At 31.4% G+C, this 60948-nt stretch overlaps 2 protein-coding genes across 4 annotated transcripts; both read right to left on the bottom strand.

Annotated features, from left to right (window-relative positions):
* Positions 1-3406: 3406 nt before the first annotated feature.
* Positions 3407-36417, bottom strand: LOC126723114 (MATH domain and coiled-coil domain-containing protein At2g05420-like). Of its 3 annotated transcripts, none has more exons than XM_050426398.1 (6): positions 36288-36417; positions 32628-32757; positions 4639-4808; positions 4060-4345; positions 3759-3922; positions 3407-3649 (listed from the first exon to the last, which is right to left on the bottom strand). In XM_050426398.1, the coding sequence occupies exons 1-6, from the start codon at positions 36316-36318 to the stop codon at positions 3501-3503; spliced, it is 930 nt and encodes a 309-aa protein (XP_050282355.1). In that variant the 5' UTR covers positions 36319-36417; the 3' UTR covers positions 3407-3500. The 3 variants fall into 3 exon arrangements, with proteins under 3 accessions (XP_050282355.1, XP_050282354.1, XP_050282356.1); XM_050426397.1 differs by lacking the exon at positions 32628-32757 and adding an exon at positions 4893-5022 and having other exon boundaries at positions 36288-36410; XM_050426399.1 differs by lacking the exons at positions 32628-32757; positions 36288-36417 and adding exons at positions 4893-5022; positions 9279-9338.
* An 8642-nt stretch (positions 36418-45059) lies between these two features.
* LOC126723112 (MATH domain and coiled-coil domain-containing protein At3g58250-like) lies at positions 45060-50136 on the bottom strand. The gene is made up of 6 exons (XM_050426396.1): positions 50060-50136; positions 46560-46689; positions 46316-46485; positions 45691-45976; positions 45401-45564; positions 45060-45278 (listed from the first exon to the last, which is right to left on the bottom strand). The coding sequence occupies exons 1-6, from the start codon at positions 50088-50090 to the stop codon at positions 45130-45132; spliced, it is 930 nt and encodes a 309-aa protein (XP_050282353.1). The 5' UTR covers positions 50091-50136; the 3' UTR covers positions 45060-45129.
* Positions 50137-60948: the final 10812 nt, after the last annotated feature.

The following is a 60948-nucleotide window of genomic DNA, read 5'->3' as shown; positions in this document are numbered from 1 at the left end:
GAATCACAGAAATCACAGGTCCTCTTCTTCGGCTTGCTCTTGCTAAAATTTGATATATTGAAAGGAACCAAATTTGAGGGAGAACCTATATTAGGGTTTCGAAAGCCAATTTCTAAATCAAAACAAAATCTGAACCAATTTCTTAAATCAAAACCAAACAAAATAGCCGAACCTAAATCCTATTAAACACCCAAAATTAATATAAAAGATTTTACCTATAGTCGTTCCAGTAGTCTGATGTTAGGTTCGTTGTGAGGCAAAACGTTTGTGGCTTAGTTGAATTCACTTACCGTCGCAGGGGAAGAGAGCAGAGTTTTTTTTTTTTTTTTGATGGGAGGGAAGAGAGCAAAGTTTGTTGGGCTGAGTTTGCATTTGAAGGAGAGACAGAGACTAAGAAATAAGTTTTTGTATCGGGTTTTGTTAGGGGTTGAAGAGAGTAAATTTTACCAGGTTTGTTTTGAGTGAGAAATAGTTATTGGTGGGATAGAAATAATTACGGTATTTAGGGTTTTTATTTTTTTAATAGTTTTATTTTTTAAAATAATGCTGATGTGGAAAAAAAAATGCTGAGGTGGAAAAATGTGGGAGTTTCAAAAGCTTCGGTTTTATATATATATATATATAAATGATGTTAGTCTATATATATTTTATATATATAAAACCAAAGACTTTGACCTCTCCACAATTTTCCACATCAGCATTATTTAAATAAAACAAAAAACAAAAAATCAGTAAAAAAAAAAAAAAAATACATAACCTTTCACACGTTTAAACTGTTTCTATTTTTGCAACCCTATTACCTATCCAGCTATCCTACTAAAACACTACTAAACCCGGTTATCTCTCTCTCACTCAAAAGCTGTAACCGTCTTTAATAACATATATCATAATTTTGTATTTACCTATTGTGTTGGAGTCAAGTTACTATAGAAATAAGAATTCAACTTCGTTTAGATATTAAAATAAATAGGATAAGGGCTGAATTGCCAGAAATCTTTGGTAATATTGGTATAGGAATAGGAGTCATGACTTATGCCACACAAGACTATTCGGCTTCATTCTTCTCTATATTAGTACTTTTATTAGTTGAAAGGTACTAAGGTGTTTAAATTTGGTTTGTTGATTTACTTAATTTTTTTTCTATTCTTAATTTTGTTCTAGAGATTGGGCCTCCTGCCAAAAAAAAATTGAATCAAGGTTAAAGGTATGCTAATTTACAATTAAAATTTTCCAAGTTCTTTTTAGGGTTTAATCTAATGTAGAATTGTAAATTCTCACATTGTTGGCTAGGGTTGCATTACAGTTGATGTTAATTAAGTATATGTGAATGTATGTATGTATGTATGCTTTGGGCTAGCTTTAGTTTGATTATTTAACTTATGTTCATTCCTCTTCTTGGCATTTGTGAATTTAAAGATTTGAAGAAAAAAAAGTTTTGTAGCTGGATTATTATGTGATTTTGTTTGTGTGCACCTGTATTTTTATATTATAGCCGGGTTTTATTGATTTTTGTTGATAAGTTTTGGCTTTGGGAGAAAAAATTTTCTATTATAACAATGTTCTTTTTTTTAGACTTCAAATCCTATATGAAGCAAAAGTCTCTAAACAACCAAGACAACAAACACATCTTCGATATTGTTCTCTCGCTGCCACAATACTAGTAGCTCCACTATTGCTATAACTATTTTCACCAGGGGTAACCAATCTTTTTGTTATATTTCTCTATTTTGACATCATATATTCTCTTCTTTTGTTTCAATAATTTCTAGGCTTTGAATCATCTAATTTATTATTATTATTAGTTTTGGACTTTTGGAAATTTTAACATCTGATTCTTTGATTTCTCACTTTTTTTTTTTTTTTGCAAGATCTTAAATTGTCTAACAAATTTCAACAACTATATCCACAAATTATTCTTTTTGAAGATAACTCATCTTTCTCTATATTTCTTTGTTGTGTAATCACATAGACGCGTGCGCACACACACACACACACATATATATTGTTTTGTTTCAATAATTTTTAGGCTCAAAATATTCAGATTCTTTATTTTTTTTTTTTTTTTTTTTTTTTTTTTTTTTTTAATCTTTTTGAAAGATTTAACATTTGTATTTTTGGGTTCATTTTTTGCTATAACTGAATTTGTCAACTTATATTTCTCTGTTATGTGATCAAATATTTTCATTATGCTTTAATAATTTCAGCTTTGAATCATATACATCATACATTATACATTTATGCAAAATTTACCTGTGCATTGCAACGGTTAGTGACTAGTGAATTATAAAAGTTAAAGTTTTACTTGGATAATGAAGCTATTTAACAAGCTATAATAATGTATGTTTTATCTTAAGTTATCTACGGAAAAAATTATCATTATTAGCAACGCTTTTATTGTTATTATTGATAATTTGAGAGTAATATATTAGCGACGAAGCTGAAAAATTTTTCTTCAAAAAGTATTTGCAACGATATTAACTAAGACAAATGTCTTTACTGATAAAAAAAAAAAAAAAAAAAAAAAAAAAAAAAGGCGGACATTTAAAGCATATCAACGACGACTTTCAGTTGTTTCTAGCTAAATGCCAACTTTCCTACACTGTAAGGGCATGACATTTGGTAGCCATAATAAACCAAATTGCCTATAAATTGCTTGTTAGGGCATGACATTTGGCTTACCCTTTCACTGATGATAATATGATATACATCCATATATAAATAAATATATATATATATATATATAAATATATATCGTGGAGTTCAATTATACATATTGTGGAGCTCTTCAAAAAATAAGAATATAAAAAATCATCTCATTTATATATAGTCCAGGTTTTATATTTTTTGCGTTATAAAAATGTATTATTGATTAATTTTTTTTATTGAATTATTGCATAATTTATTGATTGAATAGTAAAACACATTTGATTGGTATAAAATTTGATGTGTATGATAAATATTGAAAGAATATTTGATTTAAAAATTTAATATAAAGATACTAAGAGATTTAATTTTAACAAAATTAATACCGGGTATAACTTGAGTCAAAGCATATACCAATTATGAGTATGATAAAATATTAAATCTATATAACTTATGAAATAATATTACATTGAAATAAAATTATATCATATGAAAGATGAACTTAACTTTTATAAATAAACACTTATTGGTTATTATGTACTACTGAGATAATTTAGAGCATACATGTATACATATATAATTGCATTATATATATATATATATATATATGCACACACATTTATATACATACATGTGTGTATTTATGTATATAAAGTAGGTGTGTGCGTGTGAGCGCATGCACAAGCTTCAAAATAAAGAAGACAAATTTAAATCTTTTTAATATTGACATCTTTACGATTTCAATAATAATAATAATCCGATAACCTCCCCAAATGCAATTCCGGGATAAAGAAGTATTTTTACAATATTTAAAGTATAGTTTTTGCTATAATTTCTTAGACAACCATTATAGGGAATCACTTAACATTAGATATAACTATTACTTCTCCTTCTACAATTAAAGCATCATTCATAAGAAGTCCCTTGGATGCATCTTGGAGATCCTTAAGAGGCATAAAGTGTGAGAAACCCCATTCATTCGAAGAGGCAGTGAACCAATGTTTTTCTGTAAGAAACCAAAAAAAAAAATGAGACTAAACTTTCACAGGAACAAAACAAGGTGAAAGAGAATGGGAGGCACGTGTGTGTGCACACACACATATAAGCATACATACCTGTTTTCTCCACGTGATTTTCATTGTTAATTTGGTCCTTTATACGTATCTTGAATTCTGCAAAACATTTTTGCTCAGGTAGAACACAATCACAACAAAAGAGGAAGAGAGATATCACTTTCGATTCTCCATTGTAAATTCCTTTGGGGTAAACCAGTAACTTCCTGCATGGATTCAATAAAAAGAGTTAAAAACAATAGGTTCTAAGTTTCAAAAAGGAAACTTTCCTTTTTTTACAACAATAAAAGTCCAACTTATAATAATACATATCAAAAATAATAATAATAATAAAAATCAATACCATCTCACATCGCCAATTGGAAATATTCGAGAATAATATGTCACTTTATCTAGTGATGAAAAGTTTTCAATCTTCCAAGGCATAGTACGGTTAAGGGGCTCTTTTATCATAGTAAGAAACTCCCGTTTGGCACTGCGTTCATGAACAAAAAGCTCGGCACCAAATACGCAACAATCATTGACAAGATATCCTTGAGAAAGATCTTCGAAAGATTTAAGGGACAGAAATTTGTGAAAGCCCCATTCAGTCTTGATATCATGGAATCTTCTAATTATCCCATCAACATCTACACACACCAAAAAAAAAAAAAATGTTAGATTAGTTTTTGAGAGAATTGAAAATTTAACATGGTATCAGAATAAAAAATCCAGAGTTTAAATTTTCCCTGTGATCTCCTCACATTCTATTTAAATTTTCACGTGTTAAGTCCCTACTCAATAGTAGCTCAAGTATCCAATACGTGAATAAATTTATCATCTCCTAATAGTTTAAGTTTTTGAGAAAATTGGTAATTTAACAATTTATACCAAAATACAATCATAAAAGATGAATATATATATAAACTATGAAAGAGCAAACCTTGAATGGTCAAGAACTTGTCTTGTATTTGATCGAACAGGAACAATTTGAAGCTGACATAAATTTCCCAGCCAAGAGTGTACTTCTCGGTGTCAACAATTGCCAAGTAAATTGAGATGTGACCACTTCCATTCATTTTCTCGTTTCCTTTTGGATAAATAGACAACCTCCTGCAAAATAAAACTGACTACATTAGAAGTAAATATTTATATTTGAATAGAAAAAACAAGAATTAGAATAATATTAGAGCCCACCATTTGTGTCCACTGGCTTCAAAAACACCAGAGTCATACTTTTCCACCCCAGTATCACATAGTAAAGAGTATGACTGTATTTTAAGTAAGTAATGCGCTGGACGAAAATGTCTTTTTGTTCTTTTGATTGCTGCAATACATTAGAAATATTTAAATACACTGTCTAATAACAATTGGGCAATGAGATATGGGTCAAGTTTGGCAACAGTTTCAATCAAGTAGTGCTAAAGCATAATCATCATAGGTCAAAGAAATATTTAACAAAATACGTTAAGGGCAATGAAACTTGAAAAATGAATAAACAATATATTGATGAATTTAATTTATGACATGTAATTGTTTTCATCCTAAAATGGAACGTATGGCTTTTCAAATATCATATTTTTCAAGATTTTATTTAATTTTTACAAATAAACAAAGTTAAATATATTGATCTTCTCAAAAAAAGAAGTTAAATATATTGATGAATTTTTTTTTTTTTGAAAGGAATTGTAAGGACTCAATTTGTAACGATCCCAAACTGGTATTGGGTTCGTACGTTAAAGGCCCAAACAATAAAATTTGTAGAGAGTGAACTGAAAGGCTAGGTCTTGGTCACCGAACAGTGGTAAGTCATGGAGGTCGTAGTAGTCACACGAGGGTGAACCTAGCATATCTAATAAGACTCTTTCCCCGGCACGGCCTGAGCGGCTCTGGTCCTTAGACCTTGTCCGAAGAGCTTCACGTTCTTATTATGCTCCTTTTTTAGGATTCCATGGCCTGGGAGACGATATGTCCCCCCCCCCCCCCTCCTGAATTGCTTCTCTTTCCTTTTTATACTAGCCTTTACCCTCCCTCCAACGTCCACATGTAGGTTCAACTTTCTAGAGTTGATACTTGTCCTATTAGCCCATACCCAAAGTGGTTGGGAGTGGTTGTAAAAGCTGAAAAGCATTATTCTGTCAGGCGCAGAGTACTTAATTGCAGTAATGGCAGCCTTTCCCTTGTCCTTTGTCGCCACCCTATTCAAGAGTCCTTTCCACATTAATGCGGAGGTGTTTGGCTTTTCCATGCACCGCTCATACACCATACTCACCCTTTTTTCTAGGAGCGCCTTGGGATGCCGAGGACAGCATCGTCCTCGGCTTTATCTCTAGGTCATTTGGACTTTCATTGCATGTCCTCGACAATGTCTTTCCTCGGCTTGGGTTTTGGGCCCTAATGTAAAATGGGTCGGGGTCACAAATTCTCTGGCCCCACAGGAATAAATTGATGAATTAAGCTCATCCAAAGGCACACTTTGTATTTTCATTATTGCACTTAATTCATATTCTCAACGCCACCAAGACTCATATCAAATTGTCCATAAAATTAATCACATAGATAAGAAAGCGATTTTACTATTAATCATGAATTGTAAACAAAAAAGAAAAAAATTAAGGAAAAAATTATAAAAGTTTTATAATTACAAAATCAATGACTGAAGACATATTACATCCAGGGGCGACACTAATTGTAGTTCAAAGTAGTCACATGACCACGTTGACTTGAATATTTTTTTAATGTACCTTTAAAAAATTGAGTTTTCAATTAATATGAGTTGTTGACCACCCTAAAAATAGGGTGAGATTTAGGTCCAGTGCATGTAGTGCACTGGACCCATTAACATGGTGATATGTGTTTAAAAGTGGACACTTTTTATAATCTCAACAGGTTCAGTATAATTGGACACTAGACCCAAACCTCACCCTTAAAAAAAAACTTGACCACCCTAAAAAAAGCTTAAACACCTTAAATAACAATTTGAGCCCATTAAAAATTAAATTCTACCTCTCCAAAAAATTGCAAGAAATATTATGTTCACAACATTTTCCCAACACTTTCATAACAAATCCTAAGTAGTAGGTTGTTACCAATAGACAAATAAATAATTTCAGTGGTATGTTCAAATTAGAACTAGTAAAAACTTACCATCTAAACTTTGTTGTGTAAGATTTGCAAAAATGTTGTGAAAGTAGTACTTTTCAAAAATTGTCCAAACAAACAAAATTAGTCTAAAGGCCCAAATCAAACGTCTAATTGTGATTTTTTAAATTGTGTTTTCAAATGGCATATTTTAAGATTGCTATTTTTTTTTTAAAAAAATACACACTTTTCAAATAGTTAGTCTATTAATACTTGATTTAGTCTTTAACTGAATTTGTTGGATTTATGTGATATATTTTTTCAAAAAAATAATAAATTTTGTTTATATTGTTACTTGTTTAGGCAATATGTTGGTAATTAAATGAGAGATTAGTAGTTTAATAATTGTTTAATTGTGTACATTGAAATAGATGTAACTAATAACATTGATAATGAAGTTATCATATCATATAATAATTTCAAAATATGAAAGCTTGTGAAGAAAATTTTAAAACTTTATGTATTTGGGCATATTTTTCTTTTTTATTATTTTTTTTATGTTAACATATTCAAGTTTTATTTTTCTTAAAATTTATATTAATTTAAATTTTTTAATGACTACTCTAAAAAAAATTTCCTAGAGCCGCCACTTATTACGTCTCTAACATTTTAAATTATTTATTCTGTTGTCCTCTTAGTCTATTCATGTTTGTAAAATTTAGATGTAAAGTTTTTTGGACTTTAAAATTATACATATAATACGTTATTAAAAAGTAAATAACATTGATCAATCAAAACAAAATTTGACATGTTTGTTAATAATAAAGAAAACTTGTAATTTTTTTTTTTTTTTTTTTGAGAAACAAGAAAACTTGTAATCTAATGGTGATAATTTAAAATATTAATATTAAATAATATAGCATTAAGGAAGAGTCATACCAAATATAAATATTTATATTTATATGCCGTGCAATACATAAATACAAAATATTTATTAAATCAAATTGAACCGTTTGTACAAGCATAGACATACTCTACAATGCAATACATATATACATAATAATTATTCAAGCATAGACATACTCTACAAAGAAAATGAATCGAATGTAGATCCCATTTGTTTTAGCAAAAACAAACAAACAAACAAAAAAAAAAAAAAAGGAAAAGGAAAATTTTTCCTCATTTTTGGACATTTGAGGTGGTTGAGAATTTCGGTTGAGAAACTTGATTAAACATAAATAATTTTTTCGTGATCAAGAAATACACTATCTTTAAGGTTGATAATGCTTAAAATGTTTTACATGCCAAAAGGAGCTTAAAACGTTTTGAACCTTAGGAGAATAGAACTTCCTTTCTCATGAATCTAAAACTCCTCTTATATCTTAAGAGAACATCTTTAAATCTTAAAAATGACCAAAACACAAAGCATCCAATTGAGAAATACTTCAAAAATTTGTAAATAATCAATATATCCCTAAAAACTTGAAAATGACTGAAATATCTTATAAAACCTTTAAAATAATTAAAAACAAATACCCCATAATAACCTCCAAAATGATAGAAATGGCCTCAAAATTTCTAAGATGACCAAAATATACTCAAAATCTTGCATAAAACATTTATAATGATTGAAATGCACACAAAACCTCTATAATGACCAAAATACATTAGAAAAACTTCTAAAGTAACAAAAATACTCTCAAACCATTCCCAACGTTTTCAAGATGACCAAAATACCCTTAAACCCTCACCTAAAACCTTTTATAATGAACAAAATGCTCTCATAAGTTCTAAAATGGCCAAAATTCCACAAAAATATCTAATGTGATAAAAATACCCTCAAACTTTTAAAGACCAAAATATCTTAAAATTTTCTACTATTATTGAAATGTCCTTAAAACCACCAACTAAAAAATATTGAAATGTTGAAAATAGTAGCTCTTCAAAACATTCAAATAACCATGATATGCCTGAAAATTATGGGCAAACGCCTTCAAAAGTTTAAAATTTTCTCTAAAACAACTTTCAAATAGTTTTTTCTTTTTCCCCTTTCTTTCTTTATTGGGAAGAAAAGGTCGATAGTAGTTTCTTTTTAGTTGTTAGGATTTTTTTTTTTTTTTTTTTGTAGCACACATATTGTGCTTATTATTTTAATTTGTAATAATTTTATTTTGATTGTGCTTGTGTTTAAGTTGATTTTTGTTCTACATTAAATGTTTTAGATTGGTGTATTAAATTTTTTTTTTTTTTTAAATACGTATAAAAATCTAGGAAAAATTTGATGTCAAAACAAACGAAGAACTGTAGTTGAGATATCATTCCCTTTTTTTTCTCAAGAGCAAGATTTGAAATGTTATCCATTTGTTTGATGTGTTTGCACGAGGTTTAGGGAGTATGAAATTCTTGATATTCTTTTATTATTAATATTTAAATTAAATAAATAAATAAGAAACAAAAATAATAGAGTAAACTAATAATCTTGGAAAGGGAAAGAGAACATACTGAGGTCATCAATGAGCTTGGTTTCCTCCATGACTTCAGATTTTGGTGTTTACTATCTAGAAATCACTTTCTTGAAAACTACAACCTAATTTGCATTATTTATAGGGTAATCAATAGGAATGTCCTCCACAACAATGCCATGGCACTATACACATGAAACCGTACGTGTGAATGTCATTGGTTCAAAGGAAAGAATAGACAAGGAACCAAGATGCAAGGAAAAAGAAGAATTGATGCCTATTTTGATTGGGTAGAAGAGGAGAATTGGAGAACTAGGTTTCCTTTTGGGATCAACGTACATACAAAGAAACCATGATAAAGACTTTAGTAAAAAGTAAACAACAAGAAGAAAAAGTAAAAAAATAAATAAATAAAACAAAACAAAACAAAACAACAAACAAATGAATGAAGCCTTATTAAAGCTAAGGCAACCACACCCGTGACCTTTTTATGTAAAATGACAAATTTAATTTCATTTATACTGTTCAAAAAATTACTCATCTTCCATATATGAGTGGATCACGATATGAAAATTGCATATTGAATGATTATTTTTATTTAAATAAATAAATAAATATTTTAAGCATATATTATTATAAGAGCATTCTTATTGGGTTATGCAAAATAATTATAAATTCATTTTAGATGATGAATAATCATTCATTATGCACCGCTCTTCAAATTTTTACATATTGCTACAATATAAATGATATTATACAACAACATATGTATGATTTCTTCTCTCTCTCTCTCTCTCTGCCGTCAGATTACAACCATCACTGTTGTAGGATCATTGTCGTCATCGATCCTTGTGTTGGTGGGGTCGGTCATCATCATCCATTCTCGTACTCTCCCTCCTCCTTCCTCTTCCTTATTTCATAGGCTCCACCTCTTAGATTTGGATTGTTGTGGTGGTTGTCATGGCTGGGTGGGTCATTGATGCAGGTGTTGTTGGGTTTCATTTTAGGTTGTGTAATTTTTCCTTTACACAACTCTTCTTTAATAATATTAATTTGTTGACTTATTAGTAAAAAGTTGGTGGCAACTTCTCTACTTTTTTCCTTGTTTGTACCTTGTACTTCTTCCTTCTTTTTCGTGCCTATTTATTCAGGTGGAAAAAAAAAATTGTATACCAAATGGCCCAATGGGCCTAAACTGTGTGAGTTGTTTTTCTTTCCGCGAAACCTTACAAAGTAAAAAAATGTATGGATCCAAGATACTAGCCGCGTTAGAGCATGGACAGCAGAACGACGTCGTCGTCAGCTGATTTGATAAGCCGGCATAAACAACCCACACATCACCAGACGCGTTGGTTGACCGACGTGTTCTTTTTGACGCAAACATCAGCCGTCCGATCATCAGAAACAGACGTATTAGATCAGGCGGTAACCTCGAAGGAGACCCTGCAAATTACAATAAAATTCTCATCAGTGATCAGCCAATTACATTCGCTTTATCTTGCAAATAAATTTATTGTCTCTTTTAGTTTAGAGAATAAATGGCATATTGTTATTGACACGGTTGCTAGTAGATAAAAAAATAATTTTAGGTATATTAAAATCAGAACGGATAATAATTTATCATCAATAATTTGTTAGAAAAATATTGTAAAAATATCATAGATATATTACTTCTTTTTAGCATAGGAATTCACATCTATTTTATTGTCTCTTTTAGTTTAGAGAATAAATGGCATATTGTTATTGACACGGTTGCTAGTCGATAAAAAAATAATTTTAGGTATATTAAAATCAGAACGGATAATAATTTATCACCAATAATTTGTTAGGAAAATATTGTAAAAATATCATAGATATATTACTTCTTTTTAGCATAGGAATTCACATCTATTTTAAGATAAAGAATATATGGCAATTTGTTACCGACAATTATTAATGGGTAAAAAAATCATTTTTGTAGTGGGTTTAAATTAGAATCGGTAACTACTTATAACTTATAATTGGTTAGGAAAGTCTTTTTGTAAATTTTTTTTTCTCTCTTTTAACATACCACAACTATTGGTATTTGCACAAACACGGTAACAACATTTTGCACAATAAATCCTTAAGCTAAAGTCTATTTTTTTTGGGTTTATTAGAAAACTAGTGTAACTTTCTTATTGAGGTGTAACTATAGTAATACGCTAATCATTAGCTAATACCTTACATTATAGTCGTTAATAAGTTAAATGAACAACTTATCAGTAAGATATAAAGAGTCACAACACACTCCCAGTGAAAAACTCAAAACTCATACTATGAGCCATGTTGACTCATACTATGAGCCATGTTGACCTAAGTCTATACCAGGAGGGGGAACCAAATGTCGGACAAAATTTGGCCCTTGCTCTAGCCTCTCAGAAGCTCACACACGTGTGGCGCCCACTCAAACCCAGCACCACAATTCCACACCAATCACAGCACAGTAACACTACCAATTTCCCTTCCCAAGCGAAAAAGCTATTTCCACACCAATAAAAAAGCGCTTTTGGCAGTGAGAGAGTGACCAATCAAAAAGAGGCAGGCAAGAGCCTCACATCTCTGGCAATAGCAATTCCCATTCCTTATGGAACAAGATTTTTTTCTTCTTTTTTTTTTTTTTTTTTTTTTTTTTTTTTTCTATCTACAACATCAAAAATCTCAAAAGAGAGACACAGAGTTCATACAAATACAAAACTCTCTCTCTCTCTCTCTCTCTCTCTCTAAAGCTCTTAAGGTACTTTCTCTCTCTAAACTTTTGATCTGTAAAGCTTAGATCTTTCGCATCTATATATTAGATTCTTATGAAATTAGGGTTTTTTTTTTTTTTTTTTTTTGGGGCATTGAAAAAATTGGGTGTACCCTTTTGGTCAATATGAAGCTGATTGTAATTCAATTAACAAATTGATTAAAAATTATGCAAATTTATAAAGAAAAGTTTGTTTTCATGTTGCATATATAAGCATTAGTTAAAGCTGCGGTTTTGATGTTCATTCTATATAGAAAAGAAACTGCTAGTTTAAACATCAAATAGGGTTTTTTTTTTTTTTAAATGTTGTGGAAACTGGGTTTTTGTTTTTTTACTTTTTACTGTTTCTCCCTATAGGGCTTGTTGTTTGTATTTGATGAAGACGTTATTTTGTTTGAATTTTTTTCCTTGTGGATCGTTACAATTGCTTAAGAATTTGTACTTGTTTGTTTTCTGTGGCTGTCAATATTAGCAAAATTTGGAATTTGTTTATGAATAGGTTCATAATCGTTGAGTTGTGAAATGTTTAGCAGACTGTGTTGTTATTACACTCGAGTTTGTATGTAATAGCATGATTAGATGAGTTCAAGACTTCTTCTTAAGGTTTTTACTTGTCTCGAAAATTATTTTTCCTTTGATTGACAGGAAAAGATATGATATACAAGATAATGGAAGTGGCATTGGAAAATTTCTTCAAATTTTGAAGTATGATACACTTTGAGATCAATAATGCTAATGCTCTGTTTGTTTTAGTATTAACGTTTTCTAAAAAATGGTTCATATTCCATAAAGAATTTTCTGGAAAAATATTTCATTTTCCGATGTTTGGTAACGACCTTGAAAATGACCTTGAGAATGTTTTCTAGTATTTGGTATACAATTATTTTATTTTATTTTTATTTCTTGTATAATTTAAAACATGTGTATTATGTAAACCAACTAATGTAATCAATATAAATAACAAACCAAAAATTAATTTGGTTTTTGTATACTTATATATATAGACAGTAACGTACACATACACACGTATAAACCATACATACATATAGAGCTAGCTCTATACTAGAAGCAAATGTTGGGGTCGCCTAAGGCCCCAAGTAGAAAAAGACTCCAAAATTTTAACCAATAATGTTATTTTTTTCATTATAATAGTATTAATTAAGCTCAAATATTAGTCAATAAATAAAATAATATTTTTTATCAAATGATAAACAAGAATAAAAAAATGCTATGTCAACAATATTGTTCACAATAAATCCTAAGAGGTAGGTTGTTACAGGCTATTATTAATGGCAAAAATTAATTTTAATGATGAATTCAAATTAGAATCAGTAACAACTTAACATATAGGATTTGTTGTGAAAATATTGTGAATGTGGCACTTCTCAAATAATTAAAAAAAAAAAAAAAAGCAATATACAAAAAAATTCACAATGTTTTTCACAAGTTAAGTTGGCAAATTTTTACTAGTTTTTATCTAAGTTTATCACTAACATCACTTTTTTACTTACCACTGTCATTCTACCATATCAATAAGTGTAAAAAGTTTTGTAAAATTTTGTGTATAGACTTTGTAAAAAAAGAAAAAAAAAATCTACATAGTTCATGTTAATTAGTTGTAATTTTTGCATCTAAAACAAGACAATTAAATTTAAGTAATAATTTTTTTTAAAAAAACATATTTAAATATATACAATGCCTCAATTTAAATTTTCGCCCTAAGCCCTCAAATACATTAAGCCGCCTTTACATACACAACGCATAAAAAGCAGTGGATCTCATCCTTATTTTATATATTTTTTGCACTTTTATGTGCAAAAAGAAGTAATTTCTACCTGGAATCCATCAAACTAAAAATTTCTTAGAGAAAAACAAAAATCAAGCTTGGAATTCAAAACAAAGAATATATGATTAGATAAAAAGCAAAGAGAAGAGAGAGAAAGTGAGACGGCTTACCATGAGAGAGAGACGGAGCCAAAAAATTATGTTTTCCGCGGCTATAGAAGAATATAATATTTATAGGAGATGCAACAAGTTAGAGAGAGAGATTGTTTTCCAATTTTTTTTTTTTGGAAAACAATCTATAGAAAATAAGCCTTATTTTTATTAGGATTTTCCATTGACTAAAGATTGTTTTCCGTTGACCATTTTTTTTTTTTTTTTGTGTGCTACCAAACATGAAAAATATGGAAACTATCTTTACAGATTGTTTTCCAACGAAACAAACAGAGCGTAAGCGATCATTATTGAGCAACTATTTTTAATTATTGTTGTAAAATTTCCAAATTCGATTTTTGAATATTATTATTATTATTATTATTATTATTATTATTATTTTGGGTTGTGTGTGTGGAAGCCTATTCCTTGTAAAAAATAGTACTAGGTGTAAAAGGGTTTGTTGGGTTTGGGCTAAGAGGAAAGAATCATATAAGAATATGGAATGTATTTCTTCAAAGTGTAGTTCGATAGTTTTTGGAATTGAAAGGTACTCTTGTGTGAGATAATGTGAGTTAACAACTTTTCTATTGTTTGAGCAAGAGAACAATAGGTATATTGGTGCTTTAGGCTTGTGATAAGTTTGTAAGTATGGAGTATTTGTTTTGGGATATGGGTTAGTTTGTGTTTATATGGATTACAAGCCCCTCTCGTAGGTGACGGCCAATGACTAGGCCGAAATGGCTAGGGCCTTTTTGTTATACCTTCCAGGGTGTACCTCTTTGCCAACAAAGGGCAAACGGTATCTTTGAGGTGGTTAACCCTCTTTCGCAAGTTTAGGGAGGCTTGGGAGCCAACTGGGGGCAGGCGTGTCTTGCCTATTTGTACTCCTCTTTGGACATCCTTAACCGGGGGACTTTATGCCAGCTAGTGGGGCCTCGGAAGCTCCTTGAGGTTAGTTCCCTTTTCTTTTTCTTTTGTATCTCATGCATTTCTCACTCTTGCAATTATTTTCATCCATATGTCATTTAGGCTTAAAGAAAACTGTTAATCATGCTCTTGCAAACCACACCTATGCTTTTAGTTTGCAAACTATCATCTTGCAAATTGCTCACATTTGTACCTTGCAAACTGTATCTGCTTTTCTTACAAACTGTAACTACTTTTCTTACAAACTGTCATCTTGCCAATTGCGCTTTCCTTTCTAGTGTTAGGCTATGCAATATGGTCTCATTGCTTGGGGAGCAGAGATAGATTTGAAGAGCTTCCCTTCGGTTAGGGCTCATTTTAATGGGTTACCTTCTGATGAGGTTAGTTAGGAATTTAGTGCCTCTTATTATTTCCCTTACATGTTTCTTAGGGCTTTTCTTCTAATCCTATGTGTTGTCACAAGTTATATAGAGCCCATGGGTCAACCTTCGCCCTAATATGGACTCGAACTTAGAGAAGGATGCTCTTGTCGCATCCTAGATCAACCAGCCTTTCGAGGGTACTGGCTTGAGAGCACTCTACCTAACGAAGAGGGTACGCTGCTAGTTGGTGGGTGAGGATGCCCCACAAATTCTGATAGATCCTCCGACATTTATGCTTGCCCCATTTTCCATGAAGGACGTTGAGTACTAGTTGTGGAGGAATGGCATTCCCTATGTCGAGCGGGTCACAGACGAGTTGGACTATAATGAGTTCAACAATACCCGACTCATGACTTTCTCACTCCTGTGGTATATGTTCTTCCTCTTCTCATTTATTTCCATTTTTCCTTTGCATTGTTTCACATGATGATATTCAAATGGAATACTTATGTCAAGCTAGCCCTGTTGTTGGTGCTCCTATTGACCCTCCTCATCTTCCTTGGTCGATTTATGCCTACAATCCTAATGGTTTTGCTCATAGGCATATGGTAGGCCACAACATAAATGTCATGGGTTACCCTTTCCCTAAGGGTACATGAGCGGTGAGCTCTCTTCCACTCTTTGCTTTGTCTTTTCCTTTATCTCTCAATCACTTGTTCTAACACTGTCTTCTTTCTCAATTCAGCCTACTATACAGGAGCATGAGGAGCTCATCTGGCTTGCCAAGAACCTCAACCTGGAGGTGACCGAGTACTCTAGGTAGATGTATGGTCCTGGAGGTTTGGCCTACTTGGGTGATGGTGATGGTGGTAGTGGTGGTGGTGGTGGTGGTGGTGGTGGTGATTCAGAGACTACTCCCAGTTATTAGCTAAGGATGAGGCGTTTCTGATGATGCTGTAGACAAACGAATAGACATAGACACAACACTTTCTTTTTACTGTTTTTACTTTTTTCTTTACTTTGGATTTGATTTGAAACATTGGGTTGTATTTTAAGAAAAATCTTTTACATTTTTGCTTGCTTTTTTTCCCTTTTTTTTAAGGACATGTACTTAATTTACAACTTATAGGGATGATTGCATTTATTTCTTATGCAATTTTACTTTTCTTGACCTTTGATGCTTGAAAATATGAGCTTGATTGTTCCTTGAATAGTCCCTTAGGTGGTAGGAATCATAGGAAAAGTCTTGGGGAAGGAGTAACGCTCCAAACAGGAAAAGGATTTGGCTCTACCTTCTTCCCTGCATACGCATACACAGGCCTACATACGCAGGTGTTGATCGTGCATACGCAGCCTTGACCGTGTGTATGCATAACATGGGCCAGAAAATCCTAGCCACCTCATTTAACTATTAAATAGCCATTGGGGGCCTCTAAACCTTCACAAAATGTATTCTAAACTTAGAAAACACCTCTCAAAGCCTTCCAATAGCAAAATTATCTCCTTTAGAAGTTTCGACATGGATCAAGAGGCTCTGCCCTAGTTTCAAAGACGCTCATGTCCCTCTTGGCCTCTTTTGCATCTGTCCCTATCACCAAATCAAAATGGGTGAACCTCCTCTTCATGTTGCTGCCAACTTTTCAATTCCTACTCGGCATGTTTTCCAATTTAATGGTGTGGAAATATGACCCATTATTAAAGAGTTTAGTGCGATCATGGGTGAACCCGATGTTAGCACTCTGATGCGAACCTCAATAGACACGCTTTGAGACCTAACAAAAATATTGGAATACTTGCCCAAGAAAGCTAAAATTCAGATTTTGATAGAAAACCCTGACCCAACGTTTATAAGTGAAACGTGAACCAAAGGTATAAGTAACACCTTGACCCAATGATTATAATTAAATCACGAACCAAAGGTATAAAGTTTGAACGCCACAAGGAAGAATCCCTGATAAGTTCACAGTTCTTGAAGAACCAAAAGAAGAGCAAAGCCTCACCTTTTCTGATTTTTATTCAATAATATATTGAAAAACGTTTATAGACTTAGATGACTATTTAAGGGCTCTATAAAAAATATATTCTAAAATAACTCCTAATTGATACCTAACCATATCAGGAATAAAGTTTGACCTAAAAAGCATTAAATGCACCTAAAAACAAGAAAATAAATCACCTAAACCTAAAATAACGTTTTTTACATAAAAATACAAAAAATAATAAATTACAATAATTAAATAGTAAATTGTGTCCTACATCACACTCTTATCCTTCCTGCCATTAGTGAGGATTTTGCTGACTTGGCTCATGACCTTTTGGGGATTTCTTTGGTTGCGGCACAGCAATGGTATATGCTTAACAAGTTGAACATTTGCATGGTTTTTGCATACCTCTCTCGATTGGCCATTCTTATGGCTGGTAAGGTTGGTAGGGCATGCTCTCATTATCTCAATGCCTTCTATTTATGTCTTCTTGCGAGGTATTTCTTGGTGCATGAAACATATCGAGTAGATCAAAGGATGTGCTTGATGGTCAACAATCTGAATAAGGGAAGCCCTGTAGGCATGATCTTAGCTAAAACTCTTAATGGTTTGAATATTGTTCATTGGGAGGAAGCAACCTTCTTTGCAAGGAGTTCTCTCCTCCTTCAGGTATGATCCCTAATTTTTGCTTAGGTTCTCAACCTAGCAAGATTCCTCTAATTTTTACATGGTACTTTTCGGTTTTCAATCCATCGAGGCTCCTTGTGTCACCTTTCAATTATCATTTTTTGTATTTTATCTCTCCTTTTTCCTCTCATTCTTCCTTCTCTCTCTCTCTCTCTCTCTCTCTCTCTTCAAATATGGCTATATGAGAGGCTTTGATTGCTTCATCCTCCAAGTGTCCCTCCTAGTCAATATCTCCCCAAGCATTATCATGACCACAAGCTCGGAAACAATGAGATGGACCCCTCTAAGTTCACTAAATTCTTGAAGCGTCTTGCCACCTTTAATGTCTAATGGGTAGCGGAATGGTAATGCATTACAGCCATGGTCAACCGCATCTTCAAAGACAACTGTGTTCCTTTGGTTGGGCTTTGTCGTTGCTCTTTCTATTCCCCAGACCACATTCCAAGGCAATTTGGAGACCGTCAAGGGGTTTCTAGTGATGATGGTGCCTTTCATATCTCGGTCTTCACTGAGAGGGTCTTGGGAAAGATCTATAAAACTTGGTTGAAAAGGATGGTGGCTAGAGACATTTGTTTCACTCGGTTTCTCCATCCTACTTCAGGCTACAAAGCTTGGCTGATTGCTAGCATGAGATCAATTCATAGGGAAGAGAAGGATTACTGGAAGTCCAACATGAGGAAGATGGTCAACTGACTACCTTCATATGCCCCAAAGATTACTTTTCTGCACTTCATGGTTCTCATGTTTTTCTTTTGAGTTTAATAAAGGATTGGAATATTCCAAATTCCCTATGAAAACAATTTATTATCTTTTAATTTGAGCAAAAAGAGAATCAATTATTTTGTTATCTTTACTTATTGTCTTTATTTTTCTTTATTTTTTCTTCTTCTTTTCTTTTTTTTCTTTGCAATGTAATTTTTGGTAAAAACTATTAATTTATTATATGACAGCTTTTGGTAGTCCAAGTAAACAAAATGTTTTTGGTGAAAAGCATTTATGACAATTACTCTACTCTTTAGACTTTTTTTTTTTTTTTTGAATTCAACCGTTTTATTTCTTATTTAATAAACCGTTACCCATAGATTCTTCTTCTTTTTCTTTTTCTTTTTTTGAGAAACCAGACTATTAAGCCTGGGCTTTTATTCAAACTAGTCGCTAACCCGTGCGATGCACGGGATAGTTAATCTTGGAACACACTTGTAGTTTTTGATACTATCTCAATCCCTCAACAATCTTTACCCTTCTAGCAAAAAATATATATATATATATATATATTTCTTATCCTCAAACCAAACCTATTTAGCGCATCTTCTTTTTACTTGCTTCAAAATAAAGCATAACATTAATCTACCATGTGCTTCTACCAGTTTTGCAATAATAATTCCCCATGTATAATCATTCCCATCCAAAATATTAGCACACAAAACAAAACTCCCCAATCAAAGCATTGAAACGTAAGAACATATGGAAAATGCTAAAGGTACTACCAATTTTACAACAAAAAGCTTACGCAACTTACATCAATAAAAAAATTTAAAGTGGGCGCATTTCATGAGTTAGCCCATCCATTACAGTGATGACTCCAATTTTTCTATAGCGCCTCATCTGATATGTTGGATTTATGAATGTAGTATTATGCAAACTATGAACATTTCCAATTAGCAGGAAACCAAACAGGTTCAAGAGATACACCTAAAAAGGGAAACATTAAAAGAAAAAATTGTCAACTCAAATTTTATTTGCTCTAGTCAAATGAGTTCCATAGCAGCAAATTGCTAGCATCATAACTCATTTAGTTCATAAATACAATAATAGAATACAAATAGAATAAATTGCTGGCATCATAACTCAACTAAATGGTATAATCACATAATACATCAATTTATGAACTTAAAATATGAGGCAAGAAAATCCATTGAGAAAAAAAAAGTACTCACATTTTATATAAGCCTATGCACCATAGAACTATGTTAACCTCAATATCAAATTACAATGGCTACAATACAACTTAAGAAATGAATGCAACAAAAAGAAAAGAAACTAAATAAGAATTGAATAGGTAGATTCAAGATACCACCATATGCACTGAAACTTTTTTCCAAGAGAAAGCAAAAGCAATCACCTTTAAATCAATATCTACAAACATTATTTCATTATACTATTATACGAAGGACATAAGCAGTAAGCCTAAACCCAAAATATTCTTATATGCCTTTTTCTATATACCCATAATACAGTAATTTAGAATAAAGCTTATTTCAGCATCAAATTTAGCAAAGCACAATAAAATCAAGTTTATAGCATAATTTTAACAATTATAGCAGAAATATCAGCTATAAATCAAAATGGCAATCAAGAATATATATGTACATTTCAAAGTGGCAAGGATCAAAACATGTGCATATCTCTAATTTTAACATGATTATATGGATTAAACAAACACAGTAAGGATAAAATATATACACACACTCACATTGAATCATTAAAATCACTATTATTTCCATGGACGTAATTCACTCTACCATTAAACTCAAGCCCAGAGGATTTTTAATGAGCCTTATGGACTTATGGTTATCTACAGGAATTGGTAACCATCATCGAGGAAAAAAATAGTCTTCCAAACTTAAAGATTGTCACCATTCCCATCTCTTAAGAAAAAGGAAAAGAAAGGCATGATTGTGTTTCTTTTTCTCTATTTTAAAAACATCATTGAAAAATACCCAAAACCCATTAACCCAAATACTCTAAACAAAAAAGCAAACCAAATGTGACACAAATATCCTAAAGATAGCAAATTCTAACCAAATACCTTTATCAAAACAAAATCTAACCTAGAAATAAAAATCAAAGATTTAAAATCAATCCGACCAAAATACCCAAAACTAATCATAATTAATGCCATTTTTGAAAGACCATAAGTTCAAAATCAATCCAACCAAAATACCTGTTTTAGATGGTGTTTTTGGGAGCAAAAAATTATGTTGGTTTGGAATTTTGTTGCAGTGGAAGGCCAGACAAAGTCTTTTATAGATCATATGTAAATCATGTTTGAAATATTACTGAAACCTAAATCACCTGGATTAACTACATTTGAAATTACCTGAATTCTTTCTATCTTTCTCACGATGTCAAAAATCTTCTTAAGTACCTCTTTGTTAGATTTTTGATGCACTTACAAAGACAAAATGACATTGAGGAGTATTTAGTAATTCACCCAGTGAACGATTTTTAAAATTCAGATTTTTTTTTAAAAAAAAGTTGAAATATTACAAACATGAGAATGTACATGGTGAATCTAGTGGACTTGCACAACATGACTAACCCTCCAAGATAGCAAGATATTATCACAAATTAAGATGCATTAAAATTTAAAACAACAATTCCATAACAAAAGAATAAAGGGTAGTTCAAATAGTTCATATTGTTAATCTCATGCCATAAAGGAAACAACAATTTCTGAAAAATTTATTGACCCAGTTCTTTTAACAAACAGGCAGAGCACATCATTAAACAAAAAATTGAAATAAATAGATATTGAGACTTGAAGCTCAAATATTTGACATACTAAAGTAGAAATGGAAATCCAATTCAGATGCAAAGTTTGCATTATTAGCCTCGTTGATCAAATATGACAAAACTCATCTCTAACATTACAGAGTGTGTGTGTATACTAACGAAATACAATTTAAAAATAAAATTGACCTACTCATTGTGATATGTGAACAACATGGCCTTTATATCATAACCCAGGAAAAACTTTAATTTTAGAAAAATATATACTGAAAAAACTTGACAACAATGGTAGAAAAGAAACATGGGAAATGAAAATATAAAGAGGGGAATATATTTCAACAAAAAAATTAAAAACAGCATAAATGAAATGACAAACAGAGCTTTATTTTTTGGTAACATGAATCTATGTTCTTCAGAACTAAATCAATCCATGAAGATCTCCAGAGATTTCTCTTTGGAGCCAAGACATACTCAAAACAAATTTAACCCAAATATCCAAAAGAAATACCAAATCTAACACAGGTAACTGATATTAAAAACAATTCTAACCCAAATTTCTTACTCAAACTGAATCTAAGCCAAAACCTGAATGCAATGTAATCCAATCCAATCCAATCAAAATACCCAGACCTAAATCATATCTAAACCCAAATTTAAAGAACCTAAACCAAAACACAATACAATTCCATTTCATTTGAGGTTTAAGGTAGGCCACAACATATACATCTTAAATATCATATTTGTAAGCAGCTGAGATTATAGTATTCCTCAAATATAGTCATGCATACAATGTACAATTATTTGACAATTGACATGTGAAGTGTGCCCATCATGCAGGACCAATCATGAAAAAAAAAATCATGTGATATATTTGGGTGAGTTATGGCTATTTTGACTTCCCAAATTGGATTTGTTGTTATTTATGAATATTGCTATTTTTTCTGAAGTTGTTTTTACCCTAAAAGGTAAAATTATATTGTATTTAGACACTACTATTTTAAGAGAATTCTGGAAATAGAATCTGGGCTCTGAATTTGGGAAGGAATATTGACAATAAATTAATAAAAGTACTTCAATTAACTGGGAAAAGAGCATGAACAGTTCAATGACAATTATGTTTAAAAGCAGAACTTTTAATCTATAATAAAAAATAAAATAAAAAAAAGAAGTAATGCTGGAGTCTTACTGTTAGAATAATGTTATCTATCATGCGTTAATAGTTGTAAATTGTTTAAACACTAAAATTTTATTGCTTGTAAATGTTGTTTAGATGATCATTTGAAAGTACTATGCACAAATATTCATCATAACAATAGCGTATCACTGACTCCAACCAAATGTACAACAACCAATTATGCATAATACAAAATACAAAACCAAGCAAAACCCATCATAAAAAACTGAAAAGCCTATCTGGATCAATCAAATTTTGATATCATTCCATCTGTGTTGGCAGAATTTGTGATATTGAATTGGAAGTTGGAGTTGTAACTGGTAAAGATGGTGCTTAGGCTGGTGCTCATGTCAGTGGAATTTTCATTCCTTCTCTCTTTGTTTTGGGATTAGAGAAGTTCAAAGCAAGTGAAAATTTGATGAACATAGATGCAAAATGAGCAGTACAAATAACATATGAATCCAACAGCAACTACAATCAGAAATGAAGTCCTACTTGCTGTGAAAATCATTTATCCTCTGAATATTTAGACTCAAGACTTAGTTTGTTAGATAAACCCCTAAACCCTTTAATTTACAAAAGTAAAGCAAGCTGAAGAGTAAAAATTAAATTTAAAGCATAAGTTTGAGCAGTACATGCAGTTTTTGCATTTTATATAGCAAATACTTCTGGTAATAAGCTATAATACTTCAAAATCCAAATAGAGCCATAGTATTACATATACAGTTTAGATTAAACTGAAATAAACCAATAATGATATTAAAAAAAAAAAAATCCCACAGATGTGTATGTAATTAGGTGTAGAATTAGAACATGTCATAATCCCCAGTATTGTTAATCAAGTTAACCTGGTATAAATAAGAAGATTTGAGAACCAAGGTTCTTAATGCTCATGTTTTAAATACTACCAATCATATATGTTTGCTGTTTCAGGGCTTTCCCTGTCTTCCTGGTCACTTACTTAAGATTTCATAGTAAAAAGACTTAGAACTTGGAGATTTAGCTATTATGAAATCTGCCTCCTGGGGCAGGATGGTTAATGTGCTCATGTCAGTTCTAGCTTTAAAACATTCAAGTTAAGTCTATAAAAATAAAACTCCAGAAGATACAACAATGCAATTGTTTATAGGTAAAGCACACATATAATCAACATGATCATTAAAATAGAGTAAAATTCAACCAACCTTCATGACACTTTTACAATTTTATTTGGATTGTGTGTCTCAACAGCATACCAATGCAATTATTAATTACTAAAAATTCAAAAAAAAAATTTATTTATACAGGATAAGTACCAATTCAAATTGAGTTTCATTAGTTCTTTAAATGTAAAGAGAACACTACAATATTTAGAAATTAGATGTAAATAGACAAATAGTTAACCCTATACTAAAAAAATTCAGAAATTTAGTACAGAGGCAAACGAATACCATACCTTTAACCTTGATTCGAATGGAGGAAAAGACTGAAGAGAAAGGCAATAAAAAAGCAGAAATTAATCAGGAATATTAAATCTAAATAAAAGTGAATGGAAGAACAAAAATTAAGAATGAAACCTGCTTTGTTGTTGCAAGGAAGGAACAACACAAAAATAAACATGAAGGTTTGAAAAAAAAAAAAAAATAGGGGACTAAGTGGAGACAAAGAAGGCTAGCGTTTTAGGTGCCCAAATAATTATTTAATCAAACATACGATTAAGCTAAGCTAAATCAGATGTGCTAAAAAACCTAGATAGCAAAATAAAGCAAAACTTGAAAGTAAAGCAAAACCTGTAGGATTGTTCTCAGATTTTGACAGTTGGGAGCCTCTTCAATACTATCTCCACTTTCTTACAAAACTTGTAGAATTTAATTTTCTATGAGTGTTTCCCTGACTTCAACAAAAATGAATAGAGAGAAAAAGGGATTAGGAATTGAAATCCCTAAATTGACAGAAAAACCTAATTAAAAACGAAATCCTTAAATTGACAGAAAAACCATTATGCGCCTAGGCTATCAAATCCTTATGGGGAGGAGTCAAAATCATGGGCAAACTAATAGCTTGAATTTTAATTGGCTTCTGGAATTTCATCTCAATTTATAAATCCTTCAGCAGTTCTTTTGACAGATTCAACTATACATATGTGTTTCTGCATTCATGTTCCAAGTAACATAATAATAGGAATTAAAACTATAGAACACTATATCTCTTGCCACATTGTATAAGCATCAAAACAAAAATTAATATCAATGATAAAGATTCAAAACCCTAATTAGGATCTCAAACTATAATCAAAATCAGTACTTTATTACATTTTAACCAAAAGTAGCAGCAAAGGTATTGAGTTGATCGAAACCCTAATTAGGATCAGGCAAATAAAGAAATTCAAATCAGGATCTCAAACTATAATCAAAATCAGTACTTTATTATATTTTAACAAAAAGTAGCAGCAAAGGTATTAAGTTGATCGAAACCCTAATTAGGATCAGGGAAATAAAGAAATTCAAATCTTGGTGATGTGAGAGATTGATGGTACCGCAGTGATGTGAGCGTTTTGGTGTCGTCGATGGTTAAGACCTCGACGTTGAGTTCGGCGGCGACTTTGTCCTGCTGTAGCTGTGTCCTCCAAAGGCTCGTCGTCTTCTTCATCACCCAGCGTTTCATCTCCGTCTTTGGAATAGGGATTTCTTGTGGCGGTGGCGACGGCAGAGTAGCAGCTGCCGCCATGGTGTTTTCTTGAGGCAGTGGCACTGTCGTGGTGGTGGTGGCAGTGGCGTTGTCAGCCATTGTGTGAGAGAGAGAGAGATCGATAGACGGAGACTATTTTTATATATATATATATATATATTTTATAAAAAGAATAAAACCATATTTAAAAATTAAAAAAAAAAAAAAAAATGCTGACGTGGAAAATTGTGGAGCTAGCAGAGGCTTCGGTTTTATATATATATATATATATATATATATAGATGAACACTAAAACAACAATGAACATCAAAGGAAACTAATGGGGCAATGTCTTCTGGTAAAGATTCCAACCAGACCTGTGTACCCTGATAAGTTTTTGCCTTTTTGGCTAAAGAATCAGCCACAATATTACAACTTCTAGGCACATGAGAGAATAGAGAAAATTGAAAAGTTTCTGCAATTTCCCCTTCCTTTATCAAGGTGATGCCTTTTAGGAATTAATCCTCGCTACCCACAATACATCTAATATTCACACACAATTATTAGAAGTTTAGAACCAACCACTGATATTATTTTCGTAAAAAAAAAAAAAAAAAAAAAAAAAAAAAAACCATTGATATTCTCCATAATGCTTTTCATTTTGATATAAATAGACCAAGCTCAAGTAGAAATTTAAAAGAGACATTCTTGCAATTGAATATACATACCTTTTACCAAAAAAATACATACCTTCTTCAAATCCTCGTTTCTTTTGCCATCAAATTCTACATGAAGTTGTTGTGGGAACAAAAAATAGTGAAGGAGAGATGGTTCTTATTAGGGTTAAGGGGGAGAACAAGTTCACGGTGGTGTGTGACAATGAGTTTGAGGTTCCATGTCAGAATGAATAGTAGGAAGAAGAACCCTTTTTTTTTTTTTTTTTTTTTTTTGAGAATAAGAAGAACCATTTTTGGTAGAAATTATTGTCCAAGCATGAATTAAATGACTTCCTAAAAAAACTATATTATAATAATGATAACTACGGGTTACTCGAGAAAAATTCAATCATAACCCTGAATTTTCTTCTTAAAATACATTAAATAATTTACTATAAGTTTTATGCTATCCACACCCAAATTGTCATGCCGTTAAATATCCACAATTAGCTACTTAAATTTCCCATGTAAGGTATTCTTTCTCTATCTCAAATTGCTATATCACCACCGCACACCCTTGGTTCAATGGTCACTCTATAAGTATAAATGCTTGTGGGGTGTGGGGGATAAGGGTTGAGGTTCAAGTCTTCAAGAGGGAGCTTCACATATATATATACTTAGATTAGGTTAAAGTAGAAATTCTATCTTGTATCAAAAAAAAAAAAAAAAATATTGCTATATCAAATATTGTTTGATCAAGATGTAATAATTTTCTTTCTTATCTAAAATTTTGGTAATGAGAGGTGCAGATTCAAAGATTGATTTGGATTTGGATTTGAATGTGAGATTTTCATCTAAATATTGTTTTTTCTTTATTGGGATAATTACAGTAAACCCACCTGAGGTAAGGCCCGTTTGTGCTTTGCCTACCCGTGGTTTAAAACTTACCACTTTGCCCACCTGAACTTCAATCCGTTACCCATCCGTTACCCACCTCACCCCCAGCCGTTAGAAAAACACATTTTTAGGAAAAAACAAACATAACAAAATTCAAAAAGCTAGGGTTTTGATTACTTAAAGAACTTCTATAAGAACAAAGGGGAGGAATAGCACACAAATCCCACTCTGATCTTGACTTCTCTCCCCACTGTATACCATAGCCCCTAAAACCTAAGAAATATATTGTAATCTTTTTAGGGTTATATCTGTCTGTCTGTCTGAAATAAACAAAAACAGAGGGTTCATGTAATTGTGATCTTTCCATGGTGGCTGGGAAGGTGAGAATGGAAATGGGTCTACAAAAGTCTTCGGCGAGTTCGAAACGAGAAACACCACCGAAGCCTCAATCGCCGTCACCGAATCCGAGTCCAACTAATAAAGCTCCTCTGAAAGCCGTGTTCTCACGCTCCTTTGGCGTGTACTTTCCACGCTCCTCCGCTCAGGTTCAACCTCACCCACCTGACGTCACCGAGTTGCTTCGCATCGTCGAAGATCTGCGCAAGCGAGAGTCGCTGTTGAAAACCGAACTCTTGGGGCACAAGCTTTTGAAAGAGTCGGTGGCTATTGTTCCTGTCCTGGAGAGCGAGATCTCATCCAAGAACGCAAAGATTGATAGAGCTTCGAAGCGAGTGGATGCGTTGGAGATTGAGAACCAAAAGTTGAGAATGGAACTGGAGGAGTTGAGGACGAAGATTGAATGCGAAAGAGAAGAAAGCGAGAAGAAGTTGAAGGCAATGGAGGCTAAAATCTCAGAGTTGAAGAAAACGGCATCGAATCGTAGTAGTAGTAGTATTCTAATAGAAAGCGAGGAGCTCTCGTCTTCGCAAAGGTTTCAAGGCTTAATGGAAGTCGCTGTGAAATCAAATCTCATCAAGAACTTGAAAAAGCTCCATGTACTTTGTTCTTATAGAAGTTCTTAAGCAATTAAAACCCTAGCTTTTTTATTTTTGTTATGTTTGTTTTTCCCTAAAAATGTGTTTTTCTAACGGCTGGGGGTGAGGTGGGTAACGGATGGGTAACGGATTGAAGTTCAAGTGGGCAAAGTGGTAAGTTTTAAACCACGGGTAGGCAAAGCGCAAATGGGCCTTACCTCAAGTGGGTTTACTGTAATCATCCCTTCTTTATTTTATTAATGTACAAGTTATGTGATTAGGATTTGAGCATGTTGATTCCCGCCAAATGAAAAAAATTGGTGAAAGAGCCAGCACACAAAAGACCAATTTGGTACAAATTAATGTCCTACTATTAAAAGAAGCAAGGGATGCTCCAAAAAAATTCAATCAAAACCCTTTAATTTCTTCTTTAATCTCTCTCTCACTCCGAAATTCATAATTTTGTTGCTTCGTATTTAAAGCTTTGAACCTATTCTCTCTCTATTTTTACTCTTGATTCCAATTTGTAAATATCTAATATTGTTTGATTAAGACATAGTAATTTTCCTTTCTCTTCTAAAATTTTGGTTCATGTAAATTCATTTTGTTAGGTGTAATTCAGCGGTTGATTTTTAATTGAATTTGAATTCTTTCATCTAAATATTTAAAGTTGTTAAGTTCTAAGGAATTAGGAACTAATGTATTAGAACTCTATTTTGTAATGTTGGCAAACCATAATCAAAACATTTTAGTCTTGTTTAGACTTGCTCAAAGTATATGCTTTTTATGTAAAATTGGAATCGAGTTGCTGCAGGATTTACTGTGTAAATCTGCCTGGCTCGATTGATCGAGAATTAGAATCGATCGATCGAAAGTCGTGCAAATTGTTTTTTTTTTTTTTTTGCAGAATTTCCAACTCAGCCCAAGCCCGTTTAACGTGTAGGGTTTTATATTTTGCCCTAGGTATAAAAGGGAAAACCCTAGTCACGTTTTAGGTTGCTCCTTATGCTGTGTGTGTGAATCTTTTGTGAGATCAAGAGGTGGTTGCCTTCACACATACTTACGGTTTTCAAGATTTAAGATTATGTCAAAAACTTGGTGGTCGAATTTAGTTGCTGCTTTCAAGAGCGTAAGGATACACAAGCGGGAGTGCTTGTACTTGCTGGGAATCCAAGAAAGAAGTAGTCCGTAGACTTGGAGCTGTCATGTGGTCATGGTAATAAGTTTCCTACTCGAGGTAGTAATAGGATGATAGTGGTCTAAGTCGCTATTGTGTAAACTTCAATTCTTTCATAGTGGATTCAATTTTACCTTGAGGATAGTTAGGTTAAATCCTCCTTAGGTTTTTTACCGGTTTGGTTTTCCTGGGTTATCATATTGTTGTGCTCTTTATTTTCCGCACTTTACATTAATATGATATATGTGTATTAACCTAAATTTGATAATTTGACTAAATAATCTCTTGGCTAATTACCTAAGTTAATCTGGTTGTGGTTTTAAGGGGTCTAAAAACATACAAATGTAATGTGTAGGTTGTATGATTGAGAATGATAATTTCCGCCAAAGGATAACAATTAATAAAAAGAACTTACTAACAAAAGGCCAATATTTAAATGAATGTTCGAGATATTGAATTGATATGTAATTTCCTAATGTTCAATTTTAAATATTATGCAAAAAAAGAAGAAAAAAAAATTATGTATATGTTGTGTGATTGAGCATAGCGATACTGATTAAAGGAAAATAATTGTTGAAAAGAACCTGCCAACTTTATTTGCATCAAGTTTTGCACTAAACAAAACAATTCTTATTATTAAAGTTTGACTTTGGTAAGGATGAAAGGTAAAATTCATGTTTTACATCATCCAATAAGTGATTTCCACATTAGTTTTTACTTAAAACTCAATACATCCTACCATGCATAATAATATCTCAATAAACTCTATCACGCATGATTATATCTCAATAAACTCATAGTTAAGTTGAAATTTTAAATAGGTATTAGAATTGATTGAATGTGATTGTGTCTATTCTTTAATATATAATATAATGATATGGCATGTTGGCATTGGGGGGTAAAACTTAAATTTCACACCACATCCTTATAAAATTTAATCTCTTATTAGTATGGCATCAACATTGATCAAAACTAATAATTGTAGCACAAGAAAAAATAAAAGTAAATTTTATTATATAGCAATATTGACTACTATGCATTACATGATTGAGTGGGAAAACCACTAAATATCACTAATCTGGTCTTTAGGTGAACATAATAATATCTCGCATTCTGACATTTACAACTTATCTTTTCAAGGGCAATATTGATTACTATGCATTATATGACTGAATGGGAAGGCCATTGAGCATCACAAATCTGGTCTTCAAGTGCACTTAATAATTTCTCGCATTCTAACATTTACAACTTACCTTTTCAAGGGCAATCAAATTTAGCTTCTTCTCATAGGAAAAAAAAAAAAGTTTAGCTACAAATTAAAAAGAGGATTACACAAAATAAAAATAAAAAACTCTTTATATAATAATTGATGATACTATTTAAAATAATTAATTTTAAAAAAATTATATCTACTTATAATATTTACAAATTTATAAATTATTTATATATATATATATATATAATATGAACTGTGTGAAGCATGGGTTAATAACTAGTATTGTCAATTTGGTAGCCATAATAAAACCAATTGCCTATAAATCGCTTGTTAGGGCACGACATTTGGCTTACCCTTTCACTAGTGATATACTTCAATATATATCGTAGAGTTCAATTATACATATTGTGGAGCTCTACAAAAAATAAGAAGATAAAAAATCATCTCATTTATATATAGTTCTGGTTTTATATTTTTTATGTTATAAAAATGTATTATTCCATAATTCTTTTATTGAACTATTGCATAATTTATTGATTGAATAGTAAAACACATTTTATTGATATCAAATTTGATGTGTATGATAAATATTGAAAGAATATTTGATTTAAAAATTTAATATAAAGATACCAAGAGATTTAATTTTAACAAAATTAATACCAGGTATAACTTGAGTCAAAGCGTATACCAATTATGAGTATGATAAAATATTATATCTATAATAAATTATGAAATAGTATTAGATTGATATAAAGTTATATCATATAAAAGATGAACTTAACTTTTATAAAGTTATTATGTACTACTAAGATGATTTAGAGCATACATGTGCGTATTTATGTATATAAAGCAAGTGCACGCATATGCTTCAAAATAAAGAAGACAAATTTAAACCCTTTTAAGATTGACATCTTTGCAATTACAATAATTATAATAATCTCATAACCTCCCCAAATGCAATTCCGGGATAAAGAAGTATTTTTACAATATTTAAAGTATAGTTTTTTGCTATAATTTCTTAGACAAGCATTTTAGGGAATCACTTAACATTAGACATAACTATTATTTCTCCTTCTACCATTAAAGCATCATTCACAAGGAGTCCCTTGGATGCATCTAGGAGATCCTTAAGAGGCATAAAGTGTGAGAAACCCCATTCATTCGAAGAGGTAGTGAACCAATGTTTTTCTGTAAGAAACAAAACAAAACAAAACAAAAAAAATTGAGACAAAACTTACACAGGAACAAAACAAGGTGAAAGAGAATGGGAGGCACGTGTGTGTGTGCACACACACATATAAGCATACATACCTAATTTTTCCACGTGATTTTCATTGTTAATTTGGTCCCTTATACGTATTTTGAATTCTGCAAAAAATTTATGCTCAGGTAGAACACAATCACAACATAAGAGGAAGAGAGATATTGCTTTCATTTCTCCATTATAAATTCCTTTGGGGTAAACCAGTAACTTCCTGCATGGATTCAATAAAAGAGTTAAAAACAATAGGTTCTAAGTTTCAAAAAGGAAACTTTCCTTCCTTCTTTTCTACAACAATAAAAGTCCAACTTATAATAATACCTATCAAAAAATAATAATAATAAAAATTAATACCATTTCACATCGCCAACTTGTAATATTTGAGAATAATATGTCACTTTATCTAGTGATGAAAAGTTTTCAATCTTCCAAGTCATAGTACAGTTAAGGGGCTCTTTTATCATAGTAAGAAACTCTCGTTTGGCATTGCGTTCATGAACAAAAAGCTCAGCACCAAATATGCAACAATCATTGACAAGATATCCTTGAGAAAGATCTTCGAATGATTTAAGGGATAAAAATTTATGAAAGCCCCATTCAGTCTTGATATCATGGAATCTTCTAATTACCCCATCAACATCTACACACAAAAAAAGATATGTTAGATTAGTTTTTGAGATAATTGAAAATTTAACACGGTATCAGAGTAAAAAGTCTTGAGTTTAAATTTTTCCTATGATCTCCTCACATTCTATTTAAATTTCCACATGTTGAGTCCCTACTCAATAGTAGCTCAAGTGTCCAACATGTGAATAAATTTACCATCTTCTAATAACTTAAGTCTTTCAGAAAATTGGTAATTTAACAACTTATACCAAAATACTATACCAAAATACAATCATGAAAGATGAATATGCAAGTTTATATATATATATATATATATATATATACACTATGAGAGATCAAACCTTGAATGGTCAAGAACTTGTCTCGTATTTGATCGAACAGGAACAATTTGAAGCTGACATAAATTTCCCAGCCAAGAGTGTACTTTTCGGTGTCAACAATTGCCAAGTATATTGAGATGTGACCACTTCCATTCAATTTCTCGTTTCCTTTTGGATAAACAGACAACCTCCTGCAAAATAAAACTGACTACATTAGACGTAAATATTTATATTTAAATAGAGAAAACAAAGAATTAGAGCCCACCATTTGTGTCCACTGGCTTCAAAAACACCAGAGTCATACTTTTCCACCCCAGTATCACATAGTAAAGAGTATGACTGTATTTTAAGTAAGTAATGCGCTGGACGAAAATGTCTTTTTGTTCTTTTGATTGCTGCAATACATTAGGAATATTTAAATACGCTGTCTAATAACATTTGGGCAGTGAGATATGGGTCATGTTTGGCAACAGTTTCAATCAAGCAGTGCTAAAGCATAATCATCACAGGTCAAAGAAATATTTAACAAAATACATTAAGGGCAATGAAACTTGAAAAATGAATAAACAATATATTGATGAATTTAATTTATGACATGTTATTGTTTCAACCAAAAATGGAACGTTTGGCTTTTCAAATATCATATTTTTCAAGATTTAATTTAATTTTTACAAATAAACAAACTAAGTTAAGTATATTGATCTTCTGAAAAAAAAAAAGTTAAATATATTGATGAATTTGTTTTTTGAAAGGAATAAATTGATGAATTAAGCTCATCCAAAGGCACACTTTGTATTTTCATTGTTGCACTTAATTCATATTCTCAGCGCCACCAAGACTCCTATCAAATTGTCCATAAAATTAATCACATAGATAAGAAAGCGATTTTACTATTGATCATGAATTGTAAACAAAAAAGAAAAAATTAAGGAAAAAAATGATAAAAGTTTTATAATCACAAAATCAATGACTGCAGACATATTACATCTAGTGGCGGCACCAAGTGTAGTTTAGAGTGGTCACATGACCACCTTGACTTGAATATTTTTTTTAATGTACCTTTAAAAAATTAAGTTTTCAATTAATATGGGTTGTTGACCACCATAAAAAATAGGGTTAAGATGGTGACATGTGTTCAAAAGTGGATACTTGTTATAATCTCAACGGGCCTAGTACAACTGGATACTGGACCTAAACCTCACCCCAAAAAAAAAAAACTTGACCACCCTAAAAAAAGCTTAAACACCCTAAATAACAATTTGAGCCCATTAAAAATTAAATTCTACCTCACAAAAAAATTGCAAGAAATATTATATTCATAACATTTTTGCAACACTTTCGTAATAAATCCTAGGTAATAGGTTGAATCTAATGGATAAAAAAAATAATTTCAGTGGTATGTTCAAATTAGAACTAGTAAAAACTTACCACCTAGGCTTTGTTGTGCATGTTTTGCAAAAATATTATGGACATAGTATTTCTAAAAAATTATCCAAACAAACAAATTGGCCTAAAGGCCCAAATCAAACGATTAATTGTGATTTTTTAAATTGTGTTTTCAAATGGCATATTTTGAGATTGCAATTTTTTTATTTAAAAATGCACACTTTTTAAATAGTTAGTCTATTAATACTTGAGTCTTTAGCCGAATTTGTTGGATTTATGTGATATATTTTTTCAAAAAGATAATATATTTTGTTTATATTGTTACTTGTTTAGGCAATATATTGGTACTTAAATGAGAGATTAGTAGTTTGATAATTGCTTAATTGTGTACACTGAAATAGATGTAGCTAATAACATTGATAATGAAGTTATCATATCATATAATAATTTCAAAATATAAAAACTTGTGAAGAAAATTTTAAAACTTTATGTATTTGGGCGTTTTTATTTTTATTTTTTTTTTATTTTTTTATGTTAACATATTCAAGTTTTATTTTTTAAATTTTTTTTATTAATTTAAGTTTTTTAATGACCACTCTGAAAAATAATTTACTAGAGCCACCACCTATTACCTCTCTAACATTTTAAATTATTTGACACCTCCCCATGCACAAAGGGTTGGGAGTTTAGGGGAGGAAAATGTTCGAGCTGCGGGGTTAGTAGCATATTGTAATTATCTCTCAAAAAAAATTATTTATTTTGTTGTCCTCTTAGTCTATCCATGTTTGTAAAATTTAGAGATTAAGTTTTTTGGACTTTAAAATTGTACATATAATACATTATTAAACAGTAAATAACATTGATCAATCAAAATGAAATTTGACATGTTTGTTAATAATAAAGAAAACTTGTAAAATTTTTTTTTTTTTGAGAAACAAGAAAACTCTTGTAATCTAATGGTGATAATTTAAAATATTAATATTAAATAATATAGCATTAAGGAAGAGTCATACCAAATATAAATATTTATATTTATATGCGGTGCAATACATATATACAAAATATATATTAAATCAAATTGAACCGTTTTCATTAAAAGCCCATATTGTTTCTAAAAAAAAAAAAAAAACCCATATTAACTCCACATATTAAAGAAAATTAGGGGGATGGAAATCTTGACTAATAATTGTACAAGCATAGACATACTCTACAAAGAAAATGTATCAAACGTAGATCTCATTTGTTTTAGCAAAAACAAACAAATAAAAAAAGGAAAATGAAAATTTTTCCTCATTCTTGGACATTTGAGGTGGTTGAGAATTTTGGTTAAAAAAATTGATTAAACAAAAATAATTTTTTGGTGAAAATGCTCAAAATAGTTTACATGTCAAAAGGAGCTTAAAACGTTTTCAGCCTCAGGAGAATAGAACTTCCTTTCTCATGAATCTAAAACCCCTCTTATATCTTAAGAGAACATCTTGAAATCTTCAAAATGACCCAAACATCATGAAAGCATCCAAATTGAGAAATACTTCAAAAGTTTGTAAATAATCAATATAACCCTAAAAACATGAAAATGACTGAAATATCTTATAAAACCTTTAAAGTAATTAAAAAAAATTCCCCATAATAACCTCCAAAATGATAGAAATGACATCAAAAATTTTAAGATGACCAAAATATACTAAAAACCTTGCATAAAACATTTATAATGATTGAAATGCACACAAAACCTCTATAATGACCAAAATACCTTAGAAAAACTTCTAAAGTAACAAAAATACTCTCAAAATGTTCCCAACGTTTTCAAGATGACCAAAATACCCTTAAACCCTCACCTAAAACCTTTATATTGATCAAAATGCTCTCATAAGTTTCAAAATGGCCAAATTTCCACGGAAATATCTAATATGATAAAAATACCCTCAAAATTTTAAATACCAAAATATGTTTAAAACTTCTAATATTACTATTATTGAAATGTCCTTAAAACCAACAACTAAAAAAATATTGAAATGATGAAAATAGTAACTCTTCAAAACATTCAAATAATCATTATATGCCTCAAAATTATGGGCAAACGCCTTCAAAAGTTTAAAATTTTCTCAAAAACCACTTTCAAATACTTTTTATTTTCCCCTTTCTTTTTTTTTTCTTTTCTTTTTTTTTCTGTAGCACACTTATTGTGATTATTATTTTAATTTGTAATAATTTTATTTTGATTGTGCTTCTGTTTAGGTTGATTTTTGTTCTACATTAAACGTTTTAAATTGGTGTATTAATTTTTTTTTTAATGTATAAAAATCTAGGAAAAATTTGATGTCGAAACAAACGAAGAACTGTAGTTGAGATATCATTCCCTTTTTTTCTCAAGAGCAAGATTTGAAATATTATCCATTTGTTTGATGTGTTTGCACGGGGTTTAAGGAGTATGAAATTCTTGATATTCTTTTATTATGAATATTTAAATTAAATAAATAAATAAGAAACAAAAATAATAGAGTAAACTAATAATCTTGGAAAGAGAAAGAGAACATACTGAGGTCATCAATGAGCTTGGTTTCCTCCATGACTTCAGATTTTGGTGTTTACTGTCTAGAAATCACTTTCTTGAAAACTACAACCTAATTTGCATTATTTATAGGGTAATCAATAGGAATGTCCTCCACAATAATGCCATGGCACTATACACACGAAACCGTACGTGCGAATGTGATTGGTTCGAAGGAAAGAATAGACAAGGAATCGAGATGCAAGGGAAAAGAATGATTGATGCCTATTTTGATTGGGTAGAAGAGGAGAATTGGAGAACTAGGTTTCCTTTTGGGATCAACGTATGAAGAAACCATGATAAAGACTTTAGTAAAAAGTAAACAACAACAAGAAAAAGTAAAGAAAAAAACAACAAACAAACGAATGAAGCCTTATTAAAGCTAAGGCAACCACACCCATGACGTTTTTATGTAAAATGACAAATTTAATTTCATTTATACCATTCAAAAAATTATTCATCTTCCATATATGAGTGGATCACTATGTGAAAATTGCATATTGAATGATTATCTTTATTAAAATATATAAATAAATGTTTTAAGCATATATTATTATAAGAGCATTCTTATTGGGTTACATAAAATAAATATAAATTCATTTTAGATGATGAATAATCATTCATTATGCACCGCTCTTCAAATTTTTACATATTGCTACAATATAAATGATATTATACAATAACATATATATGATTTCTTCTATGTTTTTTTATTCTCTCTGCTAACAAATTACAACCATCACTATTGTAGGATCATTGTCGTCATCAATCCTAGGGTTGGTGAGGTCAGTCATCATCATCCATTCTCACACTCTCCCTCCTCTTCCTTATTTCATAGGCTCCACCTCTTAGATTTGGATTATTGTGATGGTTGTCGTGGGTGGGATGGGTCATTGATGTTGGTGTTATTGAGTTTCATTTTAGGTTTTGGTTCCAACAATTTTGGTGGTTGTCGTGGCTAGAGAAGATAGTTAGTGTCAGTGTGGGTTTTTGCTTGATCAAAGGTGGATTTGTTTTTGGATTTTGGGGCAATGGTCGGTTTGGCCATGAGATGATGATGTTTTTTGGGTTCAGTTACTGTTTTTTGTGTGAGTAGAAATATAATTTTAATTGGATGAACTGTAAAATAAAGAATGAAATGTATGATTTTTTTTTTTTTTTTTTTTTTTTTTTTTTTTATATAGTGGTTATATAAAATAGATAAAATGATTGTTTGGTAATGCAAAAATGTATATGTTTTTTTAGAGGCAATTACATTTTATGTCTCTAAACTATACTCTTTTTTTACATTTATCATCTTGAACTTTCATAATCCACAATTACTATCCTAAACTATAATTTGTATTTCACTCTGCACCCTACCATCAATTGGGTTGTTAACTTGGACGGAAAAAGTATGTCACATGCAACTCACATGACCTTTGCATTGGCACCACATAAAAAGACCGAATTAGCCCACTTCAATCTTCTAAATTGTATGAGCCCAATGTTGTCTTATTTAGTTAAATTACTTATACAGAAAAGTTAACGGATGCTCTAAGAGAACCGATCTAGAAAATATTTTTAGAAACTTTTTATAAAAAAAGAAAAAAAGTAACTTATTTTTTAACAACTTTTAATATTTCTCATAAAAACTATATCAAAACTTTCATAAAATAGTCCATTAACAAATGTACTGAAAACATTCGTTAATAAGACCCTTACATAGTTCTAGAGCATATCTTAATAGATTGGTTGCTAACAACCACACCAATCTATACAATGTCTACACTCAGTTTCCCAAAAAAGCACGAGAAGAAAAAGTGCTTTGCTCAAGGACTTTTGGTTAGAGGGAAAAAGGGACAAAAGAAGATATAATTAGAAGTGTGAGATGACCATTTGTAAGCCAACAAAATATGGATGGTCTGGTAATTAGGAAGATAGAACACCTGAATGTGGCTCTAACAGCCAAACCCCTTAGGTAAATTCTCAACTAGAGCAATTACAAGGAGTGGTAAAATTTGAAAGTTGAAAATATAGGAGAGATTGAAGTTGTTGATATGGAAAATAAAATGGCAAATCTTCTCGACAAGGTCGACTGTGAGAAAAAGGTTTCATATTATAGAAAATAAATATTACTTCTTTGTGGAGCAAAAGAAAATTCTCTAGAACATCTGTTCATTGATTGCTCAATATCTCAAATTATTTGGGCTAATTCAGCCTGACCCGTCCATTTCTTTGAAATGAACATCCATTCAGATTCAAATTGGATCAAAATTTTCATTCAACTAGGGGAACAACATGGTAAGACAACAACAAAGGCAAGTACTAGATCCTTTAGTAACCTAATTTAGGAGTCTATTTAGTTGGGGAGATGGAAAAGTGAGATGATAGAAATTGAGAAAAAGAGAAAAAAAAAAAAAAAAAAAAAGTAGGAAGATAGAGCAGATTTTAATCTCCCTCATTTATGTTTAGTTGGGGTGGAAAAGTAAAGAGATGAAAAAAAAAAAAAAAAAAAAAAAAAAAGAGAGTTTGTATAAATGGCAGGTTGTTACTGACGCGGTTATTAATAAATAAAAGAATAATTTTAGGTATTGGTTAAAATCACAACTAGTAATTTATCACCAATGATTTGTTAGGAAATATTATAAAAATGTTATGGATATATTACTTCTTTTTAGAATAAGAATTCATGTCTATTTTAGGATAAAAAATATGTAGCAATTTGTTACCGATGATTATTAGTGGGTAAAAAAATCATTTTTGTGGTAGGTTAAAATTAGAATCAGTAACTACGTACAACTTATAATTCATTAGGAAAGTGTTTTGTAAATTATTTTTTTTCCCTCTTTTGACATACCACAACTACCGGTAATTACACAAACATAATATCAACATTTTGTACAATAAATCCTTAATCTAATGTCTATTATTTTTGGGTTTATTAGACAACTTCTTTTTAGTAAAAAAGAAAAAAAAAAGAAAAGAAAAGAAGATAGAGGGGAAACTCGTGTAACTTTCCTATCAAGGTGTGACTATAATAACACCATAATCGTCAACTAATACCTCATATTATAGTCGCTGATGAGTTAAATGAACAACTTACCAGTAGGGTATAAAAAGTCACAACACGCTCCCAATGAAAAACTCAAAACCCATACTATGAGCCATATTGACCTAAGTGCTTACCATGAAAGGAACCAAATGTCGGACAAAATTTGGCCCTTGTGCTCTAGCTTCTCAGAAGCTCACACACGTGTGGCCCCCACTCAAACACACTACCACAATTCCACACCAATCACAGCACAGTACGTAACACAAGACCAATCTCAGTGCCGTCCTAAATTTCCCTTCCCAAGTGGAAAAGCTATTTCCACACCAATAAAAAAGCCCTTTTGGTAGTGAAAGAGTAACCGATCAAAAAGAGGCAGGCAAGAGCCTCACATCTCTGGCATTAGTAATTCCCATTCCTTATAGAATGAGAACATCCCAACAATAAAAATTGAGTCTTTATTTTTTTCTCTTTTAGAGGAGAGACACAAAGAGTTCATACAAATACAAAACACTCTCTCTCTCTCTCTCTAGCTCTTAAGGTACTTTCTCTCTCTAAACTTTTGATCTGTAAAGTTTAGATCTTTCGCATCTATATGTTAGATTCTTATGAAATTAGGGTTTCAATTTTTTTTTTTTTTTTTTTTTTTGTGGCATTGAAAAAATTGGGTGTACCCTTTTGGTCAATATGAAGCTAATTGTGATTCAATTAACAAATTGATTAAAATTTATGTAAATTCATAAAGAAAAGTTTTTTTTCATGTTGCATATTGAAATTTTTATAGGCATTAGTTAAAGCTGCGGTTTTGATGTTCATTCTATATAGAAAAGAAGCTGCTAATTTAAACATCAGGTAGGATTTTTTTTTTTTTTTTAATTGTTTCTCTCTATAGGGCTTGTTGTTTATTAAATAAAATAAAATAAAAAAAGGATCACACGCAGCAACCAAAATATTTTTCACAGTTTTAATTTATTAAAAAAATTAAAATAATAATTATAAAATCTGAAATTAGGATCCAATTAATTGGCTAAAAAATATTTAAAGAACAAACCCAAATTTAGGGCTCATGGTAAATTGGTACTAAAATTAATCTTATTTAAAAAATGGTCCCAAAAACTAAACTAGTAGCTGCAAGCCCATTAATTTGGGCTAAAAATAGGTACAGAGTTGAATAATCAATTGCAAATGATTTTGACTAATTTCACAGTCAACTCTGAATTAGGACTTCTATAACAAAATCAGCTTGGTTTGGATACTAACTACGTTATCATATTTTGTCTAATTCTTACCATGTCCAACATACGTAATCATGCCAACCTTCAATATTGTTCTTGGACTAAAGCCTCACAATATCACCAACAAACACAAAATCATTTAATGGTAAGTTGTATTGTATGATTAGTTAATTCTCCGTGTTAAGTTTTTTCTTTATTTTACTAATATTTGTTAACAAAAGTCATTACAAAATATAAAGAGTGGATTTATTTATTTATTTTTTTTTTTTGAGAAACAGAAATAGAGGAAGTTGAAAACCAATCACACTTGATGATCTAAATCATTCTTTCACATCTCAAGGAAGTTACAAAAATTTAATATTAATTACTAGATTATTATAATAATGATGCTAGTGAATTATAAAAGTTAAAGTTTTACTTGGATAATGAAGCTATTTAACAAGCTATAATAATGTATGTTTATTAAGTTCTTAAGTTATCTACAGTAAAAAAATTATCATTATTAGCAACGCTTTTATTGTTATTATTGATAATTTGATAGTAATATATCAGCGACGAAACTAAAAAACTTTTCTTGATAAAGTATTTGCAACAATATTAGAGCATTCTTAACAAGAATGTTAGAGCATTCATAGCAGGTATGTTAAATGTGTTAAATGCTATAATATGACACATTTAGTACACCAAATACCAAAAAAAACCTTCTCATGAGATGTGCCAAATCTTATAAATTTTGACACATGTGAACAGTACCGTTCCATCTTTGGAATGGTACGGACAGATGTGTTAAAAAAATATTATTTTATTCATTCCTCTCTCTTCTTTATTACTTTTTTTCTTTTTTCTTCCTTCGCCTGCTCCTTGCTCCTGTCACTCCCTCCTCCCTTTTTCTTCTTCTTTCTTTTCTAGCATCTTCACGGTGGCTTTGGGTTCTTCTTTTTTTTTTTTTTTTTTTTCCTTTTTTCTTTTTTCCATTCCCTTTCTCTGCGCCTCTTTCTCTCTCTTTTTTTTTTTTTTTTTTTTCCTGTCACTATCTCTCTCTCTTTCTTTTCCTGTCACGAAGAAGAAGGCAATTGTGATCTGAAGCAGAGCTCGCCGATTGAAGCTCGCCAATCTAAACCTCTGCTCGCCGATCTGAAGCTCTGCTCACCCAGGGGCAGTTGCCGATCTTTGCTCATCGTCCTCCATAGTCGCCAATCTTTGCTCGTCGTCCTCCACAACTCTCGCCGCCGATGGTTGGTTGAGTTTGGTCATTGATTGATCTGTTTGGTTGGGGTTTTGTTGAAGATTTTGAGTTTTTTACTTTTATTTTGTTGAGGTTTTTGGATTTGGAATTTGTTGGAGGATCCAGTGATTGTGGTTGTAGTTTGTGGCATTGATTGTTGTTGTGGCAGTGGTTGTAGCGATGGATGTTGGTTCTTGGGTGGTGGCAACTACCACTGGCTGTGCATTTGTATATTTGTTGGGTTTTGGGTAAATATATTATTTAATGTGTTGTAAATATTATTTTAATGTATAGAATTGAAGGATAAAACATCTGATAAATGGGATGTTGTAAAATGACGTGGTAAAATAATAAAGTAGGCTTTTGATGTGTCAAAATGACATTTTTTTTTAAACATCTAATGGTGATGCTCTTATAATGATAAAATGCTATATTTGACATCCAAAACACCAAAATACCTTTTACATCAAACATGTCAAATGTTAAAATTTTTAACACTCGACTATAGTGAGCTATCATCTATAACAGCTTACTGTAGCTAAATGTTAAAACTAAATATTAATTTTTTAATCCCCACCCACATGTGCCAAGTCCATCTACATTTTCTCACTCACACACGCTGCCTCTTCTTCCTGTTCTTTTCTAGTTCAAACTCAACACACCACATCTTCTTCCTTTTCTTTTCTGGTTCATACTCAACACGCTGCCCAGCTCCCTTGCCTTCTTCTCACACGTTGCTTCCCTTCCCTCAACCAAGCTGCCAAAAATCCAAGATCCTTTTCCCTTTGACTGAACCCAAAAACCCATGCCACTAAACCCATGTTGCCCACCATAAACACTTTTTAATCGAAACAACATGGTATCATAGCCTATTTTGTGCTAGTGACCTCAGTGACCACAGCCTACCAAACTTTAGTCTCCAACAACCACAACTGTCTTTGTTTCTCGCCGCTCACTCAACTTTCATTGTTGCCCATCACCAACCACGATTCCCTGGCTGGAGGAGTCGACTAGCTCTGGCGACTATTCGTGGTCATCGCGACATTGCGCTGTTGTTGCTTGTCTATGATTCACTCCCGAGTCTAGTTGGTTTTTATCCATTGATGCATGATAGCCCAATGGAGCTCCTTGCTGTAACCCCAACCCTCGTGTGTCGTCGAATCTCCACTCTTGGGTACCAATCTGATTTGATGTAATTTAACTCGATCCTCTTGTGCCTTTGGGTTTGTTTGTGACTCAATCCTCTGTTTGGGTATAGAGGTCTCATGATCTAAAGAAAACATCATTTTATCACAAAGAAAGTATATGTTGGATATTTTGAAAGAAATTGGCTTGAGGATTGTGGAGGTTTTGGGTTGCGGTGGAGGTTGTGAGTTGTTTTGCGAGTTTGTGGGTAGTGTTTGATGGTGGTAGTGAGTTGTTCCATTGGGTGGCAGGGGGGTGTGGGTTGTGGTGGGGCTGTTTGGGCTTGTTGCGGTGGGTGGTGGTAGTGGGTTGTAGTGGTGGTTGGTAGTGGCAGTAGATTATGGTGGCTGGTAGAGCAGTCGGAGAGGATGAGAGAGGTGAACTAGGTTTTATTTATTTATTTATTTAATTAGGTTGTTTATATTATTTTAATGTGTAGTGTATTAAAATAGAAGCTTTGATGTTGGGTGTGTTTAAAAGTGAGATGTTAAAATGAATAAAGTGACATTATGAGATGTTAAAATGCTATACTCCCTCCGTCCTAATTTGTTTGTCCTCTATTCCATTTTGGAATGTCCCAAAATATTGTCCTGTTTCTAAAAATAAAAGTCAATAATTTACTAATATTCCTATTATACCACTATTTTATTTTCAAAACTATTTGAAAAGAAAACTAACAAATTTTTTTTTTTTTTAAATCAATCTAATTGGGGCACATTTTTAGTTGTCATTAAGAATAACTCTCTTTTTTTTTTAAATGATAAATTTATTTAAAAGTAGTTTTGTAAACTTATACATTTTTATAAGACAGACAAAATAATAAATGATGTTCCCTTAAAAAGTTTGACTTTTCAAACAGGACAAACAAATTGGGACAGAGGAAGTATTTTTTAGCATTCTTGATGTGAATGCTCTTAGCAAAGACAAATTTATGTACTAATATCATGAAAGGACATTTAAAGCATATCAACGACAACTTTCAGTTGTTGCTAGCTAAAGACCAAATTTCCTACACTAATGATAAACCAATTGCCTATAAATTACTTGTTAGGGCATGACATTTGGCTTCCCTTTTCACTGATGATATACTGCCATACATATTGTTGAGCTCTTAAAAAAATAAGAAGATAAAAAATCATCTCATTTATATATAGTCCGGGTTTTATATTTTTTGCTTTATAATAATGTATTATTGCATAATTTATTGATTGAATAGCAAAACACATTTTGATTGGTATCAAATTTGATGTGTGATAAATATTGAAAGAATATTTTATTTAAAATTTTAATATAAAGATACTAAGAGATTAATTTTAACAAAATTAATACCAAGGATAACTTGAGTGAAAGCGTATATCAATTATGAGTATCATAAAATATTAAATCTATAATAACTTATTATGAAATAGTATTACATTGAAATAAAATTATATCATATAAAAGATGAACTTAACTTTTATAAATACACACTTATTTGTTACTACATACTACTAAGATGATTTAGCATTCTCATTAAGAGTGTTATAAATGATAAAATGCTATTTTTAGCATTTATAACCACAAAAACATAATTCATCAAAGATGCCATATGCTAAAAGATTTGACATCTTGCTACAATGAGCTCTCATTTTTGAGAGCGCACTATAGCAAGATTTTTTTTTTTTTTTTTTTTTTTTTTTTTTTTTTTTTTTTTTCTGCTGTGGGAGAGAGAGAGAGAATAAAAAATGAATAAAAATAATAAAGAAAGAATATTTAAATAAAATGGTAAAAAAATAGAAGTTTCGATATTAGGGGTATTGCAAAGTGATGTGTTAAATGCTATAAAGTTAGGTTTTTAGATGCTAAAAGCTAAAATTTTTAGAATTCTTGGTGAGAATGCTCATAGAACATACATACATAATTACACAATACACACACACACATACATGCATACATATATGTATGTGTGTGTGTGTGCATGCACATGTGAGTGCATGCACAAGCTTCAAAATAAAGATGACAAATTTAAATTTTTTTAATATTGACATCTTTGCAATTACAATAATGATAATAATCTCATAACCTCCCCAAATGCAATTCCGGGATAAAGAAGTATTTTCACAATATTTAAAGTATAGTTTTTGCTATAATTTCTTAGACAATCATTTTAGGGAATCACTTAACATTAGACATAACTATTATTTCTCCCTCTACAATTAAAGCATCATTGATAAGAAGTCCCTTGGATACATCTTGGAGATCCTTAAGAGGCATAAAGTGTGAGAAACCACATTCGTTCGAAGAGGTAGTGAACCAATGTTTTTCTGTAAGAAACAAAAAAAAAAAAAAAAAAAACAAAAAAAATGAGGCAAAACTTACACAGGAACAAAACAAGGTGAAAGAGAACGGGAGGCGTGTGTGCACACACACATATAAGCATACATACCTATTTTTTCCATGTGATTTTCATTGTTAACTTGGTCCTTTACACGTATCTTGAATTGTGCAAAAAATTTGTGCTCAGGTAGAACACAATCACAACATAAGAGGAAGAGAGACATCACTTTCATTTCTCCATTATAAATTCCTTTGGGGTAAGCCAGTAACTTCCTACACGAATTAATTAAAAAGAGTTAAAAACAAAAGGTTCTAAGTCAAGGAAACTTTCCTTTCTTTTACAACAATAAAAGTCCAACTTATAATAATACCTATCAAAAAAAAAAAAAAAATTAATACCATTTCACATCCCCAACTTGAAATATTCGAGAATAATATGTCACTTTATCTAATGATGAAAAATTTTCAATCTTCCAAGCCATAGTACGGTTAAGGGGCTCTTTTATCATAGTAAGAACCTCCCGTATGGCATTGCGTTCATGAACAAAAAGCTCAGCACCAAATACACAACAATCATTGACAAGATATCCTTGAGAAAGATCATCGAAAGAGTTAAGGGATAGAAATTTGTGAAAGCCCCATTCTGTCTTGATATCATGGAATCTTCTAATTACCCCATCAACATCTACACACAAAAAAAAAAAAGATATGTTAGATTAATTTCTGAGAGAATTAAAAATTTAATATGGTATCAAAATAAAAAGTCCTAAGTTTAAATTTTCCCTGTTGTGACCTCCTCACATTCTATTTAAATTTCCACATGTTGAATCTCTACTCAATAGTAGCTCAAGTGTCTAACATGTGAATAAATTTATCATCTTCTAATAGGTTAAGGTTTTTAGAAAAATTGGAAATTTAACAACTTATACCAGAATACTATACCAAAATACAATCATGAAAGATGAATATTCATGTTTATATATATATATATATATATATATACACACACTATGAGAGGGAAAACCTTGAATGGTCAAGAACTTGTCTCGTATTTGATCGAACAGGAGCAATTTGAAGCTGACATAAATTTCCCAGCCAAGAGTGTACTTTTCAGTGTCAACAATTGCTAAGTATATTGAGATGTGACCACTTCCATTCATTTTCTCGTTTCCTTTTGGATAAATAGACAACCTCCTGCAAAATAAAACTGACTACATTAGAAGTAAATATTTATATTTGAATAGAAAAAACAAAGAATTAGAGCCCACCATTTGTGTCCACTGGCTTCAAAAACACCAGAGTCATACTTTTCCACCCCAGTATCACATAGTAAAGAGTAGGACTGTATTTTAAGTAAGTAATGCGCTGGACGAAAATGTCTTTTTGTTCTTTTGATTGCTGCAATACATTAGAAATATTTAAATACCCTGTCTAATAACAATTAGGCAGTTACATATGGGTCAATTTCAATCAAGCAGTGCTAAAGCATAATCATCATAGGTCAAAGAAATATTTAACAAAATAAATTAAGGGCAATGAAACTTAAAAAATGAATAGACAATATGTCATGATTTATGATACAGCATATTTCCTTTGTATCACCCATCATGACATATTATTGTTTTCATCCTAAATTGGAACGTTTGGCTTTTCAAATATCATATTTTTCAAGATTTAATTGAATTTTTACAAATAAACAAACTAAATTAAATATATAGATCTTCTCAAAGAAAGAAGAAGTTAAATATATTGATGACTTTTTCTTTTTTTTCCTGAAAGGAATAAATTGATGAATTAAGCTCATCCAAAGGCACACTTTGTATTTTCATTATTGCACTTAATTCATATTCTCAGTGCCACCAAGACTCCTATCAAATTGTCCATAAAATTAATCACATAGATAAGAAAGTGATTTTACTATTGATCATGAATTGTAAACAAAAAAGAAAAAATTAAAAAAAAATGATAAGTTTTATAATCACAAAATCAATGATTGAAGACATTACATCCAAGGGTGGCACCAAGTGTAGTTCAGAGTAGTCACATGACCACCTTGACTTGAATATTTTTTAATGTACCTTTAAAAAATTGAGTTTTCAATTAATATGGGTTGTTGACCACCCTAAAAAAAGCTTAAACACCTTAAATAACAATTTGAGCCCATTAAAAATTAAATTCTACCTCTCCAAAAAATTGCAAGAAATATTATGTTCATAACATTTTTGTAATAAATCTTAAGTATTAGGTTGTTACCAATAGACAAAAAAAAGTTTCAGTGGTATGTTTAAATTAAAAACTTACCACTTGGGCTTTGTTGTGTAAGTTTTGCAAAAATGTTGTAGATACAGTAGTTCTCAAAAATTGTCCAAACAAACAAATTAGCCTAAAGACCCAAATTAAATGTTTAATTGTGATTTTTTAAATTGTGTTTTCAAATGACATATTTTAAGATTGCTATTTTTTTATTTAAAAATGCACACTTTTCAAATAGTTAGTCTATTAGTACTTGATTTAGTCTTTAGCCAAATTTGTTGAATTTATGTGATATATTTTTTCAAAAAGTTAATACATTTTGTTTAAATTGTTACTTGTTTAGACAATATGTTGGTAATTAAATGAAAGATTAGTAGTTTAATAATTACTTAATCGTGTACATTGAAATAGATGTAGCTAATAACATTGATAGTAAATTTATTATATCATATAATAATTTCAAAATATGAAAACTTGTGAAGAAAATTTTAAAACTTTATGTATTTGGGCTTTTTTTTTTTTTTTTTTTTTTTTTTGTTTTAAAATTTTCACGTTTTATTTTATTTTTTTTTAAGTTTTATTAATTTAATTTTTTTTAATGACCATTCTAGAAAAAATTTCCTAGAGCCACCACTTATTACATCTCTAACATTTTAAATTATTTATTCTTTTGTCCTCTTAGTCTATCCATGTTTGTAAAATATAGACATTAAGCTTTTTGGACTTTAAAATTATACATATACTATGTTATTAAAGAGTGAATAAAATTGATCAATCAAAATGAAATTTGACATGTTTGTTAATAATAAAGAAAACTTGTAAATTTTTTTTTTTTTTTAAGAAACAAGAAAACTTGTAATCTAATGGTGATAATTTAAAATATTAATATTAAATAATATAGCATTAAGGAAGAGTCATACCAAATATAAATATTTATATTTATATGCGGTGCAATACATATATACAAAATATTTATTAAATCAAATTGAACCGTTTTCATTAATAAGCCCATATTAACTCCACATATTAATTGTCTCAAAAAAAAAAACCTATACATATTAAAGAAAATTAGGGGATGAAAATCTTGATTAATAATTGTACAAGCATAGACATACTCTACAAAGAAAATGTATCGAATGTAGATCCCATTTGTTTTAGCAAAAACAAACAAACAAAAAAGGAAAAGGAAAAGGAAAATTTTTCCTCATTTTTGGACATTTGAGGTGGTTGAGAATTTCGGTTGAGAAACTTGATTAAACAAAAATAATTTTTTGGTGATCAAGAAATACACTATCTTTAAGGTTGATAATGCTGAAAATGTTTTACATGCCAAAAGGAGCTTAAAACGTTTTCAGCCTTTGGAGAATAGAATTTCCTTTCTCATGAATCTAAAACCCCACTTATATCTTAAGAGAACATCTTGAAATCTTCAAATTGACCAAATCACCATGAAAGCACCCAAATTGAGAAATACTTCAAAAATTTGTAAATAATCAATATACCCCTAAAAACTTGAAAATGACTGAAATATCTTATAAAACCTTTAAAATAATTATATAAAAAAATACCCCATAATAACCTCCAAAATGATAGAAATGGCCTCAAAATTTCTGAGATGACCAAAATATACTAAAAACCTTGCATAAAACATTTATAATGATTGAAATGCACACAAAACCTCTATAATGACTAAAATACCTTAGAAAAACTTCTAAAGTAACAAAAATACTCTCAAAACATTCCCAACGTTTTCAAGACAACCAAAATACCCTTAAACGCTCACCTAAAACCTTTATAATGATCAAAATGCTCTCATAAGTTCTAAAATTGCCAAAATTCCATGGAAATATCTAATGTGATACAAATACCCTCAAATTTTTAAAGACCAAAATATCTTAAGAATTTCTACTATTATTGAAATGTCCTTAAAACCACCAACTAAAAATATTGAAATGATGTAAATAGTAGCTCTTCAAAACATTCAAATAACCATGATATGGCTCAAAATTATGGGCAAACGCCTTCAAAAGTTTAAAATTTTCTCAAAAACAACTTTCAAATAGTTTTTTTTTTTTTTTATTGGGAAAAAAAGGTCGATAGTAGTTTCTTTTTAGTTGTTAGTTTTTCTTAATTTTTTTTTTCTGTAGCACACTTATTGTACTTATAATTTTATTTTGATTGTGCTTTTGTTTAGGTTGATTTTTGTTCTACATTAAACGTTTTAAATTGGTGTATTAATATTTTTTAAAAATTAATGTATAAAAATCTAGGAAAAATTTGATGTCAAAACAAACGAAGAGCTGTAGTTGAGATATCATTCCCTTTTTGTTTTTTTTTTTTCTCAAGAGCAAGATTTGAAATAATATCAATTTGATTGATGTGTTTGGACGGGGTTTAGAGAGTATGAAAATCTTGATATTCTTTTATTATGAATATTTATATTAAATAAATAAATAAATAAGAAACAAAAATAATAGAGTAAACTAGTAATCTTAGAAAGGGAAAGAGAACATACTGAGGTCATCGATGAGCTTGGTTTCCCCCATGACTTCAGATTTTGGTGTTTACTGTCTAAAAATCACTTTCTTGAAAACTACAGCCTAATTTGCATTATTTATAGGGTAATTAATAGGAATCTCCTCCACAACAACGCCATGGAACTTTACACATGAAACCGTACGTGCGAATGTTATTGGTTCGAAGGAAAGAACAGACAAGGAATCGAGATGCAAGGAAAAAGAAGGATTGATGCCTATTTTGATTGGGTAGAAGAGAAGAATTGGAGAACTAGTTTTCCTTTTGGGATCAAGGTACGAAGAAACCATGATAAAGACTTAAGTACTTTTTTCTTCTCCTCTCGGTAGGAGTTTTCTCTCTCACCTAGGGTGAGTTTCTTTATGCTTTGCGTGGTTCTCTTTTTTTCGCTTTTCTTATTCTTTTCACGCCGCTGCTTGCTAAGCCGTGGTCCTTTCTTTTTCTTTACACCCCGCTGCTTGTTAAGCCGTGGTACCCTACAAACCTTTTTCTAGTTTTGATCCTTGGCTGTTTCGACACATACATGGACTCAGATTTCATTGAACGCTTGCACCGTATAACCTTACCGGAGGGCGAAGGGGAAGTTCTCACGGTTCGATCCACTTAGAGACAACAAAAAAATCCCTGAAGAATGCTCACTCAGTTTGATAGGAAGATTTCTCACATCCAGACCCTACAACCAAAGAGCGGCCAAATCACTACTGAGGTCGGTTTGGAAGTTTGGGAACGACCTGCAGATTGTGGACGTAGGGGATGGACTTTTCCAGTTCAAATTCGCCATGCATCCCTGGTTGAAAATCCATATGGAGAATGGATAAAAGCAGGTTTTCGACGGAAAGACGATAACCCAAACAGGAGACCCCCACGGCGCCAGAGGATGAATCCGGAGATAGGTTTCGGCCTCAAACTACTCCTTGCCCGAGTGCTGAGGATCTAGGTGACAATAATGGAAATCTTGACGTAAATGGCAAGAACATTGGAGTTTACACGATATCACGTGATTTCAAGGGATGATATCTTGGATGGCGATGTTCCCCAGATGGACAATAAAGCTGTCTTTGCTGACTACTCTCAAAGGAGTCTAGTACTGTGAATGTGACCCGAAATGCCTCTGATGATGTGGGGCCCAACCTTAATGATTTTCATGCACACTTGATCAGTGTACCAATTGACTACGTGGGAACCCAAACCATGCAACATACAAAAGCCCATGCATTGGGCCATATCTCAGACTTCACACAAAGTCTAATACCAAACTCCCAGGACCAAACTAAGAAGGGCCCTTACCCAGAAACTTGAATTTTCTTACTATGCAATACTTGATTTGCAGGGCCACATACAATTGATGTAATTACTTAAGACCCCAAATTAAAGTAGGCCCCTACTTGTAAAAAAAAAAAATTATATATATAATATATTTATTTATATATTTTAATTAAAAAAATTTTAAGCACTTTTATTGATCAATAAAATGCATTAAAAAGACCAATTATATCCTAAAATGCAGAAAATTTAAAAGGAAAAAAACAAAAATAGTCAAACTTCAGCTAACAAAATTAAATTTTAAAAGACAAATTTATTAAATCATTCTTGAAATATGCTAAAATCAAAATTAATACCAGACAAACTCATTAATAATACATCGTAATTACCTTGAAATATGCTAAAATAGATATTATAAACTTCAAAAACAAAAGAAAAATCTCATATCTCTCTGACTCTCCATCTATATTCTTACCTTGCTTTTCTTCATCTTCATTTTAATTCTTGATCTTTCTCCATAAACTCAGTAAGTCAGTCTGGCTTGAATTTTTTTCTACTCTTCCCCTCTCTGTCTTTCCGAGAATGAAGACTCAGTCTTCTATTTATTTAACTTAAATTATATATATTTTAGTTTATTTCATTGATGGGAGTCCCATCATGGGACACGTTTTTTTTGCTAGGACCCTTTTCTGCTTAGGACACGTTTTTTTGCTTTAAAACTAGACATGGCAAAACGGGTCAGACCCGTTTTGACCCGACCCGTTTGACCTGCAACCCGTTTGACCCGTAACCCGATTGACCCGTTTAAAAATGACCCGTTTTGACCCGTGACCCGTTTTGACCCGCGACCCGATTGACCCGCGACCCGATTGACCCGACCCGAACCCGAACCCGAACCCGACCCGCACGTTTTGCCACGTTTACCAATGTTGAGTAGATTTAGATTGAGGTGTAATTTTTATAAAATATTTACTTATTCTTTTTTACTTAATATGTTATGTACTCCATTATAGTTTATTATTTTTTACTTGCCACCTTTATTTTCTCTTCCTACTTTAAATAGATTAAAGATTATACCAAGATTAGTTTCTAGAAAGCTAGAATAGGAGTTGCACCAAATTTGGGTATTAATTCAAGTGTTTAGTGGTAATTGGTAACAATATCACTAGTGAGAATCTAATCACAATTAAGGAACTCATAAACAATTGACAGATTGCATCTATTTCCAAAAAAAAAAAAAAAAAATTGTTTGAAAAATACGGGTCAACTCGACCCGACTCACGACCCGACTCAACCCGCAACCCGTTTGACCCGCAACCCGATTGACCCGTTTTAAAAATGACCCGTTTTGACCCGTGACCCGTTTAACCTGCAAACCCGATTGACCCGACCCGAACCCGACCCGACCCGCCCGTTTTGCCACGTCTATTTAAAACTTAGCCATAGGATGATAGTACAGGCCCTGCTGGCCTGCTCACATGAATCACATCTACACTGCACAGGTTGCAAAGTGCGCAACTGTGCAGTGCAGCCCACCGTTATCACTTAACCCGGTTTCTCACTATTTTTTTTTTTTTTTTTTTTAATGATCACGGTTTCTAACTTTATCTATTATTATAAATTATTATACCAATTAATAATTTGATGTGCATCATATCAACTTATTTATATTATAGTGACACTAATTTATTGAACCATGTATTAAATTAATTTTTATTTGTATAAGTTTAGACTTTAAAGTGGTCATGGCTTTAGAAAAATTGTAATAATCAGGTTCTATTGTTCTACTATGTCACAAGAAAGATTAAATTGATTAGTTATATTATCAATTGAAGAAAAAAAATGTTAGAAAAACTTAAATACAAAAACTTAATTAGTAATTTTGCATCTCCAAAAGCAAGAAAAATATATTTTAAATAAAAAATTCAATATATATATTATTTGATTAATATTTAAATATAAAAATGCCCCCCTTAAAATTTTTGCCTAAGGTCCCCAAATATGTTGAGCCGGCCATGTTGATTTGTTAGTCACCTTAAACGCCATCATAAGGCTACAACGCTACGAGAAATGTTATGTTTACAATATTTTGTAAAAAATTCACAACAAATTGCAAATGGAAAGTTGTTACTTGTGGGTAAAAAAGTAATTTCAATGGTAAATTCAAATTAGAACAAGTAATAACTTACTACCTAAGATTTGTTAAGAATGTGTTATGAAAATACTATAAATGTAGCACTTCCCGAAACACCATTGTTGCTATTACTCATTTCTCTGATGATCTAGTTCAAACAGTAAGGCAAATTTCAAAAAGCCCTAACACTCACCCTTTAGTAATATTTCTTTTATTAATAGGGATATCATATGTAGGACCAATTTCATTTTTAATTTTGCACGCTATAAGGAAATTATTCATTTAGGATCACACGCAACAACCAAAATATTTTTCACAGTTTTAATTTATTAAAAAAATTAAAATAATAATTATAAAATCTGAAATTAAGATCCAATTAATTGGCTAAAACATATTTAAAGAACAAACTCATATTTAGGGCTTGTGGTAAATTGGTACTAAAATTAATCTTCTTTAAAAAAAATGGTCCAAAAACTAAACTAGTAGCTTCAAGCCCATTAATTTGGGCTAAAAATAGGTACAGAGTTGAATAATCAATTGCAAATGATTTTAACTAATTTCACAGTCAACCATGGATTAGGACTTCTATAACAAAACCAGCTTGGTTTGGATACTAACTAGGTTATAATATTTTGCCTAATTCTTACTATGTCCAACATTCGTAATCATGCCAACCTACAATATTGTTCTTGGACTAAAGTCTCACAATATCACCAACAAATACAAAATTATTTAATGGTAAGTTGTATTGTATGATTAGTTAATTCTCCGTGTTAAGTTTTTTCTTTATTTTATTCATATTTGTTAATAGAAGTCGGGCCAAAATGGCACTACAAAAAACGCATTCTTAAGCCGCGTTTTTCAAAAACACGACTACAACTTTTACTAAACATGGCTATAGACCAGCATTGAAGTCGCGTTTTGCCCAAGTGAGGCTGCATTTAATAAACGTAGCCGGGTTTTTTTTTTTTTTTTTTTCAATATGTCTGGAGTTACGTTTAATAAACACAGCTTCAAAGATGCTTAGAGCTACGTTTAATTAAACGGAACTGGTTTACAAGTCTGGAGCTGCGTTTAATAAACGCAGCTTAGACATTTATAGAGCTGCGTTTGATTAAACGTAGCTTCTACATGTCTAGGGCTGTGCTTTTTTAAACGCGGCTTCAACTTTCAACATAGATAAAAATAAATAAATAAATCCCTCAATGAAGCACAATTGAAAACAACAACTCCACAAAACACTCTCAGACCACTCTCAACGATCTCAAGGCTACCTCTCAATCCAACACACTCCCCTCCTTCCCTCACTTCCACCCTCTCCGAATCCCCTTCCTCCCTCCGCTCTTCCCTCCTCTCCATTCCCTTCTCATCGATCAGTAACACACACACACACACACACACACACACACACACACACTCTCTCTCTCTCTCTCTCTCTCTCTCTCTCTCACACACACACACACACACTTTGCACTGTCTCTGTATGCAATAACATATTTAGGGTTTGATTCATTGATTTTGAGTTGGGTTTGCAGGCATTTGTCGATAGAGAAGAATCGGTGCCGACAAAGCCTTGGATCTCTCCCTCTCTCTCAAACTCTCAATCTCACTCAAGACACTCTCGCAAGGCCGACTAAGAATAAGTTTTTCAAATTTCTTATTTTGATTTGTGTTTTAGGGTTCCCATTTTTGGTTTAGGGTTTCGATTTTAGGTTTAGGGTTTCGATTTTCGATCTAGGGTTTCGATTTTGGGTTTAAATGTTCAATTTTTCCAATTTGGTTCTAGATTTTGGATTCAAAAATTAGGGCTAAGGAAATCAGGTTTTAATATGTGACTTTCTTTTCACTTCCTTTTCAATTTTTTAACACCGATGCTTGCGATCCGGAGGTAGAGAAGGAGGAAAAAATAAACCTTGCGATACATAGATGAGAAGGAGACAGACATTGAGAGAACTACCACTAGTAAGTTTTTCTTTTTCTTTTTTCATTCAATTTGGTTGGATTGATTTTTATTTAGGTATTTGGGTAACATTAGGTTTTGATTTGATTTTTTGAAATTTGGGGTTATATATGATTTAGGTTTGGAGAGGGCAAAAACAGAGAAATAAGAGAGAAGGAGAGAGTTCTCCGTTCCCATTTATTTTTTCAATTTCTTGAGTTTTGTTTTGTCGATTATTGTTTTTTTGGTTAGAATTTTGTTCCTGTTTGGCAGTTTTCTTTTTCCTTCGTTTGCCATTGAAATTAATTTCTGAATTATTTTTTTCTTTTTCTTCTGTTTCTCCCTCCAGTTGCAAAATACCGTTTCCCTGTGCCAGATAAAGACATTGGGACTTCTGCAATAAGAGAATTAAAAGGTACAGTTAGATATTAATTTCTTTGGTTCTTGCTAGAATTAAGATCCTTAATGAATGCAAATATTGAAGTGTGCTCTTTACATTTGAAGTCACATGACTCAATTTGGATCGTGACTTATCATGTTTAAATAAGAAAAAATAAATTTTGAATTGTAACGTAATTAATATTTGCATTCATTGTTACAAAAGGCCTTTTACTATATGTTTGTTTGATGTTTTTGAGTTACTTTCAAATTCCTGAGTTAATATTTGTGGTCCATTGGTATGTTGTTGAGACCCAACAGTTGTGTTTTTTAAAGCAAGAGGAATTGAATAACACAATCCAAAAAAATTTAGAAGAGTCATGAAAGTTGGTACTAAAGACATAGAAAAAAAGGAAAATCAAAATGTTACATTCTGATTCTTCTGTAATTACTCATTTGAAGTTCAAACCAGATTCAAAAAATTGGTTTGTGGTTTATAGCATTTCTATTTTTACTGATTGTGTGTTTCCCTGTACCCGTTTTTTAAATTTTGGTTTGTGTTGTCTTTCATTCCAGTTTTCGGTATTTGTGGATTTCTCTGTTTTTTGCTAGCTTTGAAACAATATTTTGCCAGATTTGGATCCATACTATTAGACATATTGTTAGTTACTTAAATTTTTGAACTGTTCTTGTCAACCTTTTGATCTTTGCTGTCTAGATCAGTGTGGAACGGATATTTTGTGGTTAGATCTGCTGTTATGTGGCTACAAAAATAATTAGCCATGGGGTCTGAGTAGTCAAATTTATTCTTTATTAGTGTGTGCAAGATAGAGGTTAATCAACTAACGTAAGCGGTGGCATACAATTCTTTGCCGTATAAAGTAGGCCAATGATTGTCCCTTATTCTTCTAATATCTCTAGAACATTATTTTACAAAATATGAACGCAGCTATAGGTCAACTTTAAAATAATATATACAGCTAGACCTATAGCCGCATTTTTGAAAAACGCGGTTGTAGGTAACCTTTAGCCGCTTTTTAAAACACGAAAACACGGCTATAAGTCCACCTAAAAAAATTATTCGGTTGGACCTATAGCTGCGTTTTTTAAAACGCAGCTACAGCTTATCTTTAGCTACGTTTTAAGTTAGTTATAGTGGCGTTTTTTCAAAACGCGGCTATAGGTCACCCTCAAATTCAAAATTATTCGACTGGACCTATAGCCGCGTTTGAAAAACATAGCTATAGGTAAGTTATAGCTGCGTTTTTAGAAAACGCGGCTACAGCTTGTGGCTTTAGCCGCGTTTCTTAGAAACGCGGTTATAGATCCCCTATAGCTGCATTTTTAGTAAACGCGGCTAAAAAAAACGCAACTATAGCCCGCGTTTTTTGTAGTGATCTACATTTTTTTCAAATTTCTAGTATGTACGGAGTATGGTCTTTGGGAGGTAGAGCAATGCCATGTACGTACATTGCAATACTAATAATTAACTCTAATGTACCAATAAATTTCATTACTGTTGATGAGTTGACATTTTGTGGTAGGTGTTGTGATGTTTCAAGTTGTATAAATTTGATTGGATTATATGAGTTTGTGTTGTACAGACACATAGTGATGAGTTTTACATCAGGTGTTTACTAAGTAAATTTTAGATATATAAATGATTATAACATACCTCAATTGTAACTCAACAAGCCTTTATGGGGCCAGGTATAAGCGTATATGTAATTAGCACCTTCCTTATGGCACACTGTACCATTTATTTTGCCTATTATTATCTAGATTCTAACTCTTGACTAGCTGGGAGTAATGTGGTCTATCCTTTGAAAGTGGCTAGTGTAAGAAATATGCAATGTTCCTCGAGCTGTGAATTCAGTTTTTGAGGGCTTGGTTGCCTGGTTAGGTGTTTAAGGGACTTTTAGGCTCGGCTAGGGCTTAGCGTTATAATAGGTTAAGTGTTCCATAACAATTCTCAATGAGAAATGAAGATAGAGTTTGTTGGAAATGAGATTAGGGTTGAGAGTTTACAACGAAAAATGGTTTAAGGTTGACCAAGATGTTACAATGAAACAAACACTGAAAATTGCTAAAAGTATTTTCCTACATTTTACAAGGAAACAAATAGAGCCTAATATTTTCACTTTAAGGTAAAGAAAGTATAACTTAAAAAAAAGTGCATAACTATAGTAATTACAAAGAAAGGTCAAATATACTCAAGAATTGTTGGCTACAAAAATAGCATCCATTCAAGAGAATAAGACGTTTTGAAACGACGGTGGCACTTTGAATAAGAGTCAAGCTACTTGACCCCTTACGAGTCCTTGCTTTGTATCTAGTCAATCTATGTATACACACATTATTCGTATCGATAAGTGGTGGAATTGATACCAGATCTTTTTTGGCTAAATGGGTCATCATGATGATAGAATTGATATGTTAGCCCATCTTTCAAGCTAAAGATTGTGATCTGATTTCCCCCAAGTGTCTTTTTTGTTATGTTTTTTTGTTAGTTTGGTAAGTGTACAAGTTGTGAAATTTGATAGACTTTGTTTGTGGGGTTTACATGACCATTCCTATAGCAGCTGCTGCTATAGGAACATAGATAACTAATTTTGTTAGACAAAAAAGGCAAGTTAATGTCAATTTCTATGAAAAGGATGGGACCTTCTTTCTGTCTTTGGTGGATTCAAGGTCATGAGAATATGTATATATTATGATCATTATCTTAAACTTTATAATATTAGTATGAATTGAAAAACCTACAGAGCAAAATCCAACACCTTTTTTTTTTACACCATCAAGGTGAATGTCCACTTATAACGGCACATTGGTACAGGTGGGAGATCCCTCCCATCCCTTTCTTCATGTCTCTCCCACTCTCTAAAGACAACTGATAGCTGTAACCAAGTACTCTTTGAAAAGGGAAAAGATACACACAATCCAATTCAAATCATTCATTATAGACTTTGTCCAATTTATCTATATTTAAACCTTTTAAATATTATATGAGGTCCTCTTGCTTTGGTACTATGTACCTTAATTTATGACCAATAATTAATAAATTAAGTTTAGTGCTAGTGAGGAAAGATTTGAGTTTAAAAAAAAAAAATCTATAGCCACTAGATTTATATATCACTTATCAAGCATTAACAATCCATTAACCATCACATAATTTTAAATTTATTCAAAAACTAAACTCAAAAAGAAAAAATAAACAAAAAAATGTGAACATAGTTGCATTAGATTCGATTAATCTTTGCTTAGAAGGTCTTTGTCCTGTTATCTGTAGAGTTTGTCCACTATCAATTAAAAACCAAATATATATAAAAAGCTTTCTTACTTATAATGTTGATGTACAATAAGAAATTGATATATATCAATACTGGAACGTTCCACAATAATAATCCAGATGTGTTGGTTCTCTTAACCAAAAAAAAGGAAAGATGTGTTGGTTCTGTTTTTCAAAAATTAAGACAATAATTCATATTAAATAATAAACTTGCAATAAATAATATGGATTTTCACTATTCATTTCAATACATTTATATGAAAAATCACACATGCATGATTGGTAAATAAATGTATAATATATAGTAGGGTTGAGAGGATATGCATAACTTGGTTGAGTCACTGCTAAAGGTGTTTCATGACGCAAAATAATATTATACATACATATTTTTCAATCGGTGTCGTGTGTATATATATTTTTCATGCCACAAACGTTTGTATATATATTTTTGTTAACACAAAAGGTTAATTAGTGATGTTGCTGCTTGCTGCCTATGGCTGTTTGAGGGTAGTTTAGAATGTAAAAATATCCTTATTGTATATTTTTTGTGATGTACAAAAATCCTTCTTTTGGCAATTTTGTGTTGGGAACTTGTATATATCCTTCTTGATTTCTTGTTGGGAACATGTTTATGGAACTTGTGATGTTGGGATGGGAACTTTTTTATGGAATGTTGGGATGTAACAAAAAGTTGTGATAGCAGGGAGTTGTGATGTTGGGAACTTGTATATAGCAGGAAGTTGTGATAGCAGGGAAAAAATAAAATAAAAAATAAAAAATAAAAACGCGGCTATAGGTTGTTCCAATGTAGCTGAAAAAGGGATCTATAGCCGTGTTTTTTGTACAAATGCAGCTATAGGTCTGACCTATAGCGACGGTTAGAAATGCAACTCAAAGCGGACCTATAGCTGCGTTTCTGAGAAACGCGGCTACAGGCCAGCTTTGAGCTGCTATAGACCCTTTTTCAGCTACATTGGAACAACCTATAGCCGCGGTTAAAAAACGCGGCTATAGGCGTATTGCTGCGCTGTTTAGGCCGTGTTTGTAAACGCAGCTATAGACCCCCTTTTTTTGTAGTGTGGGGATATACCCCTTTTGCCAAAAAATTATAGCAAAATGCCCCCTTTCTGAAACTATCTAGTAATATGTCCTTGTTTTGGAACTCGATTTTCAAAACATCGAGTTTCAATGTAAAAATCGATTTTTAGAAAATCAAGTTATAGGCAAATCAAACTTTTTTAAATAAATAAATAAATTTGTGGAACTCAAGTTCCACTTGAAAATTTTCAAGGAACTCGAGTTCCTTACTAAAACTCGATTTTAAACAAATCGAGTTTCAAAACAAGGGCATATCACTAGATAGTTTCAAAGATGGGACATTTTGCTGAAACTTTTGGATGAAAGGGGTATATTCTCATTTTGGCCATAGAAGTCATAACAAAATACAAAGAATAGAGGTTTTTTTTTAAGGAACAGAAATAGAGGAAAGTTGAAAACCAATCACACTTGATGATAATTTGATAGAAATATATTAGCGACGAAGCTAAAAAACTTTTCTTGACAAAGTATTTGCAACAATATTAGCAAAGACAAATGTCTTTACTAATATCATGAAAGTGGACATTTAAAGCATATCAACGACGACTTTCAGTTGTTGCTAGCTAAAGGCCAAATTTCCTACACTGATGATAAACAAATTGCCTATAAATTGCTTGTTAGGGCATGACATTTGGCTTACCCTTTCACTAATGATATACTTCCATATATATCGTGGAGTTCAATTATACATATTGTGGAGCTCCTCAAAAAATAAGAAGATAAAAAATCATCTCATTTATATATAGTTCGAGTTTTATATTTTTTGCG

This window comes from Quercus robur, chromosome 4 (genome assembly GCF_932294415.1).
Source record: "Quercus robur chromosome 4, dhQueRobu3.1, whole genome shotgun sequence".
In the NCBI taxonomy this organism is placed as follows: domain Eukaryota; kingdom Viridiplantae; phylum Streptophyta; class Magnoliopsida; order Fagales; family Fagaceae; genus Quercus; species Quercus robur.
Note: the sequence above shows the minus strand (reverse complement) of the source record. Positions and strands in the feature narration are given on the sequence as shown.

What these genes read in the sequence shown, in the direction of transcription:
- LOC126723114 (XM_050426398.1), bottom strand. Translation starts at nt 36,318, where the DNA reads ATGGAGGAAACCAAGCTCATTGATGACCTCA. An exon ending in GAAGCCAGTGGACACAAATG is followed by an intron (nt 4,809 to 32,627) that starts GTGGGCTCTAAT and finishes TTTATTTTGCAG; the next exon opens with GAGGTTGTCTATTTATCCAA. An exon ending in AAATCACGTGGAGAAAACAG is followed by an intron (nt 3,650 to 3,758) that starts GTATGTATGCTT and finishes GGTTTCTTACAG; the next exon opens with AAAAACATTGGTTCACTGCC.
- LOC126723112 (XM_050426396.1), bottom strand. Translation starts at nt 50,090, where the DNA reads ATGGGGGAAACCAAGCTCATCGATGACCTCA. An exon ending in CAAGCTCATCGATGACCTCA is followed by an intron (nt 46,690 to 50,059) that starts GTATGTTCTCTT and finishes AATGTATTGCAG; the next exon opens with CAATCAAAAGAACAAAAAGA. An exon ending in GAAGCCAGTGGACACAAATG is followed by an intron (nt 46,486 to 46,559) that starts GTGGGCTCTAAT and finishes TTTATTTTGCAG; the next exon opens with GAGGTTGTCTATTTATCCAA.